Here is a 72089-nt window from a genome sequence, read left to right as displayed (position 1 = left end):
TTAATCTGTAAACTCAGGGCGAATAGGTGTCCCTTCTTCCCTGACTAAGAATTTCACAGTGTGGCTGTCTGCATGGCTTGCTCCCCTGCGAGCTCTCCCTTTTGGAATTGCTCGATCTGGTTGTTGGTTCTCCTTTTGTATGGTAGGTGGGTCTTGGGCTACTTCCCAAAGGAGGAGGGGACCCTCCTGTATTAGAAAGTCTCAGCCGTGTATGAGTTAGTATAACTCTGCTCTTAGCCCAAGATACAAATGCTTCCCTTCCTTTGATGCGTTTGCGTGTGTGTATGTAGGGGAGGGGATTTCCTAGAGCCATCTGAGTGGCAAGATCAGCAGGGCAAGATTAAGATGTAAGCCTGTCATAAATCTTCCAAGGAGCCTTTATTTATTTATTTATTTGGGCTGGGTTTTAGACTAAAGGCCAGACATTTTCACTGTGGCTTTCCAGTGACTAGGTCTATCTCACCAGAGCTGGGAGGTTTCAGAGAAGGGTTTGTGGTGTGGTGATAGCCACATGAAGATATTTTGAAGTAATGGGTCTTCTATTCAAATTTCCCTTGGGAATACTTGGTAGGAAAATACTTGCTAAATATTGGAGACCTGGAATCCCAAACATCTCTAACTGTTTCTTGAGAAATTTGAACAATATTAATTGTCCCAGCTTTAAAATCAATGGAAACAATGAAAAAACATATTACCATAAATGATGCTAGGTACATGCTTGATTATTGTTAGAGTCAGTCTGAATCAGTGAGTGAAGGCCATTTGGTTATAAACACACATATATGTAGACACTAGAGTGAAGTTTTGTAGTGAAATATATTAGGAAATACAGAAAAGACATTGGCCCTGTTTTCTATACATTTATAACTTAGTCATAGATTTAACTGAATATAAGAATGGAAAGAGGCTGAGAAGTCAAAGTTAGAAACATCCTCAAGTTTAGATACTGAAAATTTTTATTTATCTACTTAATCATTAATCATATATTTCAGTGCCTTCTCTTTCAAGGCACTACTTGATCCTGTGACTGATGTAGAGGTAAGTCAGGCATGGTTCAAGGAGTTACTTGTCTGTAAAGGGAATGAAATATTTACACAAATAGTAAGACTACATGGGGGAAATACAGACCAAAGACTGTGGAAGGAAGGAAACTGAGCCAGGCTTTGAAAGCTGAGTCAAATAGAGAAGGGGCATTTAGTTAAATATGTGTGTTGAGCCTATTTGTAAATGAATAGCATTAACGAATGTCAGCAATTTTTTTGAAATTTAGGAAGATCTGTTTGGTTTTGTGTGGTAGGCAGAATTCCAAGATGGCCCCCAAGATTCCTGCTCCCTGGGTTCATGCCCAAATGATCCCCCTTAGAGTATAAAAGGAGCCTGCAAATACAGTAGCTGTCATTCTGTGATTAGGTTACAGGACACGAAAAAAGATGCAGGGATTTTTGCAGATGTAACTAAGGTCCCTAATTAGTTGATTTTGAGTTAATGTGCTGGCTTTCCTTTTTTGCTTCCTGTTTTACAATCACTTTTCTTCTATTTTGATTAAAAAAAGGTCAACTCCCACCTACCCTGAGTCTTACTCTGATAAACTACCCTGGCGTGAAAATACTCTGAGGTGCCAAACAGAAAACAAAACAAATGTTTGAAACACTGGGGTTGACCAAGCCTCCTGTAATCATGTCACTGTCAGTCATGGTAGGATTCCCCATCCTGGGGTCCCCATCTTACACACATTTGGGTTAAGGCAAAGCTTGGCATTAGAAACAGGATTTACGGCCTGCGTCAAGGTGATAGGAATTCAGAAATTGGCCAGCAGAATTGATGATGGCGTATTTTATTCAGTACACTCGCTTCTTCCACCCACTGTGTTGTCAAATCCTGAATGTCTCCAAGGACTGGTCCTGGTGGTAAGAGGTACTACAGGTTGTGGCATCTTTTTTCACCCAGTCAATAAACTCATGGCAATGCTTAATATCTACCTCTATCTTAGAATTAGAATAATTAAGATTTGTGAAAGCATATTGGTAAATGCTCTTCAGAGTGCCCTCTCTGCACTTTCGCCATTCTCAGTCTTGAGAGCTTGGTAAGCGTTTTCATGTATTTGCGTTTCTGTCTGCATCTGAGGGGCATATTCTGCATGATTTCAAAGAAAGGGAGATAATGAAACTTTACTTCCAATAGATTATTAAATATTTGAGAAAAAGGGACTCATATGGGAGGCAAATTGTTATTTTGTATTTCATTGAGAAGTTATTCAGACTCATAGAAAAGTACTTCCATCTTTGGCCAAAAAATTATCAGATTATTGAATCCTTTAATATTTAATGTTTAATTGTTTGTGGTTACAGGAAAAACTATATATATAAATATATAGGTAGTTGTTGTGGCGACATGTAAGATGATCAATAAAACACTTTCAAGCATAAAACTACATTAGGGTAAAATTCTAGGGGAGAAGAATAGAGATATTAATTTAAGGGAAAAGTGAGTGATGTAAAAATTCTGGCTGTTAAAGAAGATCATTTTAAGTGTGTTTTAAATGGGTAATGGTGGTTATCAAATTATTATATTATTTAGATTTCATTGAATACATATAAAGTAATGCAATAATTATATAGTAAACACTACTATAATGTTTATTGAAGACATAAATATTTAGAATTACATTTTTATAACAATTTAAACGTGCAATAAAATTTTTTCAATACCAGCTTAAAAATATATAAGAAGATACATGGTTTTATAACATTCTTTAAGAGGATCTGTGAATAGAAAGTTTCAGGATGAAAGATGGGAGAGACAATGTTGGAAATTAAAGTGTTTAATTTAACCCACTGGGAGAAATCACAGAAACTGTATTCAGTAAGCAAGAGTGAGCAGAGGACAGTTTGAGAAACACGGTGTTGCTTCTTATTTTAGGTGCCCTGACCTGTCCCTCAAGCGTGCCAGAGATTCTGCCAAGGCTCTGTGATCAGACTGTGCTTCGGGAGAGTGTGTGTGAAATGCAAATCAAACTTTGCAGTATAAGCAAAGGTTTCACTATTGAATTGTTTTGGGATAGTAAACTGCAGAATCATTTTCTGTTGACTATGTATTTGATTACTTCTTTGAAGGGGCCCGACCCTTCTGAGCAATACTGAAGGCAATGTTAAAGGCTTGTACCATCCCAGGCCAACTTACTCAGGAAACCATAGGAGTTACCATTTACCTCAGTCCTGAATTTCTGGATATCCAAACAAATAAGTAGAATAGACCAGATGTGGAAGAAAAATAAAACAAAACTGCATAGTTCTTTTCCTGTACTGACTTGCCCACAGTCAATGGAAAACACAAGAGGTCAGCAGTCCCCAGAGCTGAATGCTGACATTAACCCTTTTATACAGACATCAGATTCTTACCTTTCACGATGTCATTCTTTGTAGCACAAAATTCTCCTCCACTTTCCCTTAGATCTTTTATCAAGAAGGTTACCAGAACAAGTATTTTACTGCCCCTTATTACATGTTTATTTATTTGCATCTTTTTTCTCATTATAATATCACAAATATTCTGACATCATAATGAATAAGACTCCCCATTGTCATTATCTTGGGAGGATAACATGAACAGTTCCTGCTCAGTTGAACTTTCTGCTTCAAGAGATAAAATCTATGTGCTTAACTCACCTCACTTTTGCAATGGCACACATTCTGTGGTGTAACCTGCCTTATTCTGACTCTCTCCACCAGGTCTTATTAACACACAATCTAGAATTCACTCTTTTACAAATTGTGTATTTGCTAAACCTATTTCTCCTTTAATAATGAATTCACCTTTTGAGAAGCAATGCCATCTTATCGTTGTACATTTCTGTAAATGAAGATGACTACAGTAGCAATCAACCTATTTATTAGAACGTGATCTTCTCATCCTGTCACTTTAGGGAGGGCTGCACTGATCAAGATCAAAGGATCTGAAAAGGCTGTCAGTGAAGGCAAGTGAAAGAATTTGGGTTTCTCCATGAAAAATGAGATAAATGAGTAGAGTTCCCTTGCATGATTTTAATGGGTATGTTACTACTCCCTGAGGACCTGGAACAGAAGCATGCATCTAGAGGTTGAAAAAGCAGCTGAGATCCTGAGGGGAAAAAATACTATTTTAATATGCAGTGGTATTCTCCTCCCCAAATTTACTTATGCTTTCATATTACAAAAGGTTAAAGCATGACTGACACATCATATGTGGACCGAAGTTCTTCTGCCACCCATGTAGGTCAGGGCTATTTCCTGCACTGGCGGCTTTATTGGCAGACAGGTTGGCTGCTCTCTGTCAGGCCCTCATTTGTCTCTTAATTTAACATGAGGCTAATCAAATGTCAGTGTGTATCTATAAAAAGACTTTATCAAAGGTTAGTAAGTTGGTCACATTCAGCTTAATAAAATGGAATTCTGTTAACATAATTGGTTCATTTCATCACAATTACATATTATTCCAGAAATTTTCAGTGTTAGTTGTTGTTCATCTTTTTGTTTAAAGATGCATTGATTGCCTTGTTTGGGGCTGTATGCCTAGATATCCAGAGAACAAAATGAAAGATTGAGGTTATTATCATAACAACTGCATCACCGTTTACTGCTGTGAGTATCGTTTTCTGACACTGAGATCCTAAAAGGAGCACCACACGGGATATAACCATCCTATTACATGTGTGTGGGTGCTTTAAAAGAGGTGTGCTCATCTTCACACAAAGATAGTTTATTAAAGGAAAATGCAACTTTTAGCAGAATGCTTTTTATACAACCCCGTATTTATATAGCCTTTATTTTTCCTTGATGATACTAATAGATTGCATAGTATTTTGATGCCTCTGTTAAGTAGGTACAGATTATCCCTTAAGTCTTATAGCATACCCTTCATTAGAAAACTAGAAAAATTAGTTACATTTGATACATCGTTGTCATACCAGTATTGTTTGCTCTTATAAAATGGATTTGCATTCATATTTCATATTTAATTTTGTGCATTTTGTGGACAAAAGTTCTGCATTTTAATTGCCTGTTTATAATGGCTGATTGATTAAATAAATCCCCCTGAATCCATCCCACTAATTACTTACTTTCCTGTTTGTATAAAAGTGTATACATTCATGTTGCTGTAAGATGAATACAAAAAGATTTATTTTCTATTCACCTGACATAAATTTGCAGCAAATATAGTTGAGTGGAGATATTAATAAATGATGTTTTATTTTTTAAATTCTAAAATTTAATTTGTCATCTGAAGAAGACATTTTTAAGTGGAAATGCTTGAAATGGATTTACTTACAGACTTTATTAGGGAAAATAGTCCAGGATTTTAAAAGAAATGTTGAATAATAAATTAAACCTTAAAAATTGACCAGTAATAATTAACTTATTATTAATTATTTAAGAAAAATTTTCTTCAAACTACAGGAGAAATTTTATAAATGCAAAAAAATTATCAAATTCAAATATAATGTGCCATATGGTAACAATATACATTAGAATGAAATTTTATTATAATGCATGTAATGTTGAAAATTATATCCATAATTCTTGGATATGTGAGTTGAAACTGGGTATATCAGCTGCAAAGGAAATCTCAAAGTCAAAGATAGTATGCAAGGAGAAACATTAGTTTTGGTACCCTGTTAATGAATTTTTTTTCATTGGGTCCTAGAATTTTCTGGAGGGGCTTGTCAGGGTGAAATAGGAAAGGAGACTTAAGAGTAATTGCTGCCTGTCACAGGTAACAGATGATTACTTAATCCTTTCTTTAAAAAATAAAAGAAGACCCTTTTAAGACTCCATATTACTCAATTAAAGAAGACCCTTTCTTGTAAGAGATAAAACAACGTTTTCCTATTGAGGTCAGAACCATATTTTGTGTATTTATGTTAATTCTGTATTTCCCCCCAAATCATAAATTTATAAGACACAGACAACGTAAGATAAAGTTAGAAGTAGATACAATTTTTATTTTACTTACTTCCGTAGTATTTGAAAATTCAACAAGAAACAAATACCACCTTTATAACCAGTAAAAATAAAGATAGTAACATTTCTAAAAAATAAAAAGAGTAACTGCTCCTTAATGGAAAAATGGAAGACCTTTAAGCACAGGCTACCTGAACTTTCATCTCTTCTGTGCTGCAATGAAAAATACACCATTTGTTATTTTCCCTAGAGATAGCAAATGGTCCCTGGACAGAGAGCAAACACTCCTGTCACAGTGGTATTCACTGTAAACAGATGCAGAAAATATTTATTACAGATCACACATGGATACTGTTTTGATTTTATTAATTTTTTTAAATTAGGCAGTAAATTTCACTGATGAACTTTTTGTTTTACAGTGATTAGTAGCACTGTTTAGGTAAGAATATTTTCTTGTAGAAACCTAAGTATGTTATTTCATATCTTTTTTTAAGGTACAAAAATATCACCAATGAATGCATGTTCTAAATAATAAAATAACTGTCTCATTCTTTTTCTGTGGATTAACGTCTTGGAGTTATCATCAACAAATAAAAATACAACAATGTGATTTTTATATTTTCCTCTGCAATTATTTGAATGTATGGCATTTGCAGATGGATTACTTGTGGAAAAATTAAACACAAATGTTCTAAAATAGCTACTTCTCTTATGTAGGGATTATTTTAATATTTCTTAATCTTTTTATGTCATGTAGCCTGTTCAGTGAATTAATGCCCACAAATGTTGGCATGTGAATGTTTGATTTTAAGGGCTTAGGTTCTGGGCAAAGATTCTAATTTTTGGAAATAAGGCAGATGATTCAATATGTCTAGTTATTTTTATATTTAATACAGGTATAAAAACTTCATTATTTAAGAGCATAATTTCCTTTTAAGGAAGATGGATCCTTAAATAAAATCTGAAGGTTGTTGCTGACTGGGCTGCTAATGGATCTCCTTCATGTGAACACTTGGGTCAGTTTTGGATATTCAAAGGTTTTCCTGGGGCTGGGTTCAGAAGATAGGACCAAAGAAAGATGAATGTTTTAGTGAGGAGAAGTTGGAGTTAGGAGCAGTTTGGGAGGGATGGAATGGATAAGGGAGAGAAGAATGAGGGCTAAGAGAGAGGGGAGCTAGCCATATAACAAAAGCCTGTATGCTCCATGGTGCCATTTATCTGATGAAAAAAAATCCCAGTTATAGGTTAAATGAAAGGGCTTTTCTGGAATAGGAAAATCTAACATTTAATTTTCAGTTCTTGGCCTTAGGTAGGTAAACTCCACTTTGATCCATTATCATTTTATAATAACAGATGTCTACACAAAAGCTTTCTATGAGTAATTTTTGTTTGTTTGTTGGCTTATTTTTTCACTAACGACCATGATCAAGTGCCCTGCTTGTGCTGATACAGTGAAGAAAAGGTATAACACTCAAGACAGCTAAACAGTTCCTAAAGTAATTCTGTGGAAGCAAGAGCTAGGGTTAGAAGTGTCCATGAAAAACAAGCCCTCTGGAAATCTGCAGAAATCTTTGGTGGGACACTAGTCTTCCCTCAAGGCATCACTAGGAAAAAGGCTTGGGGCCATCATCCTTTCTTCTAAAAAGTCTGATAACTGCAGCTGACACTTGTGTTTCATAAATATTTAAAGTCATAAGGAATCATGACATTAACAGATTTATAAATGAATTGAATTCCACTCTCTGCAGTAACCTCAAAAATCACTCATAGAAACCTTCCAAAACCGTTGTCTTAGCTTCTCATGCAAGCACTTTTCCTATTTGAAGTACGCATTCCTTCATCTATTAAATAACTATTATATAGCTACTCTCCACCAGACACTGGAGCTCCTGTTTTGATAATGATTTTGATTATATACATGAAAACAAAATGTCAGCGCTGGATAATGGCAAACCTAAAAGTATGAATACATGAGGGTAAACTAGTCAGACGACATGAAAAAATAGTATATTAGAGATGAAGACAATGTTTCTTACTCTTGAAATGTCTCATAGAGTTGATGTATCATCTTTCTATAAAACAAAAATGAAAAAGCAGCACGTTGGGTCATAAGTAATTTCTACATGCAGAAAACATTATACAAGAGTTTATTTTTCTTCTAAAGTCATATAGTTTAGAATGCTTTATTTTCATTGAAAAGAAAAGAAGTGGTAAATCATTACCATGAGCTTATTCTCCTTTGTGGCCATCCCATGTCCTTAGCCATGACTCATGGCCCCCTCCTGTGTTTCTGTGTGGGTAAACTGCTCCAGAAAAGTTAAGATCACTCACACTCCTATTGTCTATGGACTCATAGCAGCTTAAGTTCTAACAGGAATGCTTCAGGATTTTGTAATTTAATCTTTTACCTAATGCCTCTGCTTGAAGATTTACAAAGATCTATAAGTCTGTTTGATAAGACTAACCGTTCCTTTTAGGATGGTGCTAATTACCGTTTTTTTCCTATGCACGGAACCAAATCTTTGCTTCTGTAACTTCTCTCCATTGCTTCATCTAGCAGGCCTTTGGGTGTTGTTTGATGTTGTCCTTTGTCATCTCAACTTTAGCCAATATCTTCAACCCCTTCTCATAGACATAGTGGATCTCTCAACATTTTCTTTACCTTCCTCGATAGATGCTTTAGTCTCTCCAACCCAAATTAAATATGCTCTGCAGATGTAGATCAGCCACCGTAGAGGCCAGTGGGAACATTATAAGTTCTACACATAATGTACTTTACAATTACCTTTACTTTTTTAAATAGTTTCTAGGTCATGTGGGCTTGCTATTCATAAACACATGTTGGCCTTTTTCAAATGAACTACTTAAGTTATACTTCATTTGTTCTTCAGTTGAGAAAATTACATTTAAGGCTCAAGGATGGATCTGAACTGTATTTTTAATTTAACCTTATTAGTTTTTAGTCTGTTGAAATAATTTTGAATATTGATTGCCACTCAACGTATTACCTGGTTAACTCAGTTTTTAATTATCTGCAAATTTAAATGGCACATCATTTAATTTTCTTTCAAGTTGCTAACCAAAATATTGAATTGGTCAGGATCTCATTGCCATATCACTAGAGAAGACCATGTGGATATGGTAGGCATGGTTGTTTAACTACTTACAATCTGGCTACCTGTACTCTTGTCCAGTTCAAGCTTTGTTATCATAGTCTCAAGAATATCATAAGAGACTTTATTGAAATCTCCTGTGGGAAAAATACTTCATCAGTTGGAAGGTTTTGGGATTCTGATTTTTAAAAGCAACATAATTCACTTTTTCAAATAAGACTTATATGGAATCATAGTTTATAGGACGTAAGAAATGTGGAGCTGCTGTGGTTGAAATGTGGGTAGAAAGATGACACACCTATACTCATCACCTCCATTCTCCCCGAGCTTTTCCTAAACCATGGCTGCCCACAAACCTCAGGGGGAAAACATTTGATAACACTGATTTGTAGCATCTCATATCTATCAGTAGAGTCAGCTTCACCGAAAAGGAAAAGAGACTTATTAGGGATGGCGTAAACAAATGGCACATATACTCATACTTTGGGGCCCACTCTTCTGTTCATTACTCTGTTTAATACTTTATTAGATAGTAGCATGTCAAAGAGAAATACCTCTAAGCTTACTGGTCTATCCTTTTATAAAAGAGAAGTTATAATTAATGCAGAGGCTATACTGGTGACTCTTATATCCTCTTACATCTCTCGGATAAAGTATTTAAAAAGATCTATTAAAGGACAAAAATACAATGGCACAGGAAACTAAAAATTAAAAAAAAGACCACATGCTACTGTGTGAAGGGAATTTCCAATGACTTGGAATACACATTCCAGTCTAGAGACCGTCCACTCTCTGTACCAGAATTGCATGGGCAGCTGCATCCCCAATGTCTGCTCCTAACTTTGTGACTTAAGGATTATGTTGACCAGAAAATCTGGCAGCCAACCAAACGCTGGTGCATAAGAACTTTGGTAGAAAATAATGTATCCAAAATGCTAATGCCAAAACATACAGAAGGAAGGGACAGCCTGCTGAAAGTTTTGCTTAAATGAACAGTTGTTTATAAAGTCACACCAGTGTAATAGTTGAAGAAAACTTTGGAATGATATATGATGGGAGGATATAGTCAGGCTATAGATAAACAATTCGTGATGATACACAGAAGGCCAGTGTGTGCATACCTGATATTCTGTTGGGGTATTTTTCCTTTTTCATGTCCAACAGACAAAAGTTACATAATCTACAATTGTTTTGGGAGATCAATTTTTTAAAAATTAAAGCAAGCTTTCTAAAACATGATTTTAAATTTCATTTATTTCTTACCATATTTTATCTCATTTCCTATATTTATGTGCCAAACCTATTTTTTCATGATTTTTACTTCTTCAGCATTAAATTAAAATTGAAAATGGCATTAATCTCCAATAGGTCAAGTCCTTGACATTTCAGGAGAGTGATGTTCCACTATATAATAGTGTCAGGTACCTTCCTCCAATTTTCCCAGCAATCCTCTATTTCTAATTTCACTCAGAAGTTACAATTCCCAGAATAAAACTTGATTGAGAGTAGAGGAAGGAGAGTTGCATTATATCCTGCTATGCAATTACCTCAGGAAAAGTCATACACGTGGTGCTGGGGGAGCAATAAGGTAGACCATTTAAGTAGTACACACTGGGGAATGTAGTTGTTTTATGTACATCTCTTGTACAAAAAGAACTGCAGGACTGTCTGACTGTTTACCATAGTTACATAGGCTAGTTAGAGGAAAATTTGTTTCCTTAGTGGAACAGATAAAACTTCTCTTCCCTGTCCGTTCTCAACACAATAGAGACTGAACACATTATCCCATACTGAGCACATTACTGCAGGCAGGTCTAGATCTAAAAACAAGAATTCCCCCATGCATAATAAGGTAAGTATCTGCACAGGAGTAATACATGTATTCTGTAATCTGTAAAATAAAGCATCAGTACAGAAGTATCAAGGATGAGTAAACAGGGTAGTACTAAACAGCGTGACATAGGGTTTATGGAAAAATGTTTCAATGTAAAGGCAAAGAAGAATTATCTTGAAGATTCAGAGAAAAAGACATACTTTAGAAATAATTTTCTATAAGAAGAATTGGAAAATGCTTGAGAAAATTTATCTTACTCCCCTAATGAAAGCCTAATAATATGCTCAGTTTGAAGCAGAAACAGGGGCCAGTATTGGGACTAGTATGTCCTTGGCTACATGTACTAATTTTGATGTGGGATGGCTTAGACAATAAATACATTATTTTCTCATAAAACTAGAAGTACGGAGGCAAAGTGGATTGTATTGTAGGCTTTTACAGAGGCCAAGCTGTCATCAGAGCTTTTGTGTCCTTCCTACCTAATTGTGTTAATTCTGTGTTTTCAAGCTGGTTTACCTCATGGTCTCAAGATGGCTGCAGCAATTCCATGTGTCACATCCACCCACATTAACATCAACATGATAAAAAAGGGATGACTCTTCCTAAGCCTCTTTGTTATGAGAGAAAAGCATTGTGCAAAATCTCCCAGTCAATTTCTCCTCACATTGACCTGAATTGAATTATATAAATGTTCCTCAGGCAATTACTGAAATGGGAAATAAAACAACTATAACTGGTTTAGACAAATTATCTGGGGAGATTATGACATCCATTACAGGGTTATAGGGAAAGAAAAAGATGGGATGGTGTAGTAGGTTATAGAAAGAAATTACCTAAAATAGAAAAGTTAGAATTCACATTGGAAACAGTAAAGAGCAGAAATGAAACTGAGAAAACTGGATTGGTGATAACAAGCTAAAGAAGGTCTCCCAGAGTTAGAAAGTTAAAAAAAAAAATTATGGAAGACAGAAAATAGAGACTGAAGTTGTGCTTATTATGATAAATCAAAAAAATTGATGAAAGACTAATCAGACTTAGGAAAGAACATTCATGAGGTGGAAACTGACTTGATCCTATAGATAAAGAATGACCCGTTATGTTCCAGGGAAAAGGAATAAAAAGAGACCCATGCTTAACATAGTCACATCCTACAAGTATATGGTCAGGAGATTAAAAAATTACATAAAAGGGGATAGAATTATACTAGCCTCAGACTTTTATTGCATGGTATTAAATTAAAAACAACAATGCCTCTAGAATATTTAAAAGAAAAAATATGACCCAAGAATTCTACATGTGTACCAGGATGGCCATTCTAGTTTGAAAGCAAAAGAGTAGCTGTGTTTAAGCTCTGAAAATGTATTCCTTATTTTCCTTTTCTTACAATCGAAGATATACTTAAGTGGATGACTCAAGGTGGAGAAAAGTGTGGCATTTAACTTTGTTGAAGTTAAGTGGTAGTGATTCAAGATTCATGTATTCACCTAAGATGTCATTCCACTGTAAAGACAACAGAAGAATTTTCTTGGGTATTAAAAGCTCCATTAAACGTAAGACTTATGTGTTCTTTCAGAGAAAGACATTCTTCAGTCACCTTGAGAAGCTAAGAATAGTATTCTGGTAACATAAAAGGATGATTGTGGGATATAAAATGACCTAATTGAATTAAAAATAACTATGGTAGTGTGATTATTCAACTGAATGTAAAATAAAAAATTATTTTAAATGGTGTTTTACATAGTAGAACAACATATAACAATAAGCCAGGTTCTTAAATCTCATTAAAATAAATAAACAAAACTGAGAACTGGGTAGGAAAAGAATAGCACAGGAGTGACAAATTCCTTCAGCAGAGAAATGATTCAGAAGTCTTCATTTCTTTTTGTCCTTGGAAAAGAGAGAAATACAGGTTTAGAAATATATGAGAAATTCTATCACTAGTAAAATTAAGAAAAACAAATAACTCCCCCAGACTACTAGAGAATAAAACAAAAAAATGATTGCAACAAAAATAAAAATAAAAACAAACTGTATGGAAGCACATCAAAACAGAAGATGTAAGATGAAATAAGATAAAATACCAATCCCTTCAGTAATGGTTATAAACATAAAATTTTTAAAACTGGTCTCTGTGCTGCTTCTAACAGCATGTCAAAGATGACTAAGAGAAGACGGACCAAGGGTATGCCAGAAAACCAGAGACAAAAAGAAGGAATTTAATTATTGATATTAGATAAAACATCCAAATCAAAAGTAATCATTGGAAATCGGATTTTTTTTACATTGATAACCTTTTCTACCCTAAACCAGAATAAAAATTTCAAGCATTTTATAGGGAAATTTATCCAAAAAATGACAATTAATATTTCAAGATAATTAATAACAAGGGAAATACAAATGGCTACTGAACATATCAAAACTCTTCTACCTCACTGAGATCCAAAGGAATGTAAATCGAAATAACAAGATGTCATATTTTACTTTAAGATGCAAAATCTTAACTAATTGTGATAGTCAATTCATTTGAGGATTCCATTGGTAGGTACTCTCATATATGTACATTGACTCCAGCTCTGGAAAGCAGTTAAATGATGTGCAGAGAAACCTTTATAGTTATTTTCCCCAAATTTAGTAAAGAAATGAATGCTAAGGCAAAATCTGAAAAAGTAACAAATATATATATATATGTAATGATGTTCATCACACTTTATTGGTAAACAGTGAAAAACTGGAAACAAATATCACTGAAGAGGAAAAGGGTAAAATAAATTACATGTAACTTAATAACCACACAATATTATAAATATTAACATAATTTAATAATATATCATGTGATATTATGTAGTTCATAAAGAGATGTTTTTGAAGAGTTACCATTGCATTGAAAAATGTCTATGATTTACTGCTAAAGTCAAGAAAACTTGATGAACAGTTATGTAGTCTATATTATCACAACTACATAAAAATGCATATAAAATTTCAGGAAGAACATATGCCAAAGTGGTAATCATACTTGACTCTGGAAGGTAAAATTATAGGTGATTTCTTTTCTGCTTCCTATGACCTTTCTATATATCCTAAATTTCCTATTTCCAACTTTATTTTAAGAAAACAAAATAATTGAAAAGAAAAGGTATTTCTTTTCTATAACTCCAATTTCTTTCATTCTTTAAGTGTTCTCAAAGATTGTGGTGGTTTCGTAATCAAATTTATAGTTCTTTTACTCCCCTGAGATGTAATTTTTCTGAGACTGAAGGCTTAAAAAGGCTTTATATTCTCACACTATCTCCTTACCTATCTTGGTTTTCAATTTCCTCCTGACCATGTTTGCTCTCCCTTTGCCACTCTGGAGATCATTGTCCGGGTTGGAGAAGATGAAAGCTAAATAGGAGTTAGCTGAATCTCGTTTGCCTTTTGTCATCTTAGCATTGTACATTTGTTACCAGCAGACTGCCTTCCTTCATCTCTCCTTCTTGCTCTGAACTAAGCAAAAAGAAAAATGGTCCACTATTTTGTCTTCAAAAAGTTTTTGCAGACTTGAGCTCTTATTGAGTACTCAACATCCTCCTTAGACGTTCAAACCAATCTTCTGAGCTAATCTTTTATTTTATGTCCCTTCTTCCTTGACTCTCCTTCCCAAGTTCCCTTACAATCTGAGCTCATCAAAAAGTGTCCTTTGAAACTGCAGATGATTTTGTATCTGTCACCCTTTAGACCAGATCAGTCCGTTTACCCACCACATGTGCTTTGGTCCATGCATATAAGTCACAGTTGCTAACTGTTTTTCTCTCTTCAGATATCTTCTTTTTCTGCCAACTGCTTTGGGTGCTTTGCCCTTTTCCTTGACTCTTGGTGCTTGACCATGGTTCACAAATTCAAAACCCACAGTGGCCCAGCTGGTAAAATGTGCTCCTGGAGCGCCCAGAGTGTGCCTTCAGAGAGGACAGCCATTACTCACCCACCTCCAACTGACCGCCAAGCAGGATTCATGGCCCACTGTGGTCAACTCCCTGTTTTAAAATACACTGAAAATACAAGTGTGTGTGTGTGTGTGTGTGTGTGTGTGTGTACATAATTATGAAGTCTGAGAAGTCCTACAACCTGCCATGTACAAGCTGGAGACTCAAGAAAGCCAATGGTATAATTCAGTCCAAGTCTGGTAGCCTGAGAACCAGGGGACCCAGTGGTTTACGTCCCAGTTTGAGGACTGGAGACATTGAGATGGAATGTCCCAACTGAGCGATGAGGCAGGAAAAAAAGGGGTGAATTCCTTCTTCTTCCCACTTTAGTTTTACTCAGACCCTCAATGGATTGGATGATATTGACCCGCCTTGGGGTCCACTAATTCAAATGCTAATCCCATCCAGAAGCAACCTCACAAACACACCCAGATACAATGTTTAATCTTTGTGCCCTATGGTCAGTCAAGTTGACACATAAAATTAACCATCATACATAACTCGTTTATTTTCCCATACCATCCCCTCTCACGTTTGCCATTCAGATTTCAACTTCCTTAAAAAATATCTTCCATAGTTCTAAATCCTCCAAACTCTTGCTGTCACTAATCCATATGGTGGATCTGTATGTTGGGGGGTGGGTGTCTGTTTATATAAGTGTGTACTATGTGTATGCGGTTACATAAAACTGTGAGGCAAAAGACAGAATATTTTGCTCGTTTCCCCAACACTGTTCTCTGCTCTGGCCTGGGATCTTGTGTGATTACATAGTCAGAATTTAGTTTTATTGGGTGTCAAAGTCCTCATGGTCCTCAGTCACACTGCGTGACTAAGGCCATCAACAGACTCTGGAGACACGAGGTCAGATATGTTTAGTCATGGGCCCATCGGCTCCCCTCCCACCCTTGTTGTCACTTCGTCTTCTGCTCCAGAGTCCCCTCATTTCTTCATCCTTTAGCTCTGTCCCGTGCCTTTACCCTGACCTCGCGTCTGAGACTTGTTGACTGAATTTGGCTCTTTCATTTTGACGTTTGGTCCTTTCCGAGAATAAGACTTTAAGTCACCTTTTGGTGTTTCCTTCTCTTGACTACAGCAGGTTATTACATCAACCCTGGTTCAGTGCTGGATGCCCTGAATAGTGTCATAGGTGAATATTCTCTGATACCCAGTAAAGGGCAGTCATCTCCTGAAGACTCCACCCCCTGTACATTAGAAAATGCACTTTCCCTACACATTTAAGAAAAATAATCTCCCTGAAATCTAAGGTCACAGTTGATATTATTATTATTAGCTTATTTGTCGAATATTTTAATTATTCTACCACTGTCCTAAATGCTTTACAAGTAGTAACTCACAACACCACAATGAATTAATTTTATCATTCCTGTTTACAGAAGAGGAAACTGAGGCATAGAGTGAGCTAGCCAGCTAGTGTAAGAAGTGGAATTTGAATCTTGTAAGTTGGGCTCCAGAGGTATGATCTTAATAACTGGACAGTATTCTCTCTCTCATCTTACATTGTTATAAACTCAAAGATGGCATAATCATTTTCTCCCCAGGTCCCCATCACTTTTATGTCTTCATCAGTTCTCATTGTTGATCAGAACTCGGTGCCAATAGCATTTCCTCTCACTTCTGCCTTTATCACCCTCTGCCTTTTGAGCAATGAGACTATCAGCAGGGCACGTCAAGAACTTTCTGATGCTCTGCCTGTAGCAGAATAAGGCTTCCAGCAGCTTTATTGATAGTTGAAGCTACTTTATCTTGCCTCAGCACCAGTTTTGTGATTTATTGATCATTTACTTTTTATCTCAAAGCTCTGAACTGTGCTTCTAAAACAGCATCAATATATTTTTTTTTCATTTTTAGCCAGATCATACTTCCACTTTATAAATTGTAAATTTCCATCTAGATTAATAGTGTGTTTATATGCAATGCTACTTCTCTTTCCCTTTACTTCTAAGTTTCTCTGACTAACCTCATAAGCTCACTCAAGACTTGAACAACATTTCTATTTCTGTGATTCAAAAAATCTCTTTAGCAGGGAGGGTATAGCTCAGTAGAGCACATACTTAGCATGCATGAGGTCCTGGGTTCAATCCCCAGTCCCTCCTCCAAGTATAAATAAATAAACAAACCCAATTATCTCCCTCTCATTAAAAAAAGAGAGAGAGAGAGAGAGAAAATCTCTTTATCCCTAGGTCCACTGCAAATCCCAAGCTGCAAAGATGCATGTGCAAATTATCCTGGACAGCTCCACCCCCAGACACCTCAATGCACCATAAACTCTCCCCAATTAGCTGCTCCTTCTCTTCTCCCAAATTTTCCATCTATCTAGTTGTTCCAACAAGTAATATTGGCCCCATTTCTCTGTGCATCTTCACAAGAAAATATATTAAAATAGTTACCATCACACCCATTTTTACTTCTCACACACTGTTCTTTGCTCAAGTAGGGTTCTGTGCTCACCACCAAAACTGACACTGCACCGGTGAGCATCACCAACTTACCTATCGGTGAGCCCGACGGTCACTTTTCTAGCCTCACCACACTTTACCTCTTAGGCACATTTGATGCAGTTAGTTACTGCTTTCTCCTTTTGGATTTTATGATGCCACGCTCTCCTGGATTTCTTATTCTCATATTGGTTCCCTCTTCTCAGGCTTCTTGGCTGACTTTTCCTTGGGTTGGCCTCTAAAATACTGAAAGTTCCCAGAAATGAGTCCTTCACTATTAGTTTTTTATTGCTGCTATAAAAAATTACCACAAACTTAGTGGCTTAAGACAGCATAAATTTATTACCTTACTGTTCAGAAGTCTGACACAGGTCTCCCTGGACTAAAATCAACCTGTCAGCAGGGCTATGTTCTTTTTTGAAGGCTCTTAAAGTAAACCATTTTCTAATATTTTCCAGCTTCTTGCCTGCATCTCAGCTCATTTACTTTTCCCCCTATCTTCAAAGATCTGTCCAATCTCTCTCCAAACCTCCTTTTGTAGTCAGGTCTTCCTCTGACCATAGCCAAGAAAAGTTCTTCACCTTGAGGCCTCACATGATCACCTTGGGCTCACCTGGATAATCAAGGAAAATTTCCCCATCTCAAGGTCCTTAAATTAATCACATCTGCAAAGTCCCTTGTGTCATGTAAGATAGCATATTCCAAAGTTCTGTGGATTAAGGCCTGGAAATCTTTGGGGGCCCATTATTCTGTCTACAACATTAGCCCTCTTTGCTTTTCTCTATGGAGGAGATCCTCTGAATCCCACAGTTTCAAATGCCACCTGTGTGGTGATGACAGCCACGTTTATATCTCCAACCTTGACTTCTCTGAGATTTCAATCTGTATGCCCAAGGGCTTACTTACCTTACATTCCCCCCAGCCTGTCTTCTCCAAATTGTCATTATTTCTACAAATGGCACTATCTCACATCAGATCAAGAACTAAATTTGTTGGTCTTATCTGCCTTCTTTCTTTCATCCCCAATTCTAATTAATCATCTGAAGGTCTTAATACAGACCCTCCCTTATTTAATTCACCATCTCCCCTGTAGCCACAACTAGACCAAGCCACAGTGTCCGTGCTTTCGTAACTCTGCTTTTTTTGGGTTTTTTTAAGTTTTTAGTTTATTAATCCTGTCATGGAAAATCTGCACAATCACCACAGATACAGTCACTACAGAATCTTTACTCCTTCTTTTTGCCAGCACCAACATTGGCCTTCACAGTCCCCCTGACTTTCTTCATCCTGTTCTTCCATTCATTTCTCTGTTTCCTTGAGGTCTTTTTCTTGTACAGGCCATGACTTGCAAGCCTGTGTTTGAATTCATTTTTCTTCGCCTAATCCAAGGAATTGTCGATTATGCCAAAGCCAGTTGTCATGCCACCACCAAAATGAGTTCTGAATCTGAATACAAAGATGGCCTCTGGCGTGGTCTTGTACATTTTGGCTAGTTTTTCCTGAATTTCTGTCTTAGGTACTGTTGCCTTCCCAGAGTGAAGGACATCGATGACCATTTGTTTCTGCTGAAGTGGTCGGATGGGCATGAACTTCCTGGTCTGGATAGTTACTGTGTCATTCATGATGGCAGCTGATCTCCAAGCAGCCAGGGAGGAAAAGAGCTGTAACTTCACTTTCAAGTTCTCTCTTGATCCCCTAACATTCACCTGGCATTTAAAAAGATCCTTACAAAAGAGTAATATTTGCAAATAGTAAATTAGATTATGTTGCTTCTCTAGTGAACGCCCTCCAATGGCCTCTCATTGATGCCATAAAGTGCCTCATGACCTGCCTCTTTGATGTAACCCTCCACCACTCTCTTCCTCTTTCATTGAGCTTCAGCCACACCACCAGCCTTCAGTCTCTGCCTGGACCACGGCAGCTTTGCTTCCTGCCTCAGGACCTGTGCACTCTGTCTGGAATCCTCATTTCTCAGATCCTGACATAGTTGGTTAATTGTTGTCATTCACTATCTCCCCTTGACTATTCATAGTATCAAGGCCTTCCCCAACCATGACCAGGTCATCTAACGTCCATCTCATTCTCTATCCTGTGACTTTCTTTCAACTCCTTCATAGCACTGATCACTATCTAAAATTATCGTGTTTATTTATATCAATGTCACTGAAATTTACATAAAGTAAATACGCATATTTTATGTACACAGTTTGACCAGTTCGGACAAATACCTACACCTGAACAGCTACCACCTCCATTAAGAGGTAGAAGATTTTCACCACCTCAGAAAGCTCACAAATGCTTCTTGGCAGTCAAGCCCCATACCCACCCGGGTAGCCTCTGATCTGAGTTTTTGAAGCCATTCTTCTCAGTTTTATTCCTCCAGAGCATCCGTCAAATACAGACAGAGTGAGAACCACTTAGGTAATTTAAAATGTTGTAGTAGTTCATATAGGTTTGTTCTAGAATGCCATGTAGCTCCATAACTCTATAATGTCTGCTTCCTTTTGCTCAACTTAATGTCTTTGAGTGTTGTCCTTGTTGTGGCAGTAGTCCCCTTTTCTCCATTTCTAATGGTGTGTAGTATTCTATTTTATGAAAATACAACAGTTTGTTTATCCATTCTCCTATTGATGTTGCACTGTTTCCAGATTTTAGCTGTTTTGAGAAAAGCTACTATGAACCTTCATGCACAAGTCTTTTTGAACACATATTTGTATTTCCTTTAGGTGATACAGTAAATTAATATTTAACTTTATCAAGAAACTGCTTGATTGCTCTCCAAACTGTTTGGCCCATTTGTATACGACTTCCCACGATGTAGAAGAGTCCTGGTTGCTCCGCATTCTCATCAGTACTTGGTATTTTGGTCATTTTGTTTTAGCCATTCTGGTTGTATCCTATGAGAGCTTTTATTTGCACTTTATTGATGATTCATGATGATGAATATCTTTTCAAGTGCTTATTGATCATTTGTACGTTTTCTTTTATATAGTCCACTGCAGAATTTTCCCTTTTAAAAATTAAGTTGTCTTCTAATCATTGAATGGTAAGGTTTCCTTATGCATTCTGTGTATGAGTTCTTCATCATGAATGTGTGCTGCAAATATTTTCTCCCTTACTGTTGCTTGGTTCTTGATTTTCTTAATAATGTTCAAAACAGAAGGTTTTAATTTTGATGAAATTCAATTTATGCTTTTTCCTTTTATGGCTATTGCTTTTTGTATCCTCTTTACAAAAATTTTGCCTCCTCATAGTATCAAGGAATTTCTCCAATGCTTTCTTCCTGAAGTTTTATAATTACAACGTTTATGTTTATGCAGTTTTTCTCATGATCTCTCTGTCTGTCTCTTATTCTTTCTTCTTTTCCTAATTTTTTGCTCTCTTTTCTCTCTCATCTCTTCACATGAAAAGTAGAGCACTTTGTTTGATCTCGGTTTCTACCTTATTTCTCCTCTTCTCTGATACCTGTCAACAAAACAGAGGTTAGTAGTGGCAAAACCAGAAAAAAGATGTTTCCTTTTTTTTTTTTGAAAAGTAGGAAGATGAAGTGGGAAAAGGGGAAGATTAGATATGCTTCTACATTTTTTTTCTTCTTCCTCTTTTGCACAAGGAGCTTGCAAGTCCATTTCAAAAGAGATAGTACTTAGACAGCAGGGGACACAGACGGGTGTGAGAAGATGGTGAAAAGCTGGATGATGAAAGAAGGGGAAGGAGACAAGAGCCAGAGAGACATGTGCCCCAGTTTATAATGCATAACCCCAACAGAGCAGATGGGACGTTAACACCTGAAGCACATTTTGTGTTATGTGTAGCTTGTTTTTACATACAGTTCATTTTTCCCGTGGCCAGGGCAGACCAACCTGACCAGTAGAGGAAAAAAAAGTAACATTGCAATTACAGTGTGAATGTCTTATTTCCATGCTCTTTTTTGACAGGATCTCCTGCTACACTCCGTGTCTCCCCATTCATCTTGTAGAGCCCCTACAAGTCACCTCATTTATTGGGTTCCCAGGCCCAGCCCTAACGGGTAGACAGTTTTCCTCTTCTGCTATGCGGGCACAGCCTTCAGTAGGTGATGTCTGCTGCCTCTGACTCCCTTTGAAAGTGCTACCATTACCATTCACACCATCTTCCGGCGCAGCCTGCCACAACAGTGCTGCGCCACGACGTTCGGAAGCTGTTCTGCTCGGCCAAAAAGACACTGCTGTGCCCCCAGTGTGCCACTTCTCTTGATGTAGCAAGGACAGCCTGCATTTTCTGCTCATTTAGGAAGAATTTCTCTTCCTCACCTCTGTGTATTACTACTGTATGTGAGTCCAAATAACAGTTTATCCTATACTCTGAACTTCTTAAGAAAATAGTTCTTTCCACCTGACTTACAGTTTCTGTTCCCAGACAGGACTCCTTTACTCAGGCTCTGTGGATCATCGTTTTTTTCCCTGAGGGTCCAGTTTGGGAGACTAGGCTGAGGGACAGATAACATCCTACACTCGCAGCGATCCCCTTCCAGGATACGGCCCTGGGAACGGGCCACCCACAAATGACCCAGTCCCTCTCTACATAGGAAGAGTTTGCTGCCAGAAGCACCTCAGCACCAAGGGCTCCCTTGCCCCTCCTTCCATTCATGCTCAGCCATTCCAGGTCATATTTAACTAAATTGTGTAAAAAGATGCATGCAATTCTCATTCTATCATGTGACATCCGTTGCTACCATTAACTAATCCTTTTTGTTTTCTTGTAAAGTACTGAGTTAACAGATGATTTATTGTGTGGTTTGGAGATACTTGGCTTCGGTGAACTCTAAATGACAACTGTAGACAATATTCTGGTTACACTGGGTAAATAGTGCCTATTAAAGTATGGTGCTCTCAGCTTTTTCCTTCCTTCTTTTCCTCTTCTCTTCCCGCTTCCCTTCCTTCTTACTTGTTTCTTCCCCAAATAAATCCTTTGTTGAAGGCAGCAGAATTCCACATTAGCCTTGTCAGCCATATAAATGGTTAACATGGTTGTCTCAATATGGAGTCATCTACCACCCTGTGAGTCACATTTCCCTTGGCTGGTGATGGATAACTCCCAGATGCTAGAATCTGTGGGTCATCACTGTTGTCCACGGTAATGTCAAAGGAAGGCAGTGTTGCTTCTGAGGTTGGACTTCAACCTCTATGATCTGTTTCTCAGTCTTTTTCATTATCATGCTCCTCTTCCTGCCCTTCACCCCACCAGGAGACTTTTTAGTTTTTTTTTCTTTTTTCCTCCTAATTACCTCCTCCATCCCCTGTGATATTTTAATACCACCGATATACTGTTTATCTGTTTATATACCATGGCCATCTGACTACTATAATAACTAAGGTTTTTCACTCCCCCACCCACCAGGAACTGATTTTTACCATTGGGGTGATAGCAATCCCCATGTAGAATCCATGCTCTATGAAAAGAATGGCATGAGTGCTGGGCAGCTCTGATAATGCTGAGTATCTTTTTTTTTCTCTTTTGGAGGAATGAGGTTTGATATAATAGAATGATTAGAGACTTGAGAGTTAGGGAGATAGGAGTTCTGGTTTTGCCATTACCAGCTGTGTGATCTTAGGAGTCTCTGAGCTTTATTTCATAAAAAGTAAAATGTAGGAAAGTATACTTTGTTCATAGGATTGTTTGGGGATTACATTTTAAATTCTCTATGCAATGCTTTTCAAGTAAGTTTAATTCCCCAGTAATTATTTTAGGTTATATTGGTCAACTCATCAATTTATTGAGGCTAATTACCCTCCATTTTCTTGGAATCATAATTCTTTCTGGGTTATTTCACACACTGTCTCTTATGTCCATCTCCATAAAATACTGCAACTTATACAGACCTTCTTAGAACAGGTTCATTTTCCCTTCTGGAAGGGAAAACAGTTTACGTTTACAGCTCTCCCAACCCAGGTCACATCAGGTAGGAAGTCAAACAGAACACAGGTATGTTAAGGAAACAATTCCAAAGATATTCATATTTCCTGGGTCTCAAATTGAACAATAACTTTTTGGGTCTCCACTGGACATTTTGGAGCTTGCTCAGTAAAATTCACTTTTTATACTTCAAATAGCTATTTATAGTATGTTTTTATACTTCAAATAAGTATTTGAAGTAACTATTCACCAGAGGTTCTTGGGAACTTTCTTTTAAACCTACATTTAAACCTTCTTAATCCTTGCTACTCAAACTGTGATCCACAGATCAGCAGCTCCAGTGTCCCCTGGGAGCTTGTTAGAAATGTAGAATCTCAAGTCATAGCCAAGAACTACTGAAACAGGATCTTTACTTCAGTCAGATTCCCAGCTGATCTGTATGCATAGCAAAGTTTGAGAAACATTTTGCATGATCACTTTTCTTCCTCTAACTTCATCCAATGGTTATTCATGTTTTAATAACCCGTAATGAATGCTACTTGCAAATATTGTTTTTACCTAGTCATACCAATTAACACCATTAACTACGTAATACTGCTAACTGAGTGCTAAACTCAGCCTTCTTCAGTAAATATGTTATTCACTGACCACACCCATAGAGTAATTCTAAACATTAGTATGTTTACGACCCACCTGGGAAGCCTGCCAAAAATTCAGGAGATTGCTCACACAGATATTAGATACATTAGATCTAAAATGATGTTCAAGGATCTGAATTTTCCGCACTGACTTAAGATTTTCCTTCTGCAAGTGGTCCATGGGCCACGGTTTATGAAAAATGGTCTTATACTATAACATTTTTTAAAGTACCTTGCCTTTTCCTATCCCTTTAATCATGCTAATTGATAGGAGTTTCTGGCCACTAGTATAGAGGTCTACATTAAATGTGCAGAAAGGCCAGGCAACAGACACAGAATCAGCCTTTGTAGAACACTTCCTGGTCTCACTCTGATGTTCTTTTTATCCTCTCTGTTTGATGTTATAACTCTGCTCTGGAAAAGAACATGTGAGAGTGGCTGAGGCTGCAGAAAATGTACTGCAGTACTTATTAATGAAGGGGGGCTGTTTCCATCACTTACTCCCTCTGTGCTCAATAAGAACTGCAAAGATCACTGATATTTATTATAATATTTAAACTATTTTTATAGTTGTGAGGGAAAGGAGGAGGGGAAAGTTTAAAAAATCAGATATGTCACGATGCTTGGAGGAGAATTTTAAAGTAATTCTTAACCTAGTAGTATATACTACTTTGTATATGTTGGGCTGTAAATAGTTAATTCACAGCCATAGCACACTGCGTATTTTTTCCACCAGAATTAAGGTAACTGGTAAAATGCATTCAAAGTCTTTCAAAAGTTGACGCGCAAAGAAGACAAGACATTAATAGAAGTACAGTGTGCAGTTTTAAAGATAGCAGATAGTCTTTCTCATCTTCCTTCAGAAACAGAAGATGAATAATCACGACCTTACACAAAAGTCTCTTTCAGAAAGACTAAATGTATTTAGGAGCGGCTGTTACTTAGAGATGGAAAAGAAATAAAGTAGCAAAAGTTGGTAGCACATATTATATGAAAGGATTAAATAACCTTTTGTATATTTATGCTATATAAAAGACTTTTGTGTTCAATAGGAAGGCTCAGTCAGGTAAGAAAACCAGGGCCAGCGGGGATATCTGCCATTGAACCATGTTGGAATTGCCTCCTGGGGGCAGGTAGCGCAAATCTGACTTGAGCTACTAGAGCTATCTTTGGCGATTCCTGTTGAAGAACAGGATCTTCTTCAACACTAGACAATCAGAAATGGAAATGAGAATGATTTTTTAGTATTTATTTATCTATATATCTAGAGGAAATGCAAGTAACTTTAAGGTCCCTTCTCCATTTAAATCCAATTTGATTCACAAGACTCTACGGGGGCGTTTCTGGAAGCTATTTTACAAGTAACGTGTTAGCAAATAATGAAGGTAGGATGACCCTGCAGGAAGAAGTGTAGGGCAGAGTCAGAAAGCTGGAGTCATGAGGAAGCAGACAGGCTATTTAAGGATAGATCTAGAAAGGAGACTATAAGCCCTGAGAAAGGATTTTTCTCATCATGAGTTGTTAATACAAAACAGGTAAAAATGTATTCTGCATCATCCAAGTTCCCAGGATCTGTCCTCATCAGGAAAGCATGCTTACATTTTCTATAAAGAGGTGGTTATTAAAAGTAAGATTATCAACAGCACAGCCAAGGGACTACAGCCGATTTCCCTAATCCTTATAATGTGATTGGTAAAAATCACATGGGGTCCCTGGAAAGTGACTAGATTGACATTTTCTCTGGTGCAGCTTTGTTAGAGATTTTGACTCAGCTTTAAACAAGTTGTGTTTTCTTTTGGCTAGGCAGAGAGACAGTGTTTCTGTTTATTTTCCAAGGTACATGTTTTTCCTTGTCCACATCTGGTCTCACACAGAACGATTACTCACATTAGCTTTTTGGATTTTTAAGACATTGTGATTTACACCTTTCAAGTAACTCTTTGCGGCATCAGCTATGTTTACCACTAGACTGAGAGCTTTAGAGTGAGTGTTTTCAAGGCCTCTCAGCTGCCCTTGCATCCTAGTTATCAGAGGTGCCGAATGGACCCCAGTGGATTGTACTGACCCGGCTTTATTCAAACTCTTGGGATGAGAGAGCTCCCTGAACACACCAGGGTCACACCAGTTACAGATACGAACATCTGCTGAATAAAGCAAAAAATATATATGTAAGGTGCCTGGATAAAAGAAGTTAAAGTTAGATTTTTAGTTGATAGGTTTTGCTTAGAAGGCTTTTAGAATTAAAGCAACCTACTGGGTGAATTTAAAAATAAAAGTAAGACAAAATTGGGTAGTATTCAAAAGGAAACAGAGCAGTGAAATTCAGATTCATAGATAAATTTAGAACTTTGCTAATTATTATATAGGAAATAGCTCTACAAAAAAAGTATAGAGTTTCTCCTACAGTTATTAGCATTTTTCCAAAATCAGAGGCAAGGAACTCTTTGACTTTCAAGAGGGAGAATTGCTTAGGGAGGTGGGTGCAATGGGGCCTGTGGGAAATAGTAACACATCTTTTCTAACGGGGGTGAGATGGCTCTGGGATATCCATCGATACTTAGGTATCAGTGCATTACAGGGAGTACTTTAAGGCAGAGACTTGTTGGAATGTGCAACAGGCTCACCCTAAAGTATGAGACCTACAGGTGAGGGTGTTTAAAGTTTTGTGAGAGAAAAGAGAAGTCAAGCTAAGGTCAGTATAAACCACTAAGGCTATAGGAGGGCCCATGGCCAGAAAAGAAATTGAGAATGAAGACGCTATTACAAAATAAGCTTCATTGCAAGGCTATAGAGCACCATTAACGTATGCAAATGCTATTAAATGCATGGAGGGTTTTGTATAATAACAAATATTGCATGGTGTTATTTAAATCTGATATTATTCCCCACATTTACTTGGTAGTTTTCTGAAGGGAGGCTCAGCAGTACGAGGTTAACACAGTCCTCAGCAAGCTGGAGCCGTTGAAAATAATAGTTGGTACCTTCCATTCAAATTAAGGGATCAGGCAGAGCCCCAGGATGCTTTCCTGGGAAGCGGCTGCGAAGCATAAGCCTTATCTATGAGGACCCTGTATGGAGACAGGAAACACGGGTACTCCTCTATGCTGTCCTTGATGCCGCCCTCGAGCAATGATGGCATGCAGTTCTTGTTGTGTTGTGTTGTGTTGTGTTGTGTTTGGCAATGAGTTTTCTGTGTGCATGCCCTGAGATGGATCAGTATAATGGTTTCTGGTCAATGCTCATTGAAGTCTTAGTGTAATATCCTTTAAAACATTCTTTGTGTCCCTCCCACTCCTCCCTCAAAAAGCCAAAATGGGGAGAATATAAATTAACAAAAGGAAAATAAATTAGAGTAGCAAATGTAAAAGCAAGACAAACTCCAAATGAGAATAAGTTTCTGGACAGGAAAAAAAAAAAGCCAAATGAATAACAGCGGGAGCATTATGTACCTAATTAAACATGATATTTAAATTTGGGGCAGTGGGTTACATTGGAACACTGACATTTGGCAAGAGGAATTCGTTTGCATGAAGAAATCAGGGTTGTCATCCAGCGCTGTTGTCGCTTTAGTAAGTCTTTAAATTCCCATCTTTTCCCTCTGTACTTTTCCATTACATGCAGCACATTATAACCAGATCAGTGGGGCAGCCAAGAGAGCAGAATTTCTATTTCAAAATGAACGTTGATAGTTGATAGCCTAGCAGCATAATGAGCCACGTTGCTGGGGGAGAGTCCAAGTTTGTACAGATTGTTCGCGTCTAAACAGTGACCCTCCCAAGCCTGAAGATTTCCTCAGTAATCCCAGATGGCCGGTGCCGTGGGAGGCCTCATGAACCAGCCCTCCCTGGGCTGCTGCTGGGAAGGAGGAGAGGCCACCGCGCCGGCTTTCCTGTGACAGTGAGGGAGGCCCTGTACACCCCACTCAGGGACACATGATTCCACCCACTGTGACGTCGGGCACATTCAATCCACATTTTCCTCTCATTAACTTTCGTAAGCCATATCCACGTTTTCAAATTAAGCGTGTTGCCTTCGCACAGATAATCTGTGTTTTCTGCACCATGGAGACGGCAGGGGTGAGACATACTGTTGTTGAGGGGGAAATGCCTGGCAATGACATAGCTTATGTTTATTAAGTGCTTTCTGTGAGCAAAGCATTAGGCTAAGCGCCTTTCATGCATTATGTCATTTAATCACAACGGAATTCTAATGAGTTAAATACTATTACAACCTTCACATTAACGAAAAGGACACTGAGGTTTATAAAGCTTAAATAACTTGCCCAAGTAGCAGAGCTGAGATTTGAACCCAAAACTTGTCTGATGCCAAATCCCCTGCTTTTAACCACAGTGTATTAACTTTCCTTCAAAATATCTAGGAGCAAGAAAGACCTAAAATTTGTTGCTAAGGTCTCTCTGGCAATACTTGAATGTCTCTTGTTACTATAACATGCTTCTTTTAGAATTCAGTGAAGTATGAGTCATCTGGTAGAACATTCTGTTCTCATACAGACTGGGGAGGAATGTGAGCAGTCACGTGGACGGTTCCTTGCCTCTCAGCCTTTGATCCACATTTTCAATGCCATCTTCCCTGCGTAACCTTTTCCAGGAAACCCTCCCCCTCAAAGTCAGTATTAAGCACTCTCTCCTGCGCAGTCCCCACCATACGTTAAGCCTAGTGTTTCCTCTCTTCTCCGCACTTCTTTGAGGTTTCTAGAGGGCGAAGTCTGTATCTTGTTTGTAGCTTTATCTCCAAAGCACAGCTCCAGGGCAAGGAGAGATTGTAGAACTGAGTTAAATCTCGTTTAAAACATACTGCTTCTATTTCATATATTTAGATGTTTTTATTTACACTTTAAAAGTGCCTAAGAAATGAGAGGAAAGAACAAAGGCCAAGTCAGTTGATTTATTTGTATAAACTAATACTAGCCCTGACCAGGTGCGTCTACCCAGGTCAGTCATTTGTCACGTGGGCCCCAGGGGAGAGCCCTCCGATGACTCTGTTGGGATTCACAGTCGTGTAGAGCTACCACTGGCACAGGGCTTGCCACTGCCAACAGGCCAGCACCTCCCCTCTCACATTTGCCACAGTGAATTCAAGCAGTCATTCAAACAGCGTCGTTTGACAGAGTCGTTTGTATACTGAACAGTGTAACAGTAAGTTGGACAGGGATCGGAAGACTAGGGGGGTGGTTTCAGGAGAGGGAAGTTACAAAGATAAACATAACGGCAAAAGTCCCCGTTTTCAAAGAAGTCATTTTCTATTAGAGAAAACATGCAGAATTTTGTTCCCACCTATATTTAGCATTTATTTTGTTCTGACTTATCACAAAAGCAATTTTTATTTGCATAACACTTGACAGTTTATGAAGCACGATCACACTCATTTATTGTTTCATTTTGTGTTCAAGACAGGCCCCCAACCAGCGTCCTGCTGGTGCTGAAGATGGAACACACTGTTGCTTCCTGAATCCCATCTCTGGGAATTAGAGACCACCAGCGGAAGGTCGTGCTAATTTAAGATCACGCTGATGCCACAGAGAAGAGGCTGAGCTTTTGTTAGAGACATTAAAGGAGCACATCCTAGGCTAGACTTCTATATTGTAATAAATCAGTCACTGGTTCCATTTTTAGCTCTTAGTCTAAGGGAAAAAAAAATTTCTTACTTTAAAAAACAGGGATATATTAACCATACCAACTCTTTCATGCTCGATCACAACTTCTCATTGTGATTCTGTCTTCCTGTTGAGATGCTGCACCTCAGGCCATTTCTGCACAATTGTAGCCAGCTGTCATCAATAAAGTCAAGAAAACAGGGCAGAAGATTTTTACAGTGATTGTTGTTTCGTTTTATCTTCAAGAAAGCAAAGCAGAAGGCAAAGAACTCTGACAACCAGAAAAAAAGCTCTTACAGATAAATGGCATGTTTACATCCATTTTTTTCCCCTATCATAATAAACCCAAATCAGTTTCCTTCTAATTGATAAACGTTGATTGTATTTGAGAGAATGACACATGGCTTCAAGGATCAGTTGAGTCAATTTTATTAAGGCCCAAAGGGGTGATAGAAGATTAACGTTTGCCTTCTTGGGACTGGCTGAGCCACCCTCTTCCCAAGAAGGAAGCACGATATAACTCATGCAGCTGAGACAGTAAAGATGAGTTCCTCAACCGGTTGGACCCTGAGGGTCACACACCCCAGGGACAGCACTGTCAATGCAACCGTATCTCACCGAATACTAATGCAGCCATAAATTTGAGGAAGCTCCAGGCGTGATCATTTCTTTTTTGAAATGGCAACTGATTCACCCACTGTGGGAAAAAATAGATTTTGGAAGAAAGTCAGAAAGTTAAGGCGTATATTTGCTTGCTCAACAATGTATTCTCCTCCAACGTAGAAATGACCCAGCAGTACAATTAGCACCAAAATATTCCCCACCACACAAGTCCCAGGAAAGAAGTAAAAATACTGACAAAGGAAACGTGCTTCATCACCTTTTAGCAAAAGAGGAACAGCTAAAAGTGAGTATCCAGGCTCTTGATTGGGTTATTTCCACTTTCCAAGTCCAAAGAAACTAAAAGACTATGAAATGCTATCACTGGAACAGGTAGGTAGACAGCTTGGATATACAGCTCCTAAAGTATCCGTTGAAAATCAATAATTAAATTATTTCCATTTTAAAACATCACTTCCTATAGGAGGAATAACATTCTGAGGGGGATGACCTTTTCTTTCTCATTAGGTGCAGAGAAAATAAGCTGACAGAGCATGAGCTATTTAGAGGAGACTAGGCATACCTTCCTGAGGAGGGGAGAACATTAAATGACTGGGAAAAAATTTCTCTCATAGTCTTGGAAAATGGGGTATATTTTCTGTTAGAATGGATCTAATTGCAGTTCTGATTAGGTAGGGACAAAGAAGTTTGTTTTGTTTTTTTTTAAAGAATATTTTATCCCCATAACTCTTTTTAAAATTAATTTTTGAGGTAATTATGAATTCACATGCAGTTATAAGAAATAATGCAGAGGTACCACCTTTACCCAAAGTCCCCCAAAGGTAAGTAACATCTTGTAAAACCACACTCCAGTGTCACTACCAGGATCTTATGTTGATACAGTCAGGGTATAGAACAGCCCATCACCACAAGGATCTCCTCCCTTGTACTTTTATAGCCACATTTGCCTTTTCTTCTCTCCCTGTCCCTCACCCCTGGCAACCACTAGTTTCTTTTCCATTTCTAAGATTTTTTTATTTCAAAAGTGTTGAATCATACACTATGTAGCTTTTTGATATTGATGTTTTTCACTCAGTGGATTTCCTGGAGATTCATCCCAGTTGACGTGTGTATCCATCACATGTTCCTTTTTCTTGCTGAGGAATCTTCTGTGGTGTGGCTGTGACACAGTTTGTGTTCACCATTGAAGGACATCTGGATTGTTTACAGCTCTTGGCTACTATGAATAATGCTGTTACGAGCCTTCATGTACAGGTTTTCACATGAATGTAAGTTTTCCTTTCTCAGGGGAAAAATGTCCAGGAGAGCAATTGTTGAGTTGTATAGTGGTTGGGCATTTAGTTTTATAAAAAACTGCCAAAATGTTTTCCAAGGTGACTGTACCATTTCACATTTTCACCTGCATTTATTGCTGTCATTCTTTTTTATTTCAGCCATTCTGATTGGTGTTTATTGGTATCTCATTGGGGTTTTAGTCTGCATTTCCCTAATGGCTAATGTGGTTGAATATACTTTTTGCTTCTGTGCGTGGCCTCTGGTGAAATGTTTATTCATGTCTTTTGCCTATTTTCTGATTGGACTGTTTGGTTTTTTTTTTTAACTGCTGAGTTTTTAGAGTTCTTTAATATATTTAGTTAGTAATCCTCTGTCAGATATGTAATTTGAAAATATTTTTTCCCGGGGGGTAGCCTGTCTTTTCATTCTCTTAACAGAGTCTTTGGAATTCAAATATTTTAAATTTTGTTGTGATTCAAATGATCAGTTTTTCCTTTTATGGTTCATGTCTTTGAACATTTTGTTTAGCTCTTGATCCTGAAGATTTTCTTATTTTTTTCCTGAAAGTGTTTTTATAGTGTAAGATTTTACGTTTAAGTCCACGATACATTTTGAGTTAATTTTTTTATAAGGTGGCAGTTCATTTTTTGCCAAAGAATATTGAATTGTTCTAGAACCATTTGCTGAAAAACTATTTTTCCCTTTTTTGAGTTACTTTTGTAACTTTGAATGATCATATCTTTTAATACCTAAGAAGACACAAATTTAACTAAATTTTCTTACACTTAAGAAAAGCAATTGTTCATGTGTAGAGTGCTAATTCTGTGTGTGGGCATTGTTCTCCGCTCTTTATGTATCTTTACTCATTTACTAGTCTCCATAACTTGTAACTCATTTAATTGCCTTAATAACTCGTTGAGGTGGGCAATATTGTTCCCATTTTACAGATTAGGAGCTTGAAACATTGCCAGGTTAAATGATTTGCTCAAAATCACAAAGCTATTAAGTTGGCAGCTAGAATTTGAACCAGGAAATGTACCCCCAGAGATTGGGCTCTTAACCTTTGTGAGAACTGTGTTGTTTACAGTGTGCCGATGTTTAGCAAAATAGCGAACATTTTGCCATTTTCCTCACTATTATCCCAAGGTATTTCACCCCGTGTAGGAATGACTCTCTCCACACATCCCCGCTTTTAGGTTTCATGTTTTTGATGTATTATTCATATTAAAACCCTCATATCCATGAAAGTACAGCTTAAGAATCAAAGAGCTTTCAATTATTTTAAAAATTTGGAGTCTGTTTCACAAGCTGAAGCTCTCAGTGTTGACACCTTGACCTTCCTGTTACCTGCCAACCAACTCTTTTCCATAGAAAAGGAAAAGGGCTAAAAACACTTAATGAATCCACCGGGGAATCCCAGTGCTGTTGCCATTAGCCAGTAACTCGGGACTGGTTACTAGAATCAACTCTTTTTTTTTTTTCCTAACATTTGTTCTTTCACGTCTGTTTCCTGGTTTCTTAGGATAAACACAGCGAGTATTCATGAAAAATGAAGGCAGTGTGGAAGGAAGTGTTAGCAATGCTGTCAGGGAAAAATGAAAGGAAAATGGCAATGCAGAATTTCCAACGTGGTAAATATTTTGTTCCAAATGCAGGAAGGAAAATGGGATTTTAAAAGATAAACAGTGACAGATTATTAAAAACGTAGACTCTTTGTAAAAAACAAAATACCTTATTTTATTACAAGGGCAGTTTGGAATCTTTATTTCAAAAACTATTTCTGAACTTACATAATCTGACACAGATGAAAGCCAGCAATTCCTTCTCAAATGTGAAAATAAACTGACGTGGGTTACAGGGAAACTGTTAAACTGACTTTGAAGAATTCCTAATTATTCTATTCATCTATTAAGTGGTAATTTCATGGGTTTTCCTCTCAAGTGAGAGGCACTGTCCTAAGAACGGTGCTTGTAGTATTTTGCCTTATTGAGAACAGGAAAATGGGATAAAATCCTGCTGGAATGTTTCTGAAGTCTCAATAAGAAAACTACATGGTATGATCTTAAAGTCCCAGGATGTTTTAAAGCTGTCATCTTGATTTTCAAAATGTCTCCGAACTAGGTTTCCAAACCTCCCGAAATATTTCTGTCACTAAAATTGGATAGATTGTGCCTGTTACGTATCTGGGAGATTGTTTAGAAATTGCAGGGTACTATGTCTGCAATTGATGAAGCTGCCAACAGCAGAGGTGATAGGATTTATGGAATATAAACCACATAATTAGGTTCTTCTGAATTCACAGGTAAGTGATATAAAATAGATTGCTCTGCAATCTTGAATCTACTTCCTTCTCCTCCTCTCCTCCCCCTCCCCCACACTCTTGGTCGTTCTTCTACTCTTCTTTGTTCCTTGTCACCTTCCATACGTGAAGAATTCATGCCACATGTTAAAATAATACTAATATTTAATTAAATTTTAATTTATCTTTATTTATGTAAGAGAAATTTGGGATTACAAGTCCATTTTATGTAATGGTCCTTGATGAAGCAGAAAGACAGAGTGAACAGGAGTCAGAACTGTAAAGAAGCAGTCAGACCTGTTCTTGTTGGTTTAGGCTGAAGGAAATCTGGGGCATTAGGAAAAGGCCAGCTTTTTAAAAAAAAAAATTAACTTTCTCTCTGCTTTCCTTTTCTTCCTATAGGAAAGCTCAATATTGCAGCAAGACATTTAACTGTGTAGGTAATTTGTGTTTCAAATTTCATTATAAAAATCTAAAAGGGCAAAAGTAAAATAGAGTGTAGTACATGGAATCATCAATGTCTCTGAGAGACTCAGTGGTGAGACAACTCCAAGAAAAAGAGGAATTCAGAAAACTTGCCCTTTTTTAATGACCACATACAATTTATGACTTTCCAAATGGCCTACTTGCTTTGGTAAAGTCTATTCTTTACAAGATTTCTGAGTGATCCTCTTAAGATGTAAACCAGATCATGTCAACTCAAAACCCTCCAATGGCTTTCATTCTCACTCGGAATAAAACCCAGAGTCCTTTCAGTGGCCTTGCAAGATCCCATACAGTGTGTATCTTGTGTCCTTCTGATCTTCCTTTCTCTCCTTCGCATCTCCAAATTCGTTCCTCCATCTGCCTGGACTGTTTCTCCCCAAGATGTCCCTGTGGCTTGCTCTCTCATCTCCGTCAGGGCCTTGCTCAGCTGTCCCTTTCTCAGGGAGACTTTCCTAGGCTGTTTTACACAACCATCCTCTTCCTTGACTCCTACCATTTCTCATTTCCCTTGGCCTTATTTTTCTCCTTAGTACTTTTCAAAATTTTACATTAAATGTATTACATATTTCTCGTTTTCAGTTGTTTGTGTTGCTTTATCTTTTCTATTCCGTCCTAAAATATAAGTCCCAGAAGTGTAGGAATTTCTGGCTTATTAGTTAAGTAGTACATTTAAACATATAAACAGATTCTGGCACATAACACGGTCTTAGTAGATATTTGTTGATAAATGCTTAATAGATAAACAAGCCTTCTTTCAACACAAGCTAAAAGAAGCCTGCTATTTCTCATTTAATATTTATAAAGGACTATGGACAGAGGGAGGCAGAACAGGCAAAATCATTGGCTGGACATCTGTAATTAAAATTTCAAAAAAGATTATGCATGTAGTTTCCTACTTTGGGGTGTAATTATGAGAGAGGTCTACCTAAATTAGTTAGTTAACTAATTGAAATTTCTATTTCTATTTTGCTACAGGAGACAATGCAGTTACAGTGCCTCAGTCCATAGAACAATGTCAACATTGATTCAGTAAAACAGAATTTGGCATAAGAAAAACTATCTAAGCAGCTTTGAAGTTGGCCAGATTAGGGTTGATTCCCAGCTGGTAATTATCCATATGAATGTGGCTAAATTGATAGCCCTTTCTTAGCTTCGATCTTTTTTTTCTTCCTTAGTAAATGGTGATACTATTAAGTGTTGACTTAGTTTCCTGGGACTGTGGTAACAAATTACTACAAACTTGGTGGCTTTAAAAAAACATCAAGAAATTTATTCTCTCACAGTTTTGGAGGCCAGAAGCCCCAAATCAGTATTTCTGGCCTGAAATCAAGATGTTGACAGCACCACATGCTCTCTGGGATGCTATGACAGAATTGTTCCTTGCCTCTTCCAGCTTCTTGTGGCTGTCGCGTTTCAGTGCTTGTGGCCACATCACTAATGTCTGTGTCTATCTTCATATCGTTTTCTTGTCTGTATAATCTCCATCTTCTCTCTTATAAAGACAAACGAGGTTGTCTTTAGGACCACCCAGATGATCTAGAATAACCTCGTCATCTCAAAATCTTTAATTTGGTCAAACCTCCAAAGACCCTATTTCCAAATGAGGTGACGTTTACAGGTTCCAGGCATTAGGACGTGGATCTGTTTGGGGGGCTGTTTTTCTGCCTACCCCAGGGGTCCTCTTAGGGTTGCTTTATAATACCTGGCATATTTTATGAATTCAGTAACTTACCCTTTCCTTTTCCCTTTTTTGCTCCAAATCTCCAAAACCGCCGTCCATAACACCACCTCCCACCCCCGAGTTCCATGAAACTGGGCAACAAGCTCTGCCTGCCCTCGGTATCCCTGCTGACTTTTAGTCTTTCCTTCCATTACTAGTCAAAAACATTTGCTTTGGAGTTCCTAAGTCTAAAGCCCCAGACTTTGGAGGATTAAAAAAATAGGAAGAAACTTTTTCTACCAGCAAGGGGCTTACATCATGATGTGGGAGATGGAAAGCTAAACAGTCACTTGGAACAAAGGAAGGAGAGCAGGTATATTATTAGCCCAGGAGTATCTGTGATACACAGTAAGGTAGTAAAAGAACCAGCAATTATTATTGAGAAGTAGGGGCTAGAGAAACTATCTTGAAGCCAATGAAATGTGAACTGGGCCGGAGAGATAAGAGGGATATCCATGGGTTAAAAATGTTGGAAGAGTTTTGCAGGCAAGAGGAGGCACGGAGCAGAGCACTCTCTTTTCTCTGGAAAAAATCAGTGTCGTCCCACCTCTCTCTGACTGCCCTAAGCACCCGCTCTGGATTAGCCCTTCCAAACTTGCTTTTTCTTCAGCTCCCCACGTGGGAAAATAACCTCTTCTCTCAATAGCCTCCCCCCACAACTAGCTGCTTTAATGTAGGTGTTGAAAGGAAAATAATATGATTAATCTAATTCACTGTATGGTGCGTATGACTGATAGCTCTTCCAGTCTCCCAGAACAAAAAGGAGTTTCTTAACGTAGACAAATTTGTTGGGATTTTGTGCCATGTGTAAAATTATATCCAGGGAAAGTGTGTCCCTAAGCCACTTGTATTAAGAACGATTACTCTAACCTAAGAAAATGATAAGCATAGGAAATATTTCAAATGGGGAAAATGCCTAATTAAGCAGCAAAAATTCTGAGCCGTAGAAAACCATTATTTTTTATTCTCCATCATGCCGATGTTGTCAGAAGAAAAGAATCCTGCCTCCCAATCTCATTCCTATCCCATCCTCCAAAAAGAGGAAAGAAAAAAAAACTTATTTTTAATTTTCTCTTCACATTTTCTAAGAGGCAACTTGGGAAGCAATGGACAGAAACAAATCACGCAACCCTCCCCTTTTTTCAGCTAATTCAGAATGAATTGGATTTACACAAGCAACAGTGCTTAAGCAAAACCGTTCCTATGGTTACGCAGAAGGCTTGCTAAATGTGGCACAAGTTGCAGGCAGCCAAAATGACTTGACTGTTTATGTTAAAGATGAAGTCTATTCCCTATTGAAATTTAATGATCTACTAGCTGCATTTTAGCAGCTTGCACCCTGATAAAATTAACATTTCGAATACATTTGGAGAGATAAATTGCTTTAGCAATTGGCGAGTATTCACTCATTTTTATTTGATCACATCAGCGATTCAGATGAAAGCATTTCCCCCTGTACTATTAGAAATTGGGTCTACAAATTATCCTCATCTCTGGGCCTGCAAGTCCCCAAACACATTTTATTATCTTTTTGCAGGTTAGCTAGTGCCAGATGTTAGACCTCACACTTGGGAAGAGAGCTCAGAAAAAAAAAATTGTTTTTCTTTTATAGCAACCAGGCAGAATCAACACTGATTCTTGTGGCATCTCTTGAGCCATTCCGTGGTTCTCAAATCCAACAAGGTGAACAGTTCAGACAGGGTGAAGTCTGTTCCCCGCCTCCTCCTACTTCTCCTGAACGAGAAAGACAATCTGTCTGTTTTTAAAAGCTGACAGGAAATTGGAGCTGGGAAAGATATATTCACTGCATATTTTAGCTGACACCATTCAAATTTACTACATACAGGCATTCCTTGATGTCTGTTAGTAGGAACCTCCCATTCAGCAAAAATAGAAAATAAAAACAGCCTACAGGATGTCTCCCTTACATATTTATTTATATAATTAGTTCAATTCAACTAATATTTATTGAACATCTTCTATAGACTAGGCATGATATAAAGGACTATAGCGATAGAAATGAAATACATAGTTTCCTGAACACAAATAGCCTTTGGTGAATTAAAGAGATGGGGGATAAATCATGTGATGCCAAGTCTTCCTTCCCAACCAATTTGTATCTCCATATCATCTTCACCGTCTTCCACCAATGCAGTCACACCAAACATGAGAATTTTACTAAAGATCTGAGTTGTTGCAGAAGGATTTCTACATGCATATCACTAGGAATGACTTCCTAATGTATTCTCCATAAATCTCTCCTCTTCAGGTCACCCATTGGTGGGGTTTCTTCTGCCTTCCCTCTTTCTCTCAGGGCCTCAATTCACTGGTATGTCTCTTTGCCTCAGGATCTCTCTGCCAAAACAGACTAAGGCTTGGAAAAAATGCCTCCTTTTCTATTCAACACCCAAGTCTTCATTTTCCATAACCAAGAAGTATGAAGCTTGGATCTTGGTAGATGAATCATATGAAATTCAGCTACAGCACATTTAAATCCCTGAAACACAAGTTTATCAAATCTTCTCTAGCCTTTCTTTGTTAGAAGCAAAATATTTCATTGTAAATAGAAAACTAGACAAGCTGGACATTTAATAATAGTTTAATTATAATTTATTTCCTGAGATGAATGTACTTAACAAATCTGACACTTGAGAATTTCAATCTGTTTGAGGAAATTTATTTTGAATTGGCAAGTAGAAATACATTCATCACATATTGATTCCCTTGTCAGGCTAATTCCCAAACTTAAGTGACCTCTTAGAGTGCTCTAATTAGTCGTTTTATTCATTGTGGTCTTTGTTATTAATATTTTTGTTGAAAATTTTAGTATATTTTTCCCTTTAGAACATTCACTGAGTGAATGAAAGATGCAAATTTGTCCTTTTATTTCTGAAAAAAAAATAATTTTAAGAACTTATCTGTTCTTTCAGAATAAGTTTCAGGGGACTAGTATCCTAAATATGAGAGGTTATTGAAATATGTGTTTGCAGATTTTACAGATGATGCCTCTGGAGTCTGACACCAAAATGAGTTTCAAAGGTGACCCATACCTTCGTGAGAGAGTAAGTCGTAACAAATGAATGTAGTTCAGAGGAATTTTATTTTGTGTTTTACAGCTTGGGGCATATTTCAAAGGAAACTTGTTCCCCTACCCTGTTCTTCTAAGAATATGAGAATTCTTGGAAAGGACCTGATAGTTTATTAGGTAAAGTCTCCCAATAGTCTCCCAAAATCCAGCTTTTACTGCCATCAATTATTCACCAAAATGCTACCCCCCCTCCCCCGCCCCGGACACCTTTTTCACTGTTTAAAATAAGTCCTGAGGGGAGGGTACAGCTCAGTGGTAGACTGCCTGCTCAGCTTGCATGAAGTCCTGGGTTCAGTCCCCAGTATCTCTGTTAAAGCTAAGCAGTTTTTTTTTAAGTCCCAACCCTGCTTAGAATACTGTTCTGATTAAAACCTAATTTCTAATATCCAGAGCTGACCTAGATGCCAGTTACTTTTTCCTTAGAGACGAAGTCTTCATACAGAGCTCCATAATGGTAGACCTCGGGTATAAAACCACAAAGCTGGGTCTTCATTGTGAAGGAATGGCTTAGGTAGGGGATGTGAGAATTTTATAGCAGAGAAGTGAAATTATCAAACCTGATTTTGGACAGATGGGAGAGTATTACAGAGGACGTCACAAACTTGACAACATGGGGTTATGAACAGGAATGCCATGCCAAGTCAGTTGCTGCATGGTTTAAACTGCAGGAGACAGGTTCATTTCTATGTAACCAAATGCCAAGAAGAGCATAGGTCGACGAAAATTTGTTTTTCCAAGAAACGATGACTCATTTTCCTGTCCTAAATTCACTGTTTCAAATTCAAACAGGAATGTTTATTATACAATATCTTGGAAGACATATCTGCTCTTTCCACCCTTGTTCTATTTGCCTTTTTTATTTAAAAAAGAGGGAGGAGAGAAAGAAAAATGGTATCACAGAGTGCCAGATGGATTTAAAAATAATGCCTCTAAAGTATTGATGCCTCAAGTACAAATATAAGGAACTGTATTTAATAATTGTTTCCAACATGCAACTTAGGAGATTTAAATAATATTTTCATGGGGTAGAAACGGTTAATATTCCAGGACTGATTTCCAGAGTTCACATCAACAGTCCATGCATAACATAATGTAAGATGTATTTAAATACCCAAAAGTAATTTCATCAGGCAATGAACCACGGTGTCTTTCCCATTTGTTCTTACTCAGAACACAACTCACCGGTTCACTCAGCATCCATCAGTTTTATTTTGTATCAGATACTCATTGTCTGAAGTAATAATGGATAAGTGATCCAGAGAATAGAACATCGCTTTGAACTGCTGACACATTGCAGAATGCTGTGTTACGCAGGATTGTACTGCTAGCCAAAATACCCACGTTCAGCACAGAGCTCTTTGCAGAAAACATGCCACTTCTCCCACATTTCTGTGTAATAGGTATTCTATAGTAGGTGATTAGAAGTGGAAGCCTTTTTTCATTTTGTTCAATAAAACAGGAAATGGCATATGATGTGTTTGACTTTAATCATATCACTACATAGACACATTTTTCATGAACTATATTTGAAAGCTTAGTTTTTATTTCTTCAGTGTAAAATATCTTAAAATAGTAACCAATTTGAGACAAAAATGAGAGAGTTCTTTTATATCTTTATGTGAATTGTTTGGGAGGCAAATTTACATCATGTAAAATTAAAGTCCTTCAGGAGGAAAAAAATCTATCTCACTGAAATGCCACTGATTAATCAATAAAGAAGAGAATCAAAGAAGCATCTTCTGTTTTGCCATTTAAGCAAGATTCTGGATATGTGATTATTTTCAAATGCACCAACACTTAACACAAGAACCCAAACCCAGGAGAGCTCTGTCTACATCATGAAGCCATTGCATGAGCATTGTAGCAAGGGGGACACAGTTTACTACAGAACACAGATAAGGCATTTTTTTCTTGTTGCCACCCAGAGGCAAAAATATGGATGTATTTGGAAATGCTGGAAATATATGTATGTATGTGTGTATATATATATAAACATGTAGATGTATGAGTATTCTTTTTAAGAGGTATTGATATAAAAATCAATATTAATATCTATATCTCTTAAAAATGGTACCCTAGAGTTTCAAGTAGCTGAAGTCTTTAGTTCAGAGAGGAGATAGTGTGTATTGGTTAATTGAATTTGCAAGTCACCAGATTGTTCCTGAGAATCTCATTGGCCTTTTTCTAAGCAAAGAGCCAAAGCCCTGACTAGCATGGAGCTGTGTGCTCTTTCCTTGTACATGGTAAGACACAACGTGTTGGTTTTCTCTGCTGCTTATTGCACAAAATATAGAACCTATGTCTGTATCTTTGATGATTTAGAGACTTGAATTTCTGCAGGGTGATAACTGTATCCAATAGCTTAGATCCAAGTTTCCCTTTCCAAACTACACAGACCCTGGAAATGAAAGGAATGGGGAAACAGGCCAAGCTACAACTGTTGTGCTGAGTGGAGGCAACGTAAAAGATGTGCAACATTGTAAAGTTGTCTGGGTATCTGAAAAATATTGACCTTTAGACTTAAAGTTGTTGGAGATTACATAAAATGTATGCTAACCTCATGGCACTACACTTGCTTATACTAAGTATGAGGGTTATAATTTGCCTTTCCACCCTGCTAGAGATTGAGTGTGCCCATTATCCCCAGGTGGCTTACTGGAAGTTCTTTCTAGCTGAGTTATAGATGACTGAAGCTTTTCTATAATTATACTTATAAAAGGTTGTAAACATCTTCTATAACTGCTTGGGAATGCCTTGAATATCTTCTAGAAATGTAATGGCAGTAGTCATTTAGGTTTCAACCATACACACTTATTCCTTGACCTGTGATATTAATTAAAATTTTATTTGGCTATTTTGCTGCATGATAGTATAAAATGAATATATTTTATTAATTTTAGTGTTGACAATGTTGGAATATTTGGACACGTCTCCCGCTGAAATTCACTTACATTTAGCGCTCAACAGCCAGTCTCTGGTGAAGAAAATCCTACTGGCCTTTATATTAGAAGAGGACGACACCACTGCCCTCCCATCACAGGAAGAGACTTACTTGTTTCTCCATTAGTGGGAATGGATTCACACTGATCCATTTGCATTTTCCTGCTTCTTCTCCTTTGTGATTGAAGGCACCACATCTGAAATGTTGACCAGGGTACAAGAGCAGGGTAGAGAGCTGAGCACCACCATATTCTCTGCTGGAAAGTGATCAGGGTGTGATCTTGTCTGGTTATTTGGGTAGATCACTAACCAGTCAGCCCCCAGTTTCTCTTCTGAAATGAATAACTTGGAATAGATTTTTTTATGGCCAAGAGAATTTTTTTTAATGTATGCAGATCATGTTTTTGTCTCTTCCCACCCCCAAAAATTTTATTAAGAAAATCTTCATCTATAAAGGTGATAAAAGAATAATACAATGATCACTTTTATAACTCCACACCTAGAATCAAAAACTATTAGTATTTTCCCACATTCTCTTTACCTTTATGAACCATTGGAAAGTAATTTGCAGACATTGTGACACTTTATTCTTAAATATTTCAGCACAAAACCTCTAAGAATAAGAACATTGTCCAATATAACTATAATACACAACTTTAAAAGTAGCAATAATTACCTGATAGCTTCTCTTTTCCAACTCATTTTCAAATATCTCCATTTGTCTCACTTTCCCTACCCCCACTTAGGCGCCAATTATCTTCCTCTCATTACATGTCATTGTTACTCAAAGACAACTTGTAGTGTCATAAATCACTGTGGGCTTTTATATGACAATGGATTTTCATGCAGGATCAGTTGATTTAAGAAAAATAAATGGCAAAAATAAATGAATTAGTGAATAATAATACCTAGTAAGTGGTAGTTGTTTAACATTTCCTTGCTGAATACATTAATTTAGTAATGTTTTTAGTTGACATTGTATTTGACTAAGCACAACTGCAACTGAAGACATTTGTAAAACAGTAAGACATTTCTGTCTGAGAGGCATTTTAAAATTCAGTCCATAGATTTTAATGATAGCTAATGTGATTTGATTATTTATTTTGCACCTGGTGTGGAGCCAAGCACTGAGTATTAGCTCATTTAATCTTCTCAACAAAATGGGTACCATTTTATAAAGGAAGAGACTGGCAAATTAAGTATTTTGCTAAAGATTTCAAAGTTAGTAAGACAAATAATCTCTGTATAAACTTGAGCTTGAGGGCTTATCACATATACCAGAGTGGTTTGCAAGACAATGCCTGCTTCATGAGGGGACTTCATCTGCCCTCTTGCAGTCCCTTGTCAGCGCCCCCTAGCAGACAGGTTGCTGTCTGTCTATTTCACTCAAACATCCCAGCAGAAGCACTAGCAAACATTCTGCTTAATTATTGCTGTGGCCTTAAGGGAACTTAAAGCTCTGGGAGGAAGCCATTTGAAATAAAAAAAAAAAAAAGTGTGCATAGTTTTTTTGTTCAGAGAGAGCTATGAGCAAGGTCATGTCTGTTTCCTGAATGGACAGGGATAGGAAAGGAAAACTGGAGCATTTCCCAACTCCAAGAGAGCCAAGTTTTCACTGTGTCATTTCATTATTCTCTTTGAAGTAAATTCCCAGAAAGTCAGACACACCCATATCCAAACTTAAGTACAAAACACATCCTAAAGCCAACTGGGCATGATTCAGGGAGTTTGCCACCATCTTGGAATGCCTGTGCTTTTGTTCCGCTCCATTAGTGAAGATAATCGCATATTTCCTGTAGCTTTAGGGAATGCTGTTCAATCCAGCACAGGCATTTCAGTGTACAGGACCCTGAACTGTAGAGAGGATAAATTAGAAACAGTAAGAGATCACCTTCACTAAACCTCTGGTCCCACCACAATTGCAGAGTGTAGTTTGGTCTATTTTTTTCAAGCTGCCAGTATAGACTCTTTCTTATTCTTGTGGCTTCATTTCCCATGAAATGGATGTTTTACTATTCATTCTGTAAATTAGTCCTAGGCTAATTAAAAAATACAGTCATACTCTATGGAGAAAAATTCTTCCTAAAAATCTGAGTAGATGGATTAAAAAAGAAAACTATCTGGCCTGCATCTGGTCTCTTTTATCAGATTAACTTCAAATCTGCTAGCACATTTTTTAAAAAACACAAATGAACTAAATTAAATATCATCGAAAAGTCAAAATTAATCATGAGCATGATCAATACTGTTTATATCTTACGGATACAAAATCTGTGTATGAGACATGTTTTTTCTAGAAGCCTTATAGGCTAGACTTATGGAGAAGAAATCATGCAAAGTTTGACCACAAATGAAACGTGGAATCGGTCCCAAGACCTTCTAGTCGTCCAGTGTGAAAATGCTCTAAATGCCTCTCATTCTGGGCCCTCAGTGAATACTAAGCAGGGGCAGCAATTTCCTTTTCTGTCTAGTCAGGGTGTCGTTACTTCTGTAAAGCCTCTGAGCTGGTAAACACAGAGGAAAACACAATCCGTCACAATCTGAACTAGGGCTTTTCTCACACTTCCCCTTTTTCATATGACTTAAGTCGCTGTGTAACCTACTGGAGATCTAAGAATATTTGTTCTCAGTTACCACTTATTAAACCTTAACCTTTCCTCTCCCAAATGCCAAGAAGTTCTAGCAGGTCTAATTAGCATAATTTATTTTGCCCTTTTCCATAAGCTGTTTGATGATGTTGAATTGCTGCTAGAGGAAGCTAACAACAACAACAAAAAAATCCACCAGCTTTTGAACACATCTCAGTCCCTTAGGGAAAAATGACATTTTATGTCACTGCTTGTCATGGTGTTTTCAATAGTTGTTTTCCCATTTTGAAAGTCCTTGGGGAAAGTTTACTTGTACCTTTCACATGTCTTTCTTTTATTAAAATACAAAATAAATACAAGTTCTTAATGTCCAAATACTTACTACTCTTGGCAGCCAGCCTCCTTTCATGCTACTGAACAGCCATCTTTGTCACTGCAGCCCATGACATAAGCCCTATGCGAACACACTCACCAGGCTTCCAGGTAGCCACACTCATTTTCCTCCTACCTCTTTGGCGTTTCCTTTTCAGCCCCCTTCACTGGCTCCTCCTTCTCTCTCTGTCCTCTAAGTGTGAGAAAGGTTTAGTGTTCAGTTCTCTATCTTCTCTTCTCTAGGGACTTCCACTCCTTGGGCGAGCTCTTCATTCGCATGGCATTTCATATCTAAACACTGGTGATTCTTAAGTGTTTACCTCGCTTGGAGCTCTGGGCTCCAGATTATGACACCTAATGCCTTTCTCAATATCTCAACTAAGATATCTGTAAGGTTTTACAAGTTTATCACAACAAAAAGAGAACCCTTGATATTTTCTCCAAAAGTCCTCTTTCTCTAGACATCTCGTTTTAATGAAACACACCACCATTCCATCAGTTGGGTCAAGCCAAATCATATAGGCTTGATTTCTCTATTTCCTTTGTTTTCCATACACAAGACAAATCTTGCCATCTCTGCTTCCAAATTATACCCTGAAGTTGTCTCCTCCTGTCCTCACTGATAATGACCCTCACCCAGGCTCCATCATCTCTTCCCATAGACTACTGAATTAGCCCAAAAGCTGGTTTCTAGCTCCCAATCTTTCCCCTCTACAGTCGACAGTAATACAGAAATATTATTTACTTTTTTAAGTTAGCCATCGCCTGCTTCCTCCACTAGAGTGTGAGCTTAGTGAGGACAGTGACTTTGCCTGTCTTGTCCAGACAAGCGTCCTGTGTCTCCAACACCAGGAGTAGTGCTTGATGTATAATAGTCACTTAATACTATTTTTGAATAAATGGATAACTGGTCAGGAGACCTGGGCCAATAGGATCACTTAATCCATGTGACTTGTTTTGTTGGCCTTGAGTAATTATGGTTTTTTGTTTGTTTTTTTCTCAATGGTTTACTAACTTTAAAAAAGGACGTCTATGCTCTAATAGAGAAACCCTTGTTAAAAGTCTGGGTAGATGTGATTTAAAAAGAAAAAACTATTGATGAAAAAATGGATTTATATTGACACTGATTCACCCGAAAGGTGTTTTAATTTTTAATTTTTTGTCCAAATCTTCAAGGGATTATGGCGATGAGCCTTAAACTTTAATGTTTATAGTAATCATCTGGATGAGCTAGCTGATAAATCTGGTATTTTGGTTCTAAATCCTGATTTGTTAAAAAAGCCCCAAGTGACCTTGATATAGCTGCTCCTTGAACTGCTTCCAGAAATAAATACTGGGCTTCAAGTTTTATAATTTCCTTCATAACTTTGAGAAAAATAGACACATACCTTTCTGACTTAACCTTTAACAGAAAACCAGGTCCTGTCACTTAGGTGCCGGATGCTGGGTTCCCAGAGACCACAGCTGAGTCATGTGAGATACCCATCAACCATGAGGAAGCCTTGGGGATGAGTAAATTGAAAGCGAAAACTTCTTGACATTCTATTGTCAAGATCAAGTGGAAAGCACAGGCAAGAAAGCAGAGATCTAGCCAAAGAAGCCGGAAGACCAGGAAGGCAATTAGAGGGTGTAATAGAAGCTTAGGAGAGGAGCAGAGATTTTACTAAATGGAACTGGAGTTCTTCAGAAACTGCCAGGGCAGCCTCACTTAGGCGAACAGGTCAAGTACAGGGGCAGATCAAACCTGCCCAGGTGGTATCAGTGGGACCTTTAGAGTTTTGCACCTCCCAGATAGTGCGTAAGAAACATGCTGCAACAGTGTATAGTAGAGACTCCTGTTATGGTCCAAGCCATCTCCCCAGCTTTAATTCCCAGGTCACACAGAGTGAGAACTCGACTGAGTTTTAGCCAGTAAAACAAGGGCATGGGTATTTGCGGCATGCACACATATTGTGATGTGACAGGCAAACTGGGAGGTAGATGGGGCTAGAGGAAGGGTTTTTTTTTTTTTTTTTTTTCCCAGCTTGACATATATTTTGCGGTTTCAGTTCTTGAACGTATGCTCTCTTACTGTTATTAATAGCACTTATCATTGTTTTCCAATTCCATAAATTTAGATGGAACAATTTAATTGCTTCTTATTTTGCTTTATGGTAAAAAAAAATTCCAATGATCTGTTTTTGGCCCTCTGAAGTATAATATTAATTTTAGTCAAACAGTTATTGCTGACATTCATTGGAAGTTTACAGATTAGGAAACTGAGGCTCAGGGAACTTGAGTCATTTTCCCAAGGTCACATAAGCATTAAGTATCAGAACTGGGTTTCAAAGTTAGGTCTGTCTGATCAAAACCTGTGCCTGGGATGGAGTGCCTGGACTCAGTGCCCGCCGTCAGCCTTCCCTCCCCTGTGTGCTGACTGCCAGTGTGCCCCCCACCACAGGCTGGGGTGCCAGAGGCCCCACCTTCCAGAAGAAACCCATCTAGTCACCAACTGCTGAAAGCTAGGAGTGAGGAGGGCCTACACGTAGTCAGAGGTGCGTACCCCTCGGCCCTGGAGGTGAATATTCTGATCTAGTTGGCAATATGGGATTTAGACCGAGGCCTCGCATCCAGCCCCTCAGGGTCTGGCCCACCTGTCTGCCCGGACACTTGACTGCTTCTTTCTTCCCTGTGGTTCCTACTCTGAAAACTGAGCCCAGCCCAGAACTCCAGCTGTCGAACTTCGGTTCTCTGATGCTTTTGCCCAGTTGTTGGTGGTAATTTTCCTTGGTGACAGTTACTGGTTCCAGTATCATACCAAAGACTCCATAATGACTTTCCTTATCTAAACCTTGGGCATCTACTGGCTCCCAATAATTAGTCCTTCCAGAAACCCTGACATCACCCTCCTCCTACTCTATTAAGGTGTGACACTCTCCTGTACTCTCTCAGGACACTCAGGCCTTTAACTCTTCTTTGTGAATAAGTGTTGGTCAGAGATGGGGGTCTTAGTTACTATTTACAGTTAACTTGCTCTAGCAAATACGTCAGTCTCACTGCTTTCAGTGACTCAGGTCAACAACGATAGGGACCTGGAACATGAAAGGATTTTTTTTTGGGGGGGGGTAATTAGGTTTATTTATTTGTTTATTAATTATGGAGGTATTGGGGATTGAACCCAGGACCTTGTGCATGCTGGGCTACTGGAGCTATACCCTCCCTTGAATTTTATAATCAAGTTAATGGGGAGTTCAGATTCCTGGATAAGATGCACTTCAAAGAATGTTTATGCTCTCTGGGTATCACACTCAGGAAACTGAGTTAGGAAGAAACCCGCTTCCTTCCATCGCCTGGCTAGATAGACGGACACCGGAGGAAATGCTGATACGGATTACGTAGGCCTGGTACGGAGAAGTAAAACTCCTGAGTGGAATGTGAAGCAAGACTTTTCCATTTTTTCATCCCCTCCCCCCTCCTTATCCTTTAGCAGTTTATTGTAGTGATTTGTTTAATTGCCAGCCTTGCGGGTGACAGTGGGACCCCTGGGAGGACTGGCAGGTCTCTTCTGCTCCCACTGTCCCCAGCGCTAGATATAAAGCCTGCACTCCTCATTGCCAGCCACCGGAAGCAACGGGAGAGTGAACGTGTAAAGGAACAAAAGACCCGCACGTTAGCAAGTAACCTGTAGAGAAGAAAAGATAGGTCCTGCCTCACTTCCCAAATACTAGATGCGATACCCTGAAGTCTGGTTAGAACCATCTATGCAATTACGAGCCAAGGTGACAATGATAAGCAACAGAACTTTGCTCTTCATAAGCCCACCGCACTTTTCAAATGACAACTGTAACATTTCCTGCTAAAGTTCTTAAAGCCCAGAAATAGTTATATTTGAGGTTTATGCCAACAGAATGGATGTATTTAAAACAATACAGGCTAAGAGCCATCTGAAGACTCCCCCTTTCCCCCCCCTTACCCATCTCTACCCATGTAAGGGGAGACTAGACACCAGGGTGCGGAATTCTGCGACGGAATCAGTCCTGGCATTACCTAGCTTTGTTTGGTACATTTGTACATAACTGTTCTAATGTAACGGCAAGAATTTTCCCTCTCCTGTTTATTTCTCTGAAGCTGGAATAAGCAATCCTGTGTGACATTGCCTGTGGAGCGGTTGCCAGGCAGCAGAAAGAGATCTGCAGCAGCAGGAGGCGGGAGAGCCGGGGGAAGAGGGGAGAGCGGGAGGGTGGGGGAAGCGGGCTGAGCGAGGGGGGCTGGGCGCGGAATCTGCTGAGCCAGAATTCCACCTCCTTGTCATCCTTCTTATTCCAGGCACATAATGAGCCAATAAGCTAGACCTTAGAGGGGGAAATAAAGATGGAAAAGAAACAGTTGACTGTTGTCATTAAATAGCGTGTCAGAAATGTTTCTTATTTTGTGAAGAAACGGTTTCGGATTGGTTTTTTTCCGCTGAACTTTGCTTCTTGGTAGATGCAGCTCTACAAGTATCATAAAAAGGGCTGGCTTCTCAGTGGGCCTGCTTTGCTCTAAAGCAACAAACAATTAGCACATAATATCTTGCAGCACCTTTCATAGGGAATACACACACTATAACTTGAACGGTTTTGACCTCTCTCAGGGTGTGGAAAAGTAAAGCACACAGAAAGGTACTCAGCCCTTTATCGAATATGCAGTTTGGGGAGGCGTCCTTATGCCTGAGAACCAGAAGGTCATTCAAGGTATCTCAGGAAGCTGGCCTTCTCATTGTGAGCCCTTCTGTAGTTTGTGAAATTGGGAGCCGCAGCTAAATCCCATCTCTTGGCTTTACAAGAATCTTGCTCTAATGAGTTTAAAATGATTGGACTGGGATCTGAGCAGAAGGGGTGGGGGCAGATGGCATGCAGGTCCCTGCACGCTGGCCTGGATGTCCCCCAGCACGATGCATCTTGCCTTTTGCCAGCCTTCCAAGCTGTCTAACAACTAGCTGGATACTCTCCAGTGGTAACAGACAATGATTTTTATTTAGATGTTTGATTATTCTTGTTAATCAAATAGAACCAGAACAGAAGGTTTGTTCAAAACAAACAATGTATTTACAGAAGATAGCTTTGTTTGGTGGATGCACATTTTACGCCTCTGAAGTTGCTAGTCATTCTTCTCAAAGGATGCAAACCCACCATCTGGGAGGAAAAAAAATGAGACAAAACGTGTTAAAATGGCAAGATGATCAGAATGAATTTGGATTAATGAAATGGTGACCAAACTTCTTTTTCCCTTTAGCCATGGGGGCTGGGGGTGGGAGGGGGATGTAAATGAGCTGAGCATCTCTGAAGATGGTGAGGGGTGGTAGCTGGGATCCCTCTCCCACCCACCACTGCATATTCAGGCTTCTCCTCCTGTTCAGGAGCCTGACTTTTTAGTCCCAAAGGTCATGAATGAATCTATCAAGGGTAATCGGTGATTTTTTTTGAATGTTCTAGGAAGAAGATAATGTGTCGGAAGAAAACCACAGCAGGAGATAAGAAGGAAATACAGAGATGGGACTCATCAGAGAGATAAAATGACTGAGAACAAGCAAACCGAATCCACCGAGAACCAGGGCTGGATGCAGGGACCGGCTCACTCTGCTGTCTCTCAGAAAGCCAACAGTTTCTCCTAAGGAACTGCAAAATATTTACAGACACTTGACAGTTCTCTAGGTGGCACAGTTGGAGGACGGGCACTCGAGCTTTCAGGAATGTCCTGTGATGGAGGTTTTATCTGCATTGCCCAGCAGGAGACACTAATCAGGGAAGCTGCTGGTTCGCCTGACCACACTGGTTAACGACGGTCTCCACTGAGCCTCCTTGGAAACAGGAGAGGAAATATCACACTATTTCATGTGAAATCGCACTTTTAATCAAAGCAAAAGGGGAAAATACTCTATAGTCTGTCTCATAGTTGTGCCACAATGGGAATTTCTACCAAAGTCTATGATCATTCTTCATTTTTCACTCTTTATAGATTTTATCTCTTAAAATTCAGGTTTTATTATATCAGTTATACATGAGTTGCAAAATGTTAATGGGACTTCTCCTAGTCTCATTTGAGATCCCAAAATTAACAACAGTGGATGATAAAACCTCCACCTTCTAGAGAGAGGAGGTAGACCACATATGCAGGACCTGCTAATAGGTGGTCAAACCCAATATTGTGACTTTTACACCATCATCTACCTCCAGCCCAGATACAAGAGACTGATCAGATAACAAGAGTCCATTTTTGTAATAGAGTTGACTGTCGAATGAGAATGTACTAGCATTGTTCCTTCATTTCCTCATTCTTCTCCATCTCAAACCAGGTAGGAGTGTCCCATGAGACTTATGTCACCGTGGGAATGGAACATGATGAGAGAATTCTTGGGGAGAACTGACCTATGTTCCCTAGAGTTGGGGAAGCCCTGAGTTTGGAGAGCAGCAGCATTTGGCATCATATTTGTCCAGAGCAAAACAAAGGCATCATCCTGGACCATGAGGGAAGTAACACAGAGGATGGAGAAGATAAACTACTAACTTTCCATTACTAAGAGAACGGATCTGCCCCAATTAAAATTCAAAGTGAAATATAGTTGATGGATTTAATTCAGTTGGAACAGATTAGACAGATTCCATTTCCTACATGCCAATAATGCTTAGGGAAGGACTAAGGAATGAAGAGGAGATCAAACACACAGCCTCCTAATAAACACACCTGTGCACAGCACGTATATGTACACATAATAGCCAGCACGTCTTTCCTCATGAGGTTTAGATTGTCAGAAGGGGGTTAACACAATTTACAATGGGATCGTGTTTTTTTTTATTTGCAGTGCAAATAGGAAAGGACTTTTCATCCAAAACCGTTCCAATGCCGAACAAGGACGTAATTTTCAAAGTAAGAAGGATAAACAGAATGGAATCTGCATCTCCCTTTGAAGAGTCCAGTCCTCACTGCCAAGAATAACAGAACAAATAGATTCCTGGGAGAGGATAAGCACCTCTTCGATCCTGGGAGCTTTGTCATTTTTCAAAACTAGCACATTTTTCATAGTTTGCCACAGTGATCTTCAAGTGGATAAATGGATGTGGTCAGAAGGAAGTTAATTCCCACCTAGTCCCTTTTTAAGGATAACAGATATCCTCAAAGAGAAGTGGCAAAAGACAATGGTAGATGGAGATAATAAAAGCACAGTCTGAAAATGAATGGATTCAGAAACCAATTAAAATAAAGCAAGGCTTTAAAAGATTTCTTAAATTATTCACGTGTCACAGTACTGGAAAAGCAATGGTTTCTCTCAGCCATTCCTTCTCAAATGTTTTGTTTTTGTTTCCAGAAATAACAGGTTTAATTAAATGTGCAAGATACACTCAAGTGAGCCAGACTAATGCACACGGGGGTTTCGAAGTCACTTAGAAGATTTTAGGAAGGATTTTGATTTGCCAGGCTCAGATACTAATGGAGAAAGCTGGTCTTGGGGGAGAGAGAATGAGCTCTGTGTATGGGTCTGCTACTGCTGTCAAAGCCAGTTATTACATTATTGGGAAAGAATGGTTTTGAAAGTAGCAAACATTAAGTAAACTGGAAGGGAAATTAGCTTTATTAAACTCCTTGTATGTGCCAGGGTACTCTAACATGCATTATGTCAATTAAATCTTAAAACAGCCCAGAGGAAATGGATATTATTGCCCTATTTTTAAGCTTCATAAGCCAAGGCTGTGAGAAAGCCAAGAATAGTAGGACATCCAAACCCAGGGTATCTGATGGCAAATTATCAGAAGCGCCCTTTCCATTACATTGGCTTCTCCTCTGTGCTCAGAATGGTGCATGATCAGCAAATGCTGCCCCTGATCAGGACATCAAGGTTTCTGGTGATGTACTAAAAATATACTATCCTTTTAATCCAGAACAATAATATCCTTGAACAGCCCAGTTAAAACACATTATCTGTTAAGGATTATAAGGCAACATCAAGCATTCAACAGGATTCAACAGGAACGGTCACAAAATGTTGACAGCATGATTTACTGAACTTGAATACAAATGCTAGTTTTCAGAACACATAATATGACCTTGAGAATTATTTTTGTGTAAGAGGGAAAAGAGAGAAAGAGACTGAGAGAGAGTTGCAAATCAATCAAGCCCACTGCCACTATCTCAAAATGTTGCTATTTAATCTGTGATTAGAAATTTGAAAGCAAACTAAATAAGAGTCTTAAGCGTTAAAAAGTATAAATGCTTTGTACATTTCACTACCAGTACTGTCTTTTTGTATGAACCACGAAGATAATGAATGCAGCTTAGCACATATTGTAGGTAGGTTGGACCAGCCTGTATTTTGCTAGCTGTATGTTGTATTTTGTTTGTATTTTGCTAGTTGTATTTTGCTAGAATAGCACACTGGCAAATCACTTGGGTGTTTAGTACTGGACTTTTGAGTCAGGAGACTTGGTCTTCAATCCTGTCATCACCATTAATGTAAGATCTTTAAGTGAATTAGTCATTCTTGGCTCTAAGTTTCCCAGATGCTATATGAAAATGCACTCTAACATGTATTATTAGCATTTATGAGAGTCTAGGAAGTGCATTGACAATACGTGTTGTTAAGTGAATTTATGAAATAAGGAGTTGGGTTAGATTTTTTTCCTAAGGACTCATAATGTTCTAACTTTTTATTAACTGAGGTTTATTGAACATGTTCAAGTATTAGATTCTTCTAGGAGACATTATTCAAAATTAAATACATGGGTAAGTGAGCTTTCCTCAGAGTTCTCTGCCAAGGACACACAGCATGTCAAACTTTTTCAGCTAAACAAATGTGACTGGAAGCAGAATATGAAATGTGAAGAGAAAAGAGTATAGATTTGCAAATAAGCTAAAGCATCTACATAATAGTGCCAATTAATAACATGTTATGTAATAGAAAGGGTGCTGGCCCAGGGGTCAGCAGATAAATGGGATTTATTACCGGCTCTAGCAATAAATAGCTCCATGCCTTTGGCTGTCATTTATTCTCTCTGGTTCTTGGTTTCTTTAGTTGTAAAATTAACTGCAGCATTGTACTGTAGAAGTAAAATGAGGGATGGGACACAATGTCAAACAGCCGAGAAAAAGCAGGCATTTGAGGAAAGTCCACAATGTAAAGAAAAAAAAAAAAAAGCACCATATTCAACCATACAGAAAGATCAACACCCATATAATCACATTAATGTAGCAAAGAGAAGGAAAATTTCCTATAAATTTATGTTTATTCATAAAATAAAGATTAAATACTGTGAAAAAAAATCAGAGTTCTTTGAAATTACTCAAAATATTCTTCTTAGTCTAAGTGTACTTATACAAAAAACAAGGATTCAGAATAACTACATTTAGCAAGAAACTGGATAAAAATAAAACCGGATGAGATGGCAGATATAAATTTAAATATTCAACAACTATAAAAAGGTATAGGTCTGAATATATTGATATTGAAAGATGATTTTTAGAATAATACATCATCAGATACAGATGTATATACATATACATATACATACATATACATATACATATACATATACATATACACATACATATTTGGAAATGTACTGATACAATTCTGCAAACTGGTCCCCACTGGGAGAGTTATTAGGATTGGATATTTGAGTGAGGGAAGTGGTGCCAAAGGGATTTCTACATTTAATATAAAAATGCTGTTTATTCTGTGAATTGTACCCGGTGAGAACATATGCGTGTGTTACGTTGTATTATTAAAAAAATAATTTTAGACACACAAAGAAAGAAAAAGAACATGGGTTATGGGTGAGGTAGCACTGGGATTTATCCTAACCCTAGTCCTTATTAGCTCTGTATGTTTGAATAAGTTAATTAACTTTTCTCACTAAAGTTTTCTTATCTATAAAACAGAGATAAAAATAGCTACCTTACAGTGTTGTTATAAGGATTAAAGATAATACATGTAAAGCACCTGGAACATATTCAAAATTGAATAAATTGTAATCATTATATGAAGACAGATGAGATAATCCTAGTTTTATTTTATGAATCAATGAAATGGATTCTTATTAAAATCCTTTATTGCCTAATACAAACTCTTCTTCTTCCCATCTCCCCAGTTAAAAAAGAAATCAGAACTGGAAAGAAGAGGACTAGAAGAGGAAAGACCGAGTAGATGTTCCATTCTTCCTGCAGCTACCAAGCCTCCTCTGGCAGCCCCGTCTATGTGCTGCGTGTCATAGAGGAAATGCACAAGTTTAAGGGGCTTTCCTCTTGAGAAACCAGTAGCCTTGAAGGGCAGCAGGCGGAAGAAGTACTGAAAACGTGTGTAGACCAGAGAGCCTAGGAAGCTGCTTAGAGGCAGATTTTGGCATCTTGTTATACAATTCTATTCCTCCCCCTCATGGCTTTTTCTTTCTCTTTCCCCCACCCCATTTTGGTGATGAACTCGGTGGGAAAGGAGAGAGGCTGTAATTTGAGGCAGCTGGTCATCCTACCAACAAGTCTCAGCTAAACCATTAAGATCAAATCATACAAAATCCCGTTCAATCTCCGAGGCAGTCCCGGCAAGAAAAGCAAATACAGCACAACTGACAGCAAAGTGAAGAGCTGGGAGGTACCCCACCTCCTGTAAATTATTGTAATGATGGCTCAGAAGAAAGATTGGAACTTTAGTGGAGGGAAGAAGTAAAAATGGTTGAAATGTCAAGGCCTGTTGTCAAGGGGACAGACAAATACCTCTTTTTGTTGTGAGTTTTTAAAAGCCAACAGATGAAAATGGCTCAGAAGCCCTTTACTTAAAGAAAGGAGAGGATCCAGGCGTATATAATGGTGAGTGCCCTTGCTACACTCTGCACCTCCCTGTTTAGGATTAGGGTCACAGACGCACTTTTTAGTCAAATTTCTTATTTGATGCCTACTTACTCAGGGTCACCCCTAGTATCACTATTAAGTGAAGAAAAATGCATTTCTGGGCGGGGAGCAGGCTGTACAAGCAGAATATGGCCTGGCTTTCAGTCTCACTTGTCCCACTTGGTCTGCCATTTTTGTGAAGTGAACAACCTGTACCGCAGGGTACAACCACCCTACCCTCATGTACTCAAAATGCCAGTCAACCTGGAACACATGCTGTGTTTTCCCATCTTATTTTTGTTCATGCCATTTCCTTCTTCTGAACTCAAAACTGGCCATTTTCTTAAGGCCTACTAATGGATAGAACTATGTTTAATGTTTTCAAATTAACTCTCCAAACAATCCTAACCTAATAGAGTTAGGTGCTATTATCATCACTTCTTCCAGATGAGAGAAAAAAACAAAACAAAACAAAGAATTAAGGTTTGAGAATCACTAAAGTTACTTAAATTACTTACCCAAGGTCACACAACTAGTTAGTAATGGAGTCAAGATTTGAACCCAGGTTTATATGGCTCATAAACCAAATTTTTAACACTAAATCTTAATCCCTTTCTAATGACAAGGTGTGATTAACATTCAAGCCACTTAAAGTAAAAATAATTAAAACTTCAGCTACGTATTTGATTTGAGTAAGAAGAAAACGCTCTCTAAATATTAAGAAATCATTTGCATTGTTCAAATAAAAGTAATCGTTAACACATACACATTTTATAAATATTAAAAGGAATTCCTACAGCCTACCTCAGTGATGGAAAGTAATTACAATTTGCACCCATCTTTAATTCAGAATTCATATAATTCTCTTTGCCATCATCTGAGACACTCAGTTGAATTCACTTCCAGTCTCTGAGTTAAGCACATCTTTCTGTCAACACAGCCCTCGTATTCAGATAGGAATAAACCCTCCGTGTGAGCCTCTTCTTAACTCTAAGTCCAGGAAGGACATGTCTGTACAATGAGCTGCTTGGGTTGGAGAAAAATCTTCTCGACACCGTACTCTTCATCAAAACTCACTCTGATGCCCAGTTATTAAATACACTTTTGGGATATGAAGAGCCGCGGAGAGAAAAAAAGCCTAATTTCCAGCTTGAGATCAAAGAAACTCACTCAGCCAGAAAACAGTCAGATTGCTAGGATGATGCTTTAAAGCAATTCTCCATCTGGTCTGCTTTGGAAAGATTAGCAAATTAATCACATGGAAGTATGAAGGAACAGAAAGTATAAAGCGATCCACAACAAAAACAAACAAAAAGACACTTTCAAACACAAAATAAAAAGTCAAAAGAATCAAGGTAATTGTAGGCAAAACTCTACCCTAAAATATCTTTTTTATATGAAATGAAAAATTTTAGAAAACAGAGGTTATCTTGTGGCAATAAAAAAAAAATGCAATGAGAATTGTGGCAAAGGCTAGGCTAGCACTGTTTGCCAGGTATTTTCAGTTCTCCACTTTCTGTGTACTCTGTAGGACTGCGTTTCCACTCCTTCTACTTGGGTGGAGGCATATAGCTAGTTGGGTCCATGAATTCTGCTCAGAAGATGCATTATTTGGGGCTCCACCATTTAAGTGACAATGACAGGCCTGGGAAAACTCATATCTTCCCCTAGCACAGAACTGACTGTGTTTGGAGATTTGTCGCTCTGAGTCCTGTGTAGCTACAAAGAGCAAGATGCCACTGACAACCCAGGATAGTCATGCGCAGTGGGCAAGAAATAAATTTTATTATTTTCAGCAACTGGAATTTTGGTGTTGGCTACCGCAGCATAAATTAGTCTATCCTAACTAATAAGACAAACATTAAACAATATCAAGCAATAATGAAAACAACAATTGAATGATGATCACTGTTGAATTTAGTAGTTATTAGAAATATGATATAAAACAAAATGATTAAAAACAACAGAACACACTAAAGTGCAAGACAAAAAGACAATTATGGAGGATGGAACCTGGAAACATAATTTGTGAAAAATAAGAATTACTGATAAAGACAAAAATGTAGAAAAATAATAGATTTAACTAAAAATCTCTTCAGGTATAAGAAATGAAGACTGGGGGGAAGTCTTTATGTATATTAAGAAAAATTATTAAATATAAAAAACAACAATATGGCTTACTAAAGTCACATATTAACCAGCCAAAAAAAAAAAGCAAGCTAAAAATCTGAGATTGGGCAAAAGTTTATTAATAAAATACAAACATTTTAAACATTAAAACAAGCTAAGTGTTTCAAAAAAGGGGAATGATTAAGTAAATTATGATGCTTCTACCTTATGCAGTCTTATTTATCCATTAAAATTATTATTTTTGAAGTGTTAACTTGTACCATCTAATGTAAAATTTAGAAAATGAAATCCATAGATAAATGTTTCTCTATAACCAAAACATTATATAAGTGTTGCATTTTAAATGGACAGGAAAGTATAATGAAAAAATTGTTGTGCTAGGGCTGTGGAACTAGAGATTATTACCATAATATATATTATAATAACAAACCATAGTAAACATTTAAATTAACACACCAAAACTCAAGAGAATAAAGAGGGGCCTCTTTATTCCTCGAAGACTTGATTTAAGTGAGACAGGTATTATGCCAAAGTACTTACATTAAGTAATATCATAAAGCCTAAAATTTCATAAAAAATTATTTCCAACCTTCTTTCTGGAAAGACATATTCTATGACTTATTATTTATTCTGAATTAGAGCAATGCAAATGTGTAAGAGCTTTTTATAATAGAAACAATCACTTTTAATGAAAAATACTTAAGTCAGATGAAAACTATTTTAATCATTTTTGCAGTATTTCTGCTACCATTATAATTAGTCTAACACATTACATTTTTTTCATTACAGGGTGGCCTAATTCCTTTTAAGAAGGTTAGCTTTGATGGTGGTGGTGTTTCTTTTTGAAGAGTAAAGCTTATCATTGAGGCAAGCTGAAACCCCAGAAAGCCTCAGAAGCTAGATGAAGACAGTGTTGTTGGACTTTCAGATCCTGAGGTTAGATACAATTTCTTCATTTGCTTTAGGCTGTTGAGTCACGTATATAAGCACTTAAAATATATGCTACTATCACAGTTACTGATAATATCTTTAATGAGCACTGAGCACATAAATCCAGTGCTGGCCAGGTACAAAGATAAATATGCTTTGGTCTAGTAGCCACAACAGATTGCAAAGGCAGCTGCATGTACCTCAAAATAGATCACTGACTTCTAGGTCAGGGCTAAATGGCTCCTCTGCTTATGACCTCATGTGATGTACATTCAACATAATTTCCTTTTATTGAAAAAAAAATACATTATGAATAAACACATTATGTGATGGAAGGAAATGCACTAAAATTTAAATGTGGCTATTACTGGGAAGTGACTTACTTTCTTCATTTGTTTTACCGGTTTTCTGTAACAGCTATAAAAGCATGAATTACTTTTGTTATAAAAAATTAAAGTTGGGCTCCACAAAAAGTCAACTTAAAAAAAGAAAAGAAAGTTGTCAGTTTTATTTTTTAGAATTTATTTTACGTAATTTTACTGAATATATACGTATATATACAGTGTAATTTCTCATTCCAGATTGTGGGACTAGTCTTTCTAAATAAATCATTTTTATACGTAAAGTACTTTGCTAGGATTAACACTCCTGTGGCACGCCCATGCCCCTCCCCACCTTGGTCTGGTTTCTTAGACTGTTTGATGTTTCATTATATCACAGGAGGGCTGGTGAGCAAAACTATGTAGGTAGAATCCTTCACTAAATTTTATCTCCTTTCAGATATGCTGCTCAGATATACTCTCATTGGTTCTCTACCCCCTGCAGTCATCTTCAAGGACTTCGGATTGACCTCTTCCTCTGTGAATATGGAAAATTTATTTCAGATCACACTCTTGTCATTTTCAGTGATTTTAATGAATTACGAAAGTCAGATCTTGTAAGACTCCTCCACCCACATCTTCCCCCAGGTCCCCACACTTTGCATTTCCCATTGCCTATGGGCCTGAAGTTTCATTCATTTGAAAACTATTCTTGGAAAGATCTCCCCTCCTCCAGCTGTTAATCTGTCATTAATGGACCATAAGTCATTCAGATATACTGCACTATTATGCAACCTCAACAGAGTGGAAAAAATCATTTGCTTTACTGTCAAAGTAAAAACTTCTATCTTCTTTGACAGTTTTATTCAGAAAACCTCAGCTTTATTTTAATTTGATTCTAATGATGGTTTTCAGAAAATGATGTGAGTAAGTAAAAGTTTAGTGCAATGACAGCTGTCATGATTTCTGTGGTGGTTTCTTTCAAGGAGTATTTATTGAAAAGATGCATTTCAAACACAGTGCATCATTTTTGGCACAATGGATGGGAAGTTAATTATTCAGAGCTGGTAATGTGGTAGTATTTACTCAGTCGGGAATTTAAATGAAGAAGGCCCATTTGTTTTATCTCCTCTCTTTCCTAGCTAGAACTTCCCTGAGCAAAACTTAGATCCACAGATATCCCCATAGCTTTGAACTTAGAGCCATTGTTGATTGTCCTTACAAGGTGAAATGACCTTCACATTTTCTATTCATAAAAATAATGACCTGAAATGCATTCAGGATGCAGTGGACTAATGAAATAGCTTTTTGCTCCATTTTCACTCTAAACTGCTGTGTTGAAACTAAGGGTAAAGGTATATATAACTATCTATTATATTTGGGAAGTACATTAACTGAGTTAAGCTTAATTATGGCTCTCCCTACATTTTCAAACTGATTTTCATTTAGTGGAGGAATATTAACCACATTTGACTCTACAAATCTGTAATGAATTCATGCTTGTTTGATAGTGGTTAAAATACAAGACCAAAACCTATATTCTGAAAAGAATTTTATTTGGAAATATTTACATCAGCTATTCACAAAGCCATATGACCAGCTAAAATCTACGTTAGCCCAAATAATGGACTATCTAACGGCAGTTCATTTGGTTGTCAGTCATTTTGCTGTAGCATATCTTGCTTCATGGAAATAAGGACAGCGATAGCTGGGGGAGCAAAGCTATGATATGTGCACATTTTTAGTCTTAAGAGATCTATGTATGAGCGAGCTAAAAATCTGTCCTCTTACAGCAGCTAAATTAATAACACTTTAAATGATTTCAAGACTGCCTTGTGGTTTTAAAGAAACAACTAACAAAGATTAGCTCAGGAACGAACATTTAATACAAAGTCCAAGGTGGAGTTTTTCTCGCAAAGCTTATTTTCTTTCAGAACTGCAAAGCTATGAAACAGATAACAAGTAAAATACCAGTCATAGAGGAATAGCTCTTTTTTTTAAAATTGAAGTATATATAGTCAGTTACAATGTGTCCATTTCTTGGGTACAGCATAATGTCCCAGTCATACACATATATACACAAACAAAACAAACAAAAGAGCTATTCTTCATTATTAATAACCTTTAATGAGGAATAGCTCTTTTGTTTTGTTTGTTTACCCGGATGGAGGCAAGGTGAGTGATGGCTGCTGTGGACCTGCTGAAGAGGATGCCTTGCAAAGGAACATCTTCCCATATTATAGAGAAGATTTGTTTCAAATAGTTACTTGTGGTAATGCATTGTCTCTGGGGAAGTTGACATATTCCAATAAAAGATGACTCTAACATTAAGTTCTGTATTTTGCAATTTCATTATTAGGAATAAAGTGAAAAGGGAAAAAACTTCTTTCCTTTTCTTTCTTTTATTATTTTTTCCAGATTGCATCATTATGCTAAATTCCCCAGCCCTCACTGAGGAAAAAACACATTAGTGAGAGGATTATGTTCCCATTCCCCCCTAATTATTTTAAACTGAAAAGTTCAAATCAAACAAGGAAGCTTTTTCTAAATCTGAAAATGTTTCCAGTCTAAAGATCTAAAGGCCGTAATAGTTTATAAGCGCTGCCTGCATAATTTAGGCAGGATGGTACACGCAGCTTTGAGAAATTTTAAGCCATGCTTTCTAGACAGCATTAGCTTTTATCCTCACTAGATGAAATCTTATAATACGTTATTGAATTGCTTCATTGTATTTAAACAAAAAAATACAGATTTAGCCAATGTTTAAAAGGACATTAATTTCACCATAGTTAAGAAAAGATAATTCATTACTTAACAAAACGTTGTGCATTCGACAACCATCTAATTATTGTAGATAAATATTTTGTTAATTAACAAAAGTGGAAGTTTTCTTAGCAAAAAATCTAATGGGTGGGGTGGTCTTCCATCAGAATAATCCTGAAAAAGGGGTATTCTGATGTTGGCAATAATTTGTATGCTTTTTTTGTTCAGCTGCTTATATTTAATATCTTTTTGTCTATTTAGATTGAGTGCTGACAGTTTATCGTTGCACCAAATGTCCCTCCTCTACAAGAAGGGTGGGGCCCCCAGAAATCGGACCTCTGGACCTCATTAGCAAACATCAGATGGAGTGAGAGGGAAGAAGGAGAATCATTCCTTCTCATGCACAGGCATGGCGATGTTACCCAGCTGTGGTCCACCCAGACATCACAACAGACACACCACTTCCCAGCTGAGCACTTCCAGGGTCAGAGCCAGCAGACATATGAAAGAGAAGTACTTGTTACCCATCCAGACCGTCAGGATCGATTCTGTATCCACATACACAGTAATCTCAAGCAATCATGTTGTTTTGATTCATTCTGGGGGTACTTTTTAACATTACTTAGGGGTCTTGAGAGGCTGTTTAAATACTTACAGATTTTTCAGTCCCATTTGCCTTTGTGATTTTTCAGAATTTGTTTTCAATTAGTTTGAAGAGTGAAAATCTGGCTTTGAATTTATGCAAGCTTGAAGAGACTACTCAGCTGTTCATTGCCAATGCATATACTTTTTAAAACCACAAAACAAAAGGGCTTGTTGGAAGAAGCACTTTTAAATAAACAGATTACTTTCAATGTATAAATAAAACTGCTTGGAATAATCTCCTTGAGGTAATGCAGTTTTTTTTCCCAGTCTTGGTAATTCTCTGCTCTACCCTAAAGAGACATTAGCTTTCTTTTTCAAAGTTAGACCAACATGAAGAAATATGACAAAAATTATCATAATTTATTTAACAGGCACTGTATATACATGACTTAATTTACTTCTAATAACAAATATATGACATTACTTTTTATCTCTGTTTTACAGATCAAGAAACTGAGTCTTAAAGAAAGATTTGATGGAAGTTTCCCTGGCTCCAAAGCCTGAGCTTCTAAAGAATCTACTCCACAACGTTTGAATACAAAGAAATATCGTGCTAAATGAAGAGGCCCCTCCATCACTTCCTCCCCAACCTCTCTGCATGCCTGGTGACAGATGTAGCACTTTTGATTTCTTTTTCAATTTGCTCCTTAAACAGGTGACAATACCACTTCATGATTAAGAACATGGTGCTTGGAGTTTGACTAAACCTGGGTTTGGATTCCAGCTCTTTTGACTGGCTCTGACCTTGGGTGAGTCACTTAATTTTTCTAAGCTTCAATCTCTTGGTGTATGGAAAAGGGAATGACAGTTCTTGTCTCACAAGGTTGTTTTAAAGGTTAGTAAGTTAATATATGCAAAGCATTTAGCACAGTGCCTTACACATGATTAGCTTTGAATAAATGGTAGCCAGTTTTTTTTTTTTAATTCAATATAATTTTAAATGCTGGTGTTTCCTATGACTCAAATATTACCCTTTTTCTACTGTCACTGCAGTTACTATGTATTTCCCATGTTTAATCTGGAACTTGCATTCAAAGCCTTTATCAATGCCAAGAGGGTAGCCCTACATGGATGAACAAAGGTACTCAAATTCAACATGCTCAGAACTGAACCCAGTAAACCAGGTTTACTGGGTTCAGTCAGACCCACAATCCATCCACTCAAGGGTCCAAGACCTGGCAGTCACCGAAGATTCCTCACTATGTTCACCCTCCATCCATGACCAGTCTTCCTATTGACTCTACCTTCAAATGCTCAATTATGTTATCACCACTGCCACAACCTTGGGTCAGACACCAAACTTCTTTATTCTGCCATAGTATTTCTTCTTGACTGGAATCCCTGCCTCAGATATCACCTGACTTCATTCCTTTGTCCACTCTGCTATAAGACAGAGTATCTAATTCTGTTACTCTTTCTGGTAATGGCTCTCCTTTCTCCTGTGGTTGCACACATTTTATGGAACATAGAAGTATTCACTGGGAGCTAAGAAGAAAATATTCCTTTTCTTTTTCTTTTTTTGAATTTTATTCTGTTTAACAATTATTTTTGTATAAGTTTAGAAGGTATATGTTTTATAATGTGCATGATATAGTGGTAAAGTAGTACACATGAGTGACTGTTAATTTTCTGTGTCTCCTTGGCTAGGCCATGGTACCCAGATATTTGATCAAATATGTCTAGATGTCACTGAGAAGATACTATTTTTTTGGATAAAATTAACATCTAAATCAGTAGATTTACAGTAAAGCGGATTACCCTCTGTAATGTGGGTAGTCTTCATCCAATCAGCTGAAAGCTTTAAGAAAAAAACTGACCTCTCCCGAAGGAGAGAGAATTCTGGCAGCAGACTGCTGCAACATCAGATCTTGGCAGAGTATCTAGCCTGCCAGTCTTTCCTGCAGTTTGGACTTGACAGGTTCTGCAGTCATATGAGTCAATTCCTTTAAATCTCTCTCTCTCATATGTGCATATCCTTTTTGTTCTGTCTCTCTAGAGAACCCTGACTGCTACAATATTACTTAAAATCTATATAATATGCTTGAAATTTTCAATAACCAATGTTGTTAAGCTTTTTTTCCTATTTTTTTCTAGGTGTTTTAGAGTTTTAGATCTTCCATTTAAGTCATTAATCCATAATCCATTTTGAGTTGCTTTTTGTGTATGGTGTAAAATAGGGTCCAGTTTCACTCTTCTGCATGTAGATTTCCAGGTTTCCAACACCATTTGTTGAAGAAACTGTCTTTTCCCCATTTTGTATTATTGGTACTCTTATCAAAGATCAGTTAACCACATACGCATGTATTTATTTCTGGCTCTCTATTCAGTTCCATTGGTCTGTATGTCTGTCTTTATGCCAGGATCATACTGCTTTTATTACTGTACCTTTGTAATATATTTTGAAATAAGGAAATGTGATACCTCCAGCTTTATTCTTCTTTTTCAGGATTCTTTGAGCTATTCATTGTACTTTGTGGTTTCACATAGCTTTAGAAACACATTTTCTATTTCTGTAAAAATGCCATTAGGATTTTGATGGGGAATGCATTGAATTTATAGATTGCTTTGGGTGGTATGGACATTTTAACTATATTAAATATTCCAAACGATGAACTCAGGACAGCTTTCCAATTGTTTATGTCTTCTTTGATTTATTTTATCAATGTTTTGTACTTTTCAGTGTTTCCATAGTTGTTTATTTTTAAGTAATTTATCTTTTTGGTGCTATTGTAAATGCAGTTTTTCTCCTAATTTTCTTTTTAAGATAGTTTGCTGTTAATATATAGAAAAGTGATAGATTTTCATATATTGATTTTGTATCTTGCAACTTTACTGTATTTGTTTATTAGTTTTTAACAGTTTTCTTACAGAGTCTTTAGGGCTTTCTATATATAAGATTGCATTGCCTACAAAGAGGGAAAATTTTGTTTCTTCCTTTCCAATTTGGAGCCTTTTAACAAAGTTTCCTGTCTAATTGCTCTGGCTAGGACTTCCAGTACTATGTTGAATACAAGTGGGCATCCATCCCTTCTTCCTAAGCTTACAGAAAAACTCCCAATTTTTTGTCATTGAGTCTGATGTTAACTGTGGGCTTTTCATATATGGGCTTTATTATGCTGAAGCACTTGTTTTCTCTTCCTGGATTGTTGAGAGTTTTTATCATGAAAGAGTGTTAAATTTTGTCAAATGCTTTTTTCTACATCTATTAGGATGATCATGTGATTTTTTTATTGTTTATTCTGTTAATATTATGTGGTATAATCACATAACATTGGGCTTAGCATTGATTTAATGACTATGACACAGAAACTCCAGGCAACAAAAGCAAAAATAAACAAGTGGTACCACATCAAGCTAAAAAGTTTCTGCACAGCAAAGGAAACAGTCAACAGAGTGAAAAGACAAAATACAGAATAGGAGAAAATATTTGCAAACCATATACATGATAAGAAATTAATCTCTAAATTATTTAAGGAACTCCTACAACTCAATAGCAAAAAAAAAAAAAAAAAAAAAGAAAAACCCAAACCTAATAACCTGATTTAAAAATGAGCTAAAACTTGAGTAGACATTTCTCCAAATACTTATAGTTAATCAGTATATAGAAAAAAATGCTCAATGTCACTAATCATCAGGGAAATGTAAATTAAAACCACAATGAGCTATCATCTCACACCTGACAGGATGGCTATTATGTTAAAAAAAAAAAAAAGATAACAAATGCTGATAAGGATGCAGAAAAATCGGAACTCTTGTATACTTTGGTAGAAATGCAAGATGGTGCAGCTGCTATGAAAAACAGTATGGGGGTTCCTTAGATAATTAAAAAATAGAATTACTGTAATAGAGGAGAACAAATCTGACTCCATATTGGATCTATTCCTTTAGTTTTAACCATTGTGCCCTGCTTTCTAGGCTTAGTCTTGCTAGCTCTGCACCTTTTGTTAAACAATGTTGCCTTTAGCCTGGAATATACAGGAGAGCCTATTCTCAGGGCTCTGACCTTTAAGGATGTTAGCACTTCTGCACTTATGTAGAGATGGCAAGTTGCAAAATAGAGAATAACCTTTGTTTTGTTGGAGATTTACAGGGACACCATGGCCTGACCCACATGGACGGCTACAAAAACAAAGAATTTCTAGAGCAAGAAGTTTGCAACAACAAACAACGTCCCCTCACCTGTTTTTTTGTATAAAAGGAGCCTGTATTCTGACTGGAGCAGGATGGTTCTCCAAGACATTAGTCTTCCATCCTCTCGGTCTGCCAGCTTTCTGAATAAAGTCCCTATTCCTTGCCCCAACACCTCATCTCCCGATTTATTGGTCTGTTGTGTGGAGAACAGAACGAGTTTGGACTTAGTAACATTACCATATAATGTTACCATATAATACCATATAAAATGAGCAATCTCATTTCTGGGTATTATCCGAAAGAATTAAATTAGGATCTTGAGATATTATCACTTCATGTTAATAGCCAAAATGTGGAGCCAACATAAATGTCCATCAATAGATGAATGGATGAAATGTGGCATGTACATACAATAAAATATTTTTTCAGCCTTAAAAAAGAAGGAAATTCTCAATATGTAACAACATGGGTGAACATTATGCTAACTGAAATAAGCCAATCACAGAAAGACAAATAGTTTATGATTCCACTTATATGAAGTATCTAAAATAGTCATATTCATACCATTCAAGAGTGGAACAGTGGTTCCAGGGGCTGAGGGAGGGGGAAATGAGGATTACTAATTAACACAAAGTTTCTGTTAAGCAAAAGAATAAACTCTAGAGATCTGTTGTACAACACTGTACCTACAGTCAGCAATACTGTATTGTACACTTAAAGGTTTATTAAGAGAGTAGATCTCATGCTGTGTTCTTACAACAATAAAATACCATATAAAAAAATAAAAGCCTTATTGACATTTTCATTGAGGAATGGTTAACTTAAGGGAACTATGTTGAACCTTTTTTATTCAAAAACAAGGTACACCTTTCCACTCATCCAGTTCTTTTGAGCCCTCAGTAGTATTTTAGAATGATTTCTCTAAACAGATCTTGCACATTTCTTGTTCAGACTATTCTTATATAGTTTTTGTTACTATTTTGATATTTAAATAGTTTTTTTTCCACCATGTCTTCTAATAGATTGCTATTTTTGAAGATAATTGATTTCCATATATTCATGTCTAGCGCCATACTGAATTCTTGAAAATATTTTTTAATTTTTAAAAATGTAATGGCATGCTTAAGAATTTTACTCATGGACAACATATCCAGAAATCTTGGAAGCAACTGGTCTATATGATGAAGTCTAAACCCTTTATGAAGGTCCTTCGTGAGTTGACACTTTCTGATTCCCTAATCTCCGGAACCACCATGTCACCACACACCTGCTGAGCCTTTAAGTGCTTGTGAGTTTCTAAATACAAATGATTCTTGAATATTTTTGCTTTGCTGTAGTTTCATTCCACTAATAATTCTATTCACAAACTTCTACCATTGTCTTTGTCCAGAAAACTCATCACCTCTTCTCGGACTCAGTTCACGTATTCCCTCTTCTAAGAAACATCTAAAACCCCAGACACATTGAGTTTCTCCCTTATTTTTGTTTTCAGAGTGCCCGGTATAAAACTAAATTATTCCAATTATCCTATTAGTTTGTAACTAATTATGGAAATGTCTTCTTCATTAGTCTGTGACATTCTTAAGATAAGGTTGTTTTCTTGTTTGTTTTTATATTTCTAATACCTAAATGTAGTAGATAACAAATACATGGTGAATTGACTCTCATAGGTGCATTGCCATATAATGTGAGCCCAGATACTTGATTTTGCCTGGAAGAGAGACTTACAGTCTTAAGCTGAGAAAGAACCACATGTTCTGCAAATCTAAACCCCTCATATGAGGGGTTACGTATGAGGATAATGAAGACACAGAGGAGTAATTTGCCCCAAATCACAAATCCAGGAAGGGGCAGAGCCAGAACAGGTACACAGTTTGTTTTCCGTGTTATCCACAGCTCTTTTCACTACTCCACAAAGTTGAATGGGTGTATTTCCAGGCGTGTATACATTTGTAAAATCTTGTTCTCTGAGACTCTGCATGTTCCTGAGATGTATACACAGAGGATGGAATATATAATCACTCTCCAATCAATACTCATGAGAAAACACTGAAAACCTAAGTGCGATCCTGCTCATCACCAGAATAACAGCTGTTATAATTTCTTACCTTCTACTCCCAACAGAGATGAAGTTGCATAGGCAAGCTGATGCTTTTTGGTACTAAACCTCCCTCTTCGATACGCTGTTTTCAAAGGATAGAGCCAAGAAGTAGTGGTACCTGATTATTTTTTAAAGGATAATTTCTCTTTTCATCATTACAGTTTTGAGTTACAAGAAGTCACCTATAGAAATGTTTGGTGTCTATAAACAGACAACTACAGTTTGCCTCAAAACTGAGGCCCATTTACTCAAACAGATCGTTCATTCAGGAGCTTCATTTACTAACAGAACCTCAACACTGTATCTCAAACCATTGTCTCAAATTGCTCTGCACCCAAATAGCCAACATCTTTTTGGATATTTCTCCAAGATCGCTTCACACAGTCTTAAAATAATCAAGTCCAGACCTAATCTCATTTCTCTTTCTCCAATATTGATTTCTCCCTCTGTGTTTGTTCTTTTGAAGACCTCTTCAGCTCAGTTCAGGTCATAACCAACTAGCTTCTAAGTGAGCAAATATATCCCCAAGCAAATAAAGCCAGCCTCTTCCCTTTTTCTACCATCCCACCAGTGTAGACTCCCCTTCATAATAATTTCTTCATTTACACCAGTGGCACCATTATTATTTCAGATTATCAAGAACATTTTGGAATTAGTTGGTTTCCCCACCAAGATTAGATTTAAATCTCAGTTCCTCCTACACCTCCGTGTAAACTGCTCTCAAACAGTTTCTAAACTAATACGCTACGACCCTGTGAGTTGCTGGTGGTATGCCCTTTGTGACTCCAGGTACTGACAAAGCCCCTCTGCTGATGTTCTTTGGGATGGAATCTTCTGCCCTTTCTGGCCAAGCATCCACCTTTCTTTCCATCTCTTCTAGATATTTTGCCCATCACTTGAGGATTGGCCCCAAAATTGCTGTGTCAGGGCTTAGGGCATTGTTGGAGCCACAGTTATTACGAGCATGGTTATTATGCCCTAAGGATCAGCGTTTTGAGAGGGATGCCCTTTTGTACTACTTGTCTCATGTGACAAGTACACCTGAGCAGGGCATTAATTCTCGAGGTTGGCCTGGCTCAGTCTCTTTTTCTGTGCTATCTCCTCCACGCTAACAACTGAATGGTGAGGTAAGGTGGTCTGCTCTACAGACACAGCCACCTCAGACAGAAAGAGGGGGGAATCAGTAGGCCTGCTTCAAGCTATATGTAGCAACTCATTTTTACAATGAATCTGTATTTTAAAAAAAATTTATTCTTTTCCTTCTAGTTTTATTGACATATAATTGACATATAACTATAAGTTTAAGGAGTATAACATAATGATTTGACTTAAATCATGAGATGACCATTACAGTAAGTTTAGTGAATAACCATCATTTGATATAGGTACAAAAGTAAAGAAATAGAAAAATTTTGTGTGTGTGAGCACTGTTAGCATCCACTCTCTTAACAACTTTCATATCTAACACACAGCAGTCTTAGTTATTTGTATCATGTTATACATTATATCCCTAGTGTTTGTTTATCTTCTAACTGGAAGTTTGGAATACCTTTAGACAGCCTCATCCAATTCACCCTTCCCCCAACCCCTGCCTCTGGTAACTACAAATCTGATCTCTTTTTCTAGGAGTTTGTTTGCTTGCTTGCTTTTGAAATATAATTGTCCTATAACACTATGTTATTTACTGTTATACAACATAGTGGGGTTTTTTGCCTACACATTTCACAGTGATCACCACTATAAGTCTAGTTCCAATGTTACCATACAAAAATATTACTCAGTTATTGACCATCGTCCCCATACTGTACATTTCATACCTGTGATTCACTTATTTTGCAACCAGAAGTTTGTACCTCTTGTGCTCTCTCACCTGTTTCTTTCCTCTTCCCACTCACCTCTCCTCTGGCAAACACCTGTTTGTTTGCTGTATCTGTAACTGTTTCTGTCCTGCTATGTTTGTACATTTGTTCTGTTGTTTAGATTTAAATCATACAGCATTTGTCTTTTGTGTTTGACTCTGGCTGTGGGGCCCTGGAGGTCCCAGAGGTGGTATTTTGGCCCATTGTTGGGTAAGGCCAGCACCCGGGGGGTCCTGGGGCTGGGGCCTACTCACTGGTGGGTGAAGCTAGTCCCGAGGCTAATGCTGGCCCATTGGTGGGTGGAGCCAGTTCCTGGGGTCTCTGGTGGATGGGGCCAGGTCACTGATCAGGGCAGATGTGGGCTCCATGGTTCTTAGTGCAGCAGGCCTGCTGGTAGGTGGGCTGTGTCTCCACCCAGCTAGTTGGTTGGCCTGAGACATCCCTATACTGGTGGCTGATAGGCAGCTGAGTGAGGATGGGTCTTAGTGCTAATAAGTTAGAGGGAGGATCCCCAAATGGTGCTTGCCAGCACCAGTGTCCACAGCTCCTAAAATGGCTGCTGCCAGCGTCTGTGTTCCTGGGATGAGCCCTGCTGCCTTCTGCCTGTCTGGGAGGCTGTCCAAGATCAGCAGGTGGGCCTGAGCCAGGCTCCTTTCCTGTTACTGCTTCTGCCCTGGGAGCTGGAGTGTGCCCTTTAGGAGTATGGGTAGGGGCCCTGACTATACCGCATGTCTGCCCCTCCTACCCATCTTGTCTCCTTCTTTATATCTTTAGTTGTGGAAGATCTTTTCTGCTTGTCTTCTGGTTTTTCTCATTAATAGTTTTCCTGAAAATAGTTGTAATTTTGGTGTGCCTGTGGGAGGAGGTGAGCTCAGGGTCTTTTTATTCTGCCATCTTGGCCACTTCCTTGGGGACCCTGTATTTTGAATTTGGGGATGGATTTAGTTACTGTAAACATAATTTTCTAAATCTGATGAAAAATGTTAACAAGCTAATTCAAGAGGCTAAACAAAAACCGATTTGAGATAACACAAGGTAAAGCACACCAAGATACTTTATAATCAAATTTCAGAAATACATAAAACAGTATTTTAAAAATACTCAGAGAAAAAAAGACATATTACATACAAGGAGACAATGATTCAAAGAGGGCTGAATTTTTATGTGAAACCAATGAGGCCAAGATACAACTGAATGACATCTTAAGATGATGAATGAAAAGAAAAACTGTCAACCTAGACTTCTATATCCAGTGAAAATATTCCTCAGATCTAAAGGCAAAATATAGTTATTTTCAGATAAACAAAAGCTAGGAGAATCTTGATAGCAGGTGAACACTAAAAGAAATGTTAAAAGAAAATTTTCAGGCAGAGTAAGAGATATAGCAGCTAGAAACTTGGATCTACACAAAGAAATGTGGAGTTCTGGAAATGAAAAATATGTGAATAAGCATAATACAGTTTAAAAAAATTTTTTTTACTTTAAAAGATAATTAACTTTTTAAAACAAAGTGACCAAAATATGTTGTGGCTTTACAAAATAGAGA

The 72089-nt window shown here is 37.7% G+C and overlaps 2 long non-coding RNA genes and 1 pseudogene across 3 annotated transcripts; 2 read left to right on the top strand and 1 right to left on the bottom strand.

The window, feature by feature from the left end:
- Positions 1–18446: 18446 nt before the first annotated feature.
- LOC102524438 lies at positions 18447–19193 on the bottom strand (annotated as a pseudogene).
- An 11982-nt stretch (positions 19194–31175) lies between these two features.
- Positions 31176–52188, top strand: LOC116664984. Its single transcript, XR_004321557.1, has 2 exons — positions 31176–31331; positions 50285–52188. It is a non-coding gene; the product is annotated as an uncharacterized LOC116664984 (long non-coding RNA).
- A 2787-nt stretch (positions 52189–54975) lies between these two features.
- LOC116664981 lies at positions 54976–64509 on the top strand. 2 transcript variants are annotated; one of them, XR_004321556.1, is made up of 6 exons: positions 54976–55643; positions 58584–58730; positions 59505–59584; positions 62069–62320; positions 62500–62697; positions 62897–64509. It is a non-coding gene; the product is annotated as an uncharacterized LOC116664981 (long non-coding RNA). The 2 variants fall into 2 exon arrangements; XR_004321555.1 differs by having other exon boundaries at positions 62069–62697.
- The last annotated feature ends 7580 nt before the right edge of the window (positions 64510–72089 follow it).

This window comes from Camelus ferus, chromosome 1 (genome assembly GCF_009834535.1).
Source record: "Camelus ferus isolate YT-003-E chromosome 1, BCGSAC_Cfer_1.0, whole genome shotgun sequence".
Taxonomy (NCBI): Eukaryota; Metazoa; Chordata; class Mammalia; order Artiodactyla; family Camelidae; genus Camelus; species Camelus ferus.
The sequence above is the reverse complement of the archived record's forward strand: the minus strand, read 5'-3'. Positions and strand labels throughout refer to the sequence as shown.